At 46.8% G+C, this 71,169-nt stretch overlaps 3 protein-coding genes across 4 annotated transcripts in view; 2 read left to right on the top strand and 1 right to left on the bottom strand.

Annotated features, from left to right (window-relative positions):
• The window catches only part of LOC137331235 (choline-phosphate cytidylyltransferase A-like), a 49,093-nt gene extending 34,001 nt beyond the window's left edge, over positions 1-15,092 (top strand). Inside the window, exons 7-9 of one of the 2 annotated variants that reach the window (XM_067994878.1) lie at positions 1,200-1,342; positions 9,718-9,906; positions 11,803-15,092. In XM_067994878.1, coding sequence (XP_067850979.1) covers positions 1,200-1,342; positions 9,718-9,906; positions 11,803-12,000 — 530 coding nt within the window. In that variant the 3' untranslated portion in view covers positions 12,001-15,092. The remainder of the gene's footprint in view (positions 1-1,199; positions 1,343-9,717; positions 9,907-11,802) is intronic. The other variant, XM_067994879.1, reaches the window with a different exon arrangement.
• A 1,992-nt stretch (positions 15,093-17,084) lies between these two features.
• Positions 17,085-31,677, bottom strand: LOC137330967 (organic solute transporter subunit alpha-like). The gene is made up of 9 exons (XM_067994545.1): positions 31,600-31,677; positions 26,893-26,984; positions 25,441-25,595; positions 24,614-24,687; positions 23,883-24,041; positions 22,795-22,906; positions 21,545-21,691; positions 19,331-19,436; positions 17,085-17,392 (listed from the first exon to the last, which is right to left on the bottom strand). Exons 1-9 carry the CDS (start codon positions 31,629-31,631, stop codon positions 17,193-17,195), a joined length of 1,077 nt encoding a protein of 358 aa, XP_067850646.1. The 5' UTR covers positions 31,632-31,677; the 3' UTR covers positions 17,085-17,192.
• Positions 31,678-44,199: 12,522 nt separating this feature from the next.
• LOC137331730 (tumor necrosis factor ligand superfamily member 10-like) lies at positions 44,200-70,940 on the top strand. The gene is given in 7 exon segments (XM_067995717.1): positions 44,200-44,241; positions 44,243-44,366; positions 65,902-65,996; positions 66,101-66,146; positions 68,745-68,864; positions 70,499-70,831; positions 70,834-70,940. Coding segments are annotated over 7 exon segments (867 nt in total).
• Positions 70,941-71,169: the final 229 nt, after the last annotated feature.

The raw sequence follows: 71,169 nt of genomic DNA, 5'->3' as shown, positions 1-71,169 counted from the left end.
TCAATTCTGAGATTACTGTTATGTGATCTTTGTGTCTTTTGGTGTGACGACATCGCACCACATTCCCTCCATTCTCACTGGAATGTGGGTGGAGTTTATGTAGAAGATAACACAGTTTTCATGGCTATAAACATCACACCGTACCAAAATAATAACAGCTGAAACCTATTGAGACATGTTGGCTCTAAACTCGCTATAATTCTTACACAAACCCATTGACGCTCCTTATTTTGTATTAACCTGACACCTCCAGCTTACTTAGCATTCCCCATGCGGAATCCTGACGACCTAATCTAAACCATGTGTTAGACTCGATTACGCAGAATTCATTCTCATATTGATATTAATACTGACTTCTGTATTGTTATGCTATTTACTATTATATTGTACACTATCCTACTGTAACATAGCAACAGTTTAAAGAAACTAGCCCACCTGGTCACAGCATTCCCTTGGTGGATTTGTAATGACCCTGAATCCTAGTTGTTGACCATTTACGTTACTTCTTGAAACCCATTAAGGTTTCTTGTTACACCACCCATGCCTGGTAACACCGCATTGTAATAGGCATCATTCCCATTTCCAGCTACGCGCGCGCGCGCGCGCGCGCACACACACACACACACACACACACAGAGAAATATATTTGGTTGTATCGATCTCATTGGTGTCAGCCATGGCTCAGTTGGTAGCACTCTTGCCTCTGAGTCAGAAGGTCGTGGGTTCAAGTCCCACTCTAGAGACTTGAGCAAAAAATCTAGGCTGACACTCCCAGTGCAGTATTGAGGGAGCGCTGCGCTGCCTTTCAGATGAGATGTTAAACAGAGGCCCTGTCTGCTCTTTCAGGTGGACTTAAAAAATCCCACGGCCACTATTTCGAAGAAGAGCAGAGGAGTCCTTCCCGGTGCCCTGGCCAATATTTATTCCTCAACCAACACCTAAAACAGATGATCTGGTCATTACCACGTTGCTGTTTGTGGTAGCTTGCTGTGTGCAAATTAGCTGCCACGTTTCCTACATTACAACGGTGACTGCACTACAAAAAGTACTTAATTGGTTGTAAAGCGCTTTAGGACATCCTGAGGTGGTGATAGGCGCTATATAAATGCAAGTTCTTTCTTTTCTTTCCAACTAACACCAGGGACTATTTTAAGGCTCCGTGATCTCATAAACGCCCCTCTACTGTGTGTGACTTACAGGCATGTTTGCCCCAACTCAGAGAACGGAAGGGATCTCCACATCAGACATCATTACCAGAATTGTGCGGGATTACGACGTGTACGTACGTAGGAACCTGCAGCGCGGTTACACTGCCAAAGAACTCAACGTCAGCTTTATAAACGTAAGTGATGGTGGCAGCAGCCGGCCGTGGAGCACGGAACTCGGGTGATTGGGAGTTTAGTTTCCTGCATTTCTTGCCCAGTGTTTGCCATTGGTGGGGCAGGTTTTGCTCTTCCGTGCTTGGGCGCAAAGCATTGCCTGAGCAGATGGGGAAGGGGAGGACATGAAGGATTTTGATAGAGTAAATAAGGAGAAAGTGTTTCCACTGGCAGGAGGGCCGGGGATCAGAGGACACAGATTTACGGTAATCGGCAAACGAACCAGAGGGGAGATGAGGAGGATTTTTTTCACGCAGAGAATTGTTATGATCTGGAATGCGCTGCCTGAAAGGGCGGTGGAAGCAGATTCAGTAGTAACTTTCAAAAGGGAATTGGATAAATACTTGAAAAGGAAACATTTTACAGGGCTATGGGGAAAGAGCAGGGAGAGTGGGACTAATTGGATAGCTCTTTCAAAGAGTCGGCACAGGCACGATGGGCCGAATGGCTGCCTCCTGTGCTATATGATTCAATTATGATGGCGGAAAATTAGGTAGGGAGGATCACAAAAGTATAACAGCCATAAATGGTCGGAAAATGGGGTGAGCTTTGTTGCGGGTGTATAACCCTCTCCGTCCCAGCACCGAAGAGAAAAATTCACCCCTTCATTTATTAAAAAAAGAAACGTGAAAATGGTGCTCACTTTTCAATCTTGACCTCTGCGGAATGCTAACCATGTGGTACCGAGCATTACATTGTGGGTGGCCAAGTTTTTATTTTCTGCAGACTCTCAGGCACGAGGGGCTGAATGGCCTACTCCTGTTCCTATGTGTGCTCGTAGCATGGAGAATATACAGTCGGAGCAGTAACAAAAAAAACATTTTAATCTTGAGAGGGTGCTGAATTTGGGACCAGCCCTGGAGAGTCTCCTCCAATCTCTCTCCGACTTCCGGCTTCTCATCCCGGCTCCCCCCCCCCCCCCCCCCCCTAATCTCTCTCCGACTTCCCCACACCATGTACCGGCTCCCCTGCATTCCTCTTCCCATCAGAGAGGCTGATGCTCTGGGTAATGCACAGCTCTAAATCGATAGCGTGGTCCTTCATTTATTTCCCCTTTGTTAATAAATAGCTACTGATCAGAGTCAAGTATCTCCCCCTGGTAATTTTATTATGGGCTGGTTGTTGTACTTAACATGTGGAAGAATTGACCTGCTATTCTCGCTTAACTGCACTGGTGTGCAACTGATTAGAATCAATCACTTTTAATTTAAAATTCCACTTGCATGAGAAGTTGTACTGTTCTGTACCTTAAACTGCCCTTCACAGCTGAAGGGGACCACTGTTTGCCGAACTCCAAGGTGACTGACGCTTCTCTCTCCCCCTCACTTTGGTCAATGTCAGGAAACTCTCCTGCCTTTCTTGACTTAAGTCTGCTCCTGATGTGTTAAGATGCAGACGGACCTACCGTGTATTTCCGATGTCTTATGTTTTTATTGTAGAAGGGGGCTGAAGCACAGAGCGCATTGTGAACGGAGTGGATTGTGAACCGAGTGGGAACTTGAGAATTTGGTGAGCGAGGGAATTAGGTGTAGAGGGGGAAGGACAGTGAACAGAGAGGAGGAGCTCTGAGAGACCCGGAATAAAAGGGTAGGTTAATCGGGGTAAGTAAATTAATAATAATCGAGTATCTAAAGGGAGTTCAGGAAAAAAACAGGTTCTAAATATAATGGACGGGCAGCTGAGACCCATTGCCTGCAATTCCTGCGCCATGTGGGAACTTCAGGATGCTTCATGTGTCCTGGAGGGCCACATGTGCAGGAAATGTCTCCAGTTGCTTCAGCTGAGGGTTTCTGAGCTTGAGGGGCACAGCACCATGGGGCAAAAGACTGCAGAGGGGGGGGGTACAGTGAAGTGTAGAAATGCAGTAGCCATAGGGGATTCGATAGTCAGGGGGACAGACAGGCGTTTGTGACCGTTGATGTGAGTCCTGCATGGCCTGTTGCCTCCCTGGTGCCAGGGTAAAGGACATCACTGAGAGGGTGCAGAACATTCTGCGGAGGGAAAGGGAACAGGCAGAAGTCGTGGTCCATGTGGGCACCAACGACATAGGAAAGAAAAAGGATGAGGTCCGCAGCTAGGGAGGAAGTTAAAAAGCAGGACCTGAAAGGTAGTAATCTCTGGATTACTCCCAGTGCCGTGCGCTAGTGAGTACAGAAATAGGAAGATAATGCGTAGCTAGTGACATGGTGCAGGAGGGAGGGCTTCAGATTCTTGGGGCACTGGGGCCAGTTCTGGGGCAGGAGGGATCTGTTTAAGACGGACGGGTGGTACCCCAACAGAGCTGGGACCAATGTCCTCGCGGGGAGGTTCACTAGTGCTGTGGGGGAGGGTTTAAACTAATTTGGCTGGGGGATGGGCACCAGGATGCAGCATTAGAAAGGAGAAACAAGATGCATAAAGGATTAGGAGAGACAGATAGCGCTATAGTAAGAAATAGTGCAATATTAAGTGGGATCAGACTAAGAGAGAATACGAGAAGGTCTAAGATAGGTTTAGAGTGCATGTGTGTAAATGCATGAAGTGTGGTAAATAAGGTTGATGAGCTGCAGGCACAAATAGCCACATGTGAATAGGATGTAGTGGCGATAACGGAGACCTGGCTCAAAAAAGGGCAAGATATAGAGGAGCAAATTTGCAGGGAAGTTACAGAGAGTATTTTACTGTAGAGTAGTGATAATGGGGGACTTCAACTATCCTAATATAGACTGGGATAGTAATAGTGTAAAGGGCAAAGAGGGGGAGGAATTCCTGAAGTGTGTTCAGGAGAACTTTCTTGATCAGTATGTTTCTGGCCCAACGAGAAAGGAGGCATTGCTGGATCCGGTTCTGGGGAATGAGGTGGGTCAAGTGGAGCAAGTGTCAGTGGGGGAACATTTAGGGAACAGTGATCATAATATCATACGGTTTAGATTAATTATGGAAAAGGATGAGGAGAAATCTAGAGTAAAAATACTTTGTTGGAGGAGGGCCAATTTCAGTGGGATGAGAACGGACCTGGCCCGGGTAAATTGGAATCAAAGATTAGCAGGCAAAACTGTAATCGAGCAATGGGCGGCCTTTAAAGAGGAGATGGTGCGGGTACAGTCCAGGCACATTCCTGCCAGAGGAAAGGTAGGGAAACCAAACCCAGAGCTCCCTGGGTGATGAAAGAGATAGAGAGTAAGATGAAGCAGAAAAAGGGGGCGTATGACAGATGTCAGGTTGATAATACAAGTGAGAACCAGGCTGAATATAGAAAGCACAGAGGAGAAGTGAAAAAGGAAATAAGAGAGAGTATGAGAATAGACTGGTGGCTAATATAAAAGGGAATCCAAAAGTCTTCTATAGGCATATAAATAGTAAATGGGTAGTAAGAGGAGGGGAGGGGCCAATTAGGGACCAAAAAGGGGATCTACTCATGGAGGCAGAGGGCATGGCTGAGGTACTTTGCATCTGTCTTTACCAAGGAAGATGATGCTGTAAAGTCACAGTAAAAGAGGAGGTAGTTGAGATACTAGATGGGCTAAAAATTGATAAAGAGGAGGTACTAGAAAAACTGGCTGTACTTAAAGTAGATAAGTTACCCGGTCTGGATGGGATTCATCCTAGGTTGCTGAGGGAAGTAAGGGTGGAAATTGCGGAGGTGCTGGCCATAATCTTCCAAACATCCGTAGATACGGGGGTGGTGCCAGAGGACTGGAGAATTGCAAATGTTTCACCCTTGTCCAAAAAAGGGTGTAAGGATAAACCCGGCAACTACAGGCCAGTCAGTTTAACCTTGGTTGTGGGGAAGCTTTTAGAAACGATAATGCGGGACAGAATTAATAATCACTTCGATGAGTGTGGATTAATTAAGGAAAGTCTGCACGGATTTGTTGAAGGCAATTCGTGTTTAACTAACTTGATTGAGTTTTTTGATGAGGTAACAGAGAAGGTTGACGAGGGCAATTGGTTGATGTGGTTTATATGGACTTCCAAGTGCCGTATAATAGGCTTGTCAGCAAAGTTGAAGCCCAGGGAATAAAAGGGGCAGTGGCAGCACGGATACGAAATTGGCTAAGTGACAGAAAACAGAGAGCAGTGATGAACGGTTGTTTTTCGGACTGGAGGGAGGTGTACAGTGGTGTTCCCCAGGGGTCGGTGCTGGGACCAGTGCTTTTTTTGCTATATATTAATGACTTGGACTTGGGTGTACGGGGCACAATTTCAAAATTTGCAGATGACACAAAACTTGGAAGTGTAGTAAACAGTGAGGAGGATAGCAATAGATTTCAAGAGGACATAGACAGGCTGGTAGAATGGGCAGACACATGACAGATGAAATTTTAATGCAGAAAAGTGTGAAGTGATACATTTTGGCAGGAAGAACGAGGAGAAGCAATTTAACCTAAATGGTACAATTGTAAAGGGGCCGCAGGGACAGAGAGACCTAGGGCTATATGTGTACAAATCTTTGAAGATGGCAGGACAGGTTGAGAAAGTGGTTACAAAAACATTCAGGATCCTGGGCTTTATAAATAGAGGCATAGAATACAAAGGCAAGGAAGTTCTGTGGAACCTTTATAAAACTGGTTAGGCCTCAACTGGAATATTGTGTCCAATTCTGGGCACCACACTTTAGGAAGGATGTGAAGGCCTTAGAGGGGGTGCAGAAAAGATTTACTAGAATGGTTCCAGGGATGAGCGATTTCAGTTACATGGATAGACTGGAGAAGCTGGGGTTGCTCTCCTTAGAGCAGAGAAGGTTGAGAGGAGATTTGATAGAAGTTTTCAAAATTGTGACGGGTTTAGATAGGGTAAATAAAGAGAAACTGTTTCCCTTGGCGGAAGGGTCGAGAACCAGAGGACACGGGTAATGAAAATAAGAAATAGTAAAGGCAAGAAGTCACTTATGGGAGTAGTTTATAGGCCGCCTAACAGTTACCACACTGTAGGACAGGGTATACAGGAAGAAATAATGGGGGCTTGTGAGAAAGGAACAGCAATAATCATGTGTGATTTTAATCTACATGTAGATTAGAAGAATCTGATTGGCAAAGGTAGCCTGGAAGATGAGTTCATAGAGTGCTTTCGGCACAGTTTCTTCGAGCAGCACGTTCTAGAGCCGACCAGAGAGCAGGCTATTCTAGATCTGGTAATGTGTAATGAGACAGGATTAATTAATGACCTCATTGTAAAGGAGCCTCTAGGTAGCAGTGATCACAATATGATTGAATTTCGCATTCAGTTTGAGTGAGAGAAGAGTAAGTCTAAGACTAGTGTTTTAAACTTAAATAAGGGCAATTATGAGGGCATGAAGACAGAGCTGGCTAAAGTGAACTGGGAAATTAGGTTAAGGGATAGGTCAGTAGAGATGTCGTGGCAGACATTTAATGAGATATTTCATACACTCGGCAAAGATACATTCCAGTGAGAAAGAAAGACTCTAGGGGAAGGACGTACCATCCGTGGCCAACTAAGGAAGTTATAGATAGTATCAAATTGAAAGAAAAAGCATACAATTCCGCAAAGATTAGTGGCAGGTCAGAAGATTGGTCAGAATATAAAAAACAGCAAAGAATGACTAAAAGAATAATAATGAGGGAGAAATTAGAGTACGAGAGAAAGCCAGCTAGAAATATAAACACAGATAGTAAGAGTTTCTACAGGTATTTAAAAAGGAAAAGAGTAAGTAAAGTGAGCATTGGTCCTCTAGAGAGAGTGTCTGGGGAATGAATAATGGAGAATAAGGAAATGGCGGATGAATTGAACAGATATTTTGCGTCTGTCTTCACTGTAGAGGATACAAATAATATGCCAGAAATAATTGTGAATCAAGAGGTGAAAGGGAGGGAGAAAGGAACTTAAAATATTTACGATCACCAGGGAAAGGGTTTTGAAAAAATATTAGAACTAAAAGCTGACAAATCCCCAGGTCCTGACGGACTTCATCCTAGGGTCTTAAAAGAAGTGGCTGCAGAGATAGTAGATGCATTGGTATTACTTTTCCAAAATTTCCTAGATTCTGGAAGGTCCCATCAGATTGGAAAATAATGAATGTAACTCCTCTATTCAAGAAAGGAGGGAGACAGAAAGCAGGAAACTACAGGCCAGTTAGCTTAACATCTGTCATAGGGAAAATGCTAGAATCTATTGTTGAGGAGGTTATAGCAGGGCACTTAGAAAATCCCAATGCAATCAAGCAGAATCAACACGACTTTGCGAAAGGGAAATTGTGCTTGATTAATTTATTAGCATTCTTTGAGGAAGTAACAAGCAACGTGGATAAAGGGGATCCTGTGGATGTGGTGTACTTGGATTTCCAGAAGGCTTTTGACAAGGTGCCACATCAAAGGCTACTACACAAAATAAGAGCTCATTTTGTAGGGGGTAACATATCAGCATGGATAAAGGATTGGTTAGCTAACAGGAAACAGAGAGTAGGCATAAATGAGTCATTTTCAGGTTGTCAAGATGTAACGAGTGGAGTCACAGGGATCAGTGCTGGGGCCTCAACTATTTACAATCTATATCAATGACTTGGATGAAGGGACCGAATGTATGGTTGCTAAATTTGCTGAGTGACACAAAGGTAGGTAGGAAAGTAAGTTGTGAAGAGGACATAAGGAGTCTGCAAAGGGGTATAGATAGCTTAAGTGAGTGGGCAAAAATTTGGCAGATGGAGTATAATGTGGGAAAATGTGAACTTGTCCACTTTGGCAGGAGGAATAGAAAAGCAGTATATTATTTAAATGGAGAGAGATTGCAGAACTCTGAGGTACAGAGGGATCTGGGTGTCCTTGTACATGAATCATAAAAAGTTAGTATGCAGGTACAGCAAGTGATTAGGAAGGCAAATGGAATGTTGTCATTTATTGCAAGAGGAATGGAATATAAAAGTAGAGATGTTTTGCTACAGTTGTACAGGGCAGTGGTGAGACCACATCTAGAATATTATGTGCAGTTTTGGTCTCCTTATTTAAGAAAGGGCATAATTGCTTTGGAGGCAGTTTAGAGAAGGTTCACTCGACTGATTCCTGGGATGAGGGGGTTATCTTATGAGGAAAGGTTGGACAAGTTGGGCCTGTATACACTGGAGTTTAGAAGAATGAGAGGTGATCTTATTGAAACACATAAGATCCTGAGGGGACTAGAAGGGGACGATTCCGCTTTTGGGAGAGACTAGAACTAGGGGCCACAGTTTAAAAATAAGGGGTCTCCCATTTAAAACAGAGATGAGAATTTTTTTCTCTGAGGGTCGTGAATCTGTGGAACTCCCTTCCCCAGAGAGCGGTGGAGGCAGGGTCATTGTATATTTTTAAGGCTGAGTTAGATAGATTCCTGATTAACGAGGGAGTCAAAGATTATAGTAGGTAGACGGGAAAGTAGGATTGAGGTCACAATCAGATCAGCCATGATCTTATCAAATGGCAGAGCAGGCTGGAGGGGCCAAATGGCCTACACCTGCTCTTAATTCGTATGTATGTATGTTCGTATGTTTAAGGTGATTGGCAAAAGAACCGAAGGCAACATGAGGGAAAACTTTTTTACGCAGCGAGTAGTTATGATCTGAATTGCGAAAGGGCGGTGGAAGCAGATTCAATCGTGGCTTTCAAAAAAGAATTGGATAAATACTTGAAGGGAAAAAATTTGCAGGGCTACGGGGAAAGAGTGGGGGAATGGGACCAACTGGATTGCTCTTACAAAGAGCTGGCCCGGGCTCGATGGGCCGAATGGCCACCTTCTCTGCTGTAACCATTCTATGATTCTAAGTTGGCACCTGTTGGGCAGTCCCGCCCCTGCTTTGACTTGTATATGTAATGACTGCTCTGCTGCCAACTCATTTTTGCGCTAGCCAATCCCTGCAAACCACTTCCTAAAGATTGAGTACAGATATGGGAGGCCATTTAGCCCATCGCAGCATCTACTAATCCCGTGAATGATTCCAGAGTTTTTGCCTCCATCTCCCTACCGTTAAATCCAAGTGTTACTCACTCTGTGTGAAGGGGTTCCTCACATTAAGTCTTAAACTTGTTTTTACCCAGTTTGTACCCAAGTCCTCTTCGCCTACAGTCGTAATTTAAAATAAAGCCTGCGCTCACTCTCTCTCTTGCTCTCTTACACACTCACTTTCTGTGTGTCTCTCACACGCTCACTATTTTGTTCTGTCTCTTTCACTCTCTCACTCCACACACATTGTCAGTGTGTGTCTCTCTTTTCTTCGCACTATTTCTGTCTTACACTCCACACGCTCACTGTGTGTGTGCCTCATGCTCTTGTGGCTGTGTGTGTGTGTGTCCGTCTCTCGCTCTGTGTGTGGAGTCTCTCTCTCTCTCTCTCTTTCTCTCTCTCTCTCACACACGCACTCTCTCCTTTCCAGGAAAAGAAATATAACTTGCAAGAGCGAGTCGACAAAGTTAAACAGAAAGTTAAAGATGTGGAGGAAAAGTCGAAGGAGTTTGTGCAGAAGGTTGAGGAGAAGAGCATCGACCTGATTCAGAAATGGGAGGAGAAGTCGAGAGAATTCATCGGAAACTTCCTGGAGATGTTTGGTCCCGAGGGAGCCCTGGTGAGCACTTCTGCATAATAAATGGGGAAGTTCAGTAATAACAATAAAAGTAAAAGGTGTTCGGGGCGAGAGGGAGAGAAGTTTATTTGTTGGTCATCAGAAGCCACAGGTGCTCTGAAGGTCTCCTAGCGATCTTGTAAACTTTATCCATAAGCATTAAGGCACAGAAAATCCTACAACCGGCAAAGGAAGATTGACTCCGTTCAAGAGCTGGGAGTAGGGGAAGTATAATCGTCTGCAATTTATTTAGATTTTTTTTTTAAAAATGTAGAAGGAGAGGGCATCACTTTGCTACGCTCTCCGAACAAGTTGAACCTCAACTGAGAGCAGGTAAATCAAAAGCGGAGTGGAAGAGAAAAATAGGTCCCACCAGACAGAAGAAGTTTAAACAGGCTACACTAGGCAAAAGAAATTTAAAATGGCCCCGCCAGGCAGAAGAAATTTGAAGTGGATTTTTTAAATAAGGGTGAAGCATAAGAGAGAGAGAGAGCGGGAGTGCACATGAAACCAGTTAAAGGGACAAAGCCTATGAGAGGCTAAATGCCAATGGGAGCACACAGGAAAGAATTATAATTAAAAGGGAGAGTAAAAATCATAAAGAAAGAAAGAACTTGCATTTATATAGCGTCTTTCAAGTCCTCAGGACATCCCAAAGCACTTTACAGCCAATGAAGTACTTTTGAACTTAGGCCACTATTGTGATGTGAGGAAATAAAGGGGGTCCCTGAGAGAAACAAGTCTCTTAACTGCCGTGGGACATTTCTCTACGTTAATATCGCTGTATAATTGCAACTTGTTGTTGTAAAACAGGCCACCTGACACAAATAAAGTTAACTGCGAGCAGCCAAAAGAATCAGAATTAAGCTGGAGGCTGTAAAGGTGTGTGTGCTGTTGAGGGAACTGGGGGACATGGGATGGGACTACGGTTGGTCGAAGTAGTAAGAAAGAGTGTGAACCCACCCAGGAGCGAACGACAACTAACTGAGACAGCGTAGAAGGAGCGTGGGTCACAGAAGAAGAGTTAGCCGAAAAACAGACAAGATAGCTGGGACAAAGACAGAGAGACTGTGAGCGATAGTAGCCATAGGGCTGTCTTTGGAAAGTGCGTCACAAAGGTGATACCTGTACGATGGTGAGTAGCCTACCTGGAGCTAGAGAATTGAAGAGAAAGGTTGGAAGGACATGGTGGTGGCAGCCCACAGTGGGGAGAAATAATATAGGGGCATTAAAAGCCAGAGGGGCGAGGTATCGGAGGGCAGCGTGTTCTTGTAGAATCCAACCCCAGCAGGGAGTCGCCAACCCCCACTCCCGCGATGTAAACTCGTCCCGAGCGCTGCATCACCCCCCCCCTGTGCTCGCTGACCTACAGTGGCTCCCGGTCCAGGAACGCCTCGATTTTTAAAAAAAAATCCTCATCCTTGTGTTCAAATCCCTCCATGGCCCTCGCCCCCTCCCTATCTCTGTAACCTCCTCCAGCCCGACTACTCTCTCAGATCTCTGCGCTCCTCCGATTCTGGCTTCTTGAGCATCCCCGATTTCCTTCGCCACCACCATTGGCGGCCCTAAGCTCTGGAATTCCCTCCCTAAACCTCTCATCCTCTCTATCTCTCTCTCTCTCTCTCCTCTTTTAAGATGCTCCTTAAAACCTACCTCTTTGACCAAGCTTTTGGTCACCTGTCCTAATATCTCCTTATGTGGCTCGGTGTCAAATCTTTGATAATCGCTCCTGCGAAGCGCCTTGGGTCGTTTTACTACGTCAAGGCGCTATATAAATGCAAGTTATTGTTGTATCGGCGGGGTTTACGATGCCGTGCGGGGGTTTACGATGCCGTGCGGGGGTTTACGATGCCGTGCGGGGTTTACGATTCTTTTTTTCCCCCGTTCCAAAAAAAACAGAAGCACATGCTGAAAGAGGGCAAAGGTCGGATGCTACAAGCCATCACCCCGAAGCAGAGTCCAAGCAGCAGCCCGACCCGGGAGCGCTCCCCCTCGCCCACCTTCCGCTGGCCCTTCTCCAAGACCTCCCCGCCCTGCTCTCCGAAACCAGAGTCCGACGCGGCTGCTTACGACATCAGCGACGACGATTCGGAATAAAGGTCTCTCTCCCGGAATCTCCATTTACCCCCACCCCCCCACCCCCCCCCCCCCCCCCCCCTCTCAATTCGACCGTCTGGGGTTCTACAGGGACGGGGCAAATATCGCTCACACGTAGAAAAAAAAGAGAAATCCGAACAAATGGGTCAAGTTGGACTTTGGAATTTAAACATTAAAAAACAAATCATTTTCCGCAGGGAAACGGCTCGAAAACGATGTAAACTGGTTTTTCTTTTTAGCATATTAAACTAATTTAACAAAAAAACACTTGGAAAAGACCACAGGGAAAAAATGGCTTTCTTTTATATTTAAGGTGTACTGTCGTATCTCAGTACATTCGGGACGTGCGTCAGAGCTTAGCGCATATGCTCGCATGTAAGGCTAGAAATTTACCCCTCCACCCCGGATTGGGCACTCAAAGTGTTGGGGAGGGGCTCTCGGGCTTCCCCCCCCGGTTGAGCAGTTTTCCCCATTGATGGAGGAGCTGGTACGTCCCCATTACCTACAGCTGATTCTCCAGCTCCTCCACACCTGTCATATTTCAACGCCTCATTTCCCTCCAGATTTCAAATCACCCCCCCCACCCCCCACCCAAATCCCTGCCCCGTCTCGTATCCAATCTCGCTGGGCTGGCTCCAGTTCAGAATCTGCTGCAGGAGCCTGGACTGAAGTGAGGGGATTTGGGGGATAATTGCTGGTTAAGTGTCGCAGCCCTGGGGGAGCAGGAGCTGGCAGTAATGTGCTGCCGGAGACAAGAGAGAGAACGGAGGAGATGTGGGTGTTGCTGACGTATAATTGGGAGGTCGGGGGCTTTGCACCCACAGCTCTCCTCTTATACAACGGTCGTAATTCCCTCCCTGTCAGTTTCTGGGGTGGATTTTTGTGGCTGCCTTACGCACAAGTATAGACAGTAACTGTTGATGGTCACTAAATGAGTGGAGTTTTGGGAGTCCTGTGTGCCAGGGCAGACTCTCTGACGGGATAACGTGCTTTTATCTGATTCCGAATGCGAGTTCTTTACTGGGTGCTGCCCAGAGAGGGAACTGGGTGCTGCCCAGAGAGGGAACTGGGTGCTGTGACTGAACTTTCTGTCTCAAGAAAGCTTGCACTATTCACCTTAGCAGCGAGTCACTGGGGAGAGTCACTGTGCTGTAACACGCTGCCAGCTAAAGGTTTCTCTGCCATCTCACAGTTGTAACTTTTGAGCCGCATTGATGTATAAATCAAACCCGTTTGCACTTAGAAACAACGGAACGTGCTTGAGAAGTACCTTAAGACACTGAATTCCACTCGTGTATTATATATTTTTTAAAATCACAATCCTTTTAATAACTACTGATCAGAGCTATTAGGTTGAAGGCTGAACTGAAATAACCTTGGGAATCCCATTGGTGTAGATTGGTACATGTGATGTACCTGTCTGTGTGTGCGATACGTTCTTAACGGGTGTGGGGTGCGTTTGGGGTCATGGTCTGTCGTTTACACGGTTATGCATTGGTTGCACACTTATGCATGTTTTGCGGGTGAGTCCAGTGTTTGCTTTCAGACCCATGTCGTCTAATTAAGGCTCTCTTCTGTACTCTCCAGTTCCTCTGCAGAAGTAAACTTTGGGGATAAAAAGAAAGGAAAATTGACTTTTTTTCTTAAAAAAAACAAGCAAAAAACATTCTGCAAACACCACACCTGTGAGAGAAAAGACAGGTTAGTGTTTTGGATAAGGGTCTTCATCAGAACTGATGGAGTTTGACCGAATCTTTAATCTGTCTTTTTTCAGACGTTGACAGACCTGCTGTGTGTTTCCAGCAATTTCTGATTTTGTTTCTCTTTTTTTAAAAAAAAATACTTTGCCTGAGGTGCAGGCGATTGGGCCAGTAAATACCGACCACCATAAATGGGTGAGATCCACGCTAGTTAACCAGCAGAGTGCACTCGCAGTACACGGGGGGGCTTTACAACTCAGGAGAAGTTGGTTTGTAAAAGTGTGTGTTGTCCCGTCAGCTGGATTTCGTAAAAATTACGGTCTCTCTTTATTTAAAAAAAAAAGAAAACAAGACTTCTTTTTAACATCCCAGCGCTGTAAACGGGGTGAATTCAGAGCTTTGGGGATTCAGTGCGTTGCAGTCATTCCTCCATCTGCACTTTGCCCAGCTTCAGCCTTGTCTCGGGTTTCCAAAGGTGCTTTAAAGAAATTACCTGCATTTATACAGCGCCTTTCAGGGCCTCCGGACTTCCCAAAGTGCCTCACGGCCAATGAAGTGCAGTTGCTTGTAATGTCGGCGAAACATTGCCAGACCCCACCCCCCCGAGGGCGCCTCTTAGATGCTTGACTCAGTGAGGCCTCCCCGTCGGCAAGGAGGGGGTTGGCGGGAGTTGGTCAATGATCCTGGAGCTCAGTAAAAGGGCCTCAATCGCGCCCTGACTCCCTGAGATTTACCGCGAGGAGGTTTTCATGGCAACGCAGGCCTGGTAATAATAGCCACGAAGCTGCAGCCTCCCAACCAGGAGGCGAAGAGCTGGTTCACCAACACCTGCCCGAGGAAGTCCATGACTGTCAGCCCGGGTGAGACCGCGCCCCTTCTCCCCCACACCTCGCATCCCGAGGGAGGACAAGGACCTGACCTGGGGAGAGAGGCGGGGAGGTGTCTTACTGTTAGTAAAGTCAGTAGTCCCACACTGTCCGAGCCCCTCCTCTTCAATGTTGGGTGATCGAGGGGAGGGAGAGGAGAAGCATTAGAGACTCTGATCTCTGGTACTGTGGTGTGAAGCATCAGTATGTAATTTATGCAATGCACAGAGTCTGTTTCTGTGGGCGATCCTCGAGAGATTGTTTGTACATCGAAAAAAGAAATATATCTTTTTGCAAAGTGTTAATCCTCTTTGATTTCTGATCATTTTTCGTCAACAGATTTAGAGGGTTTTTTTTAATTTAAAAAGAAAATTGAAGTGCAAAGTGCTGTAAGTTTGGCTCTGACCTGAGATTTTTTAATAGAGTTGCATGTTGTCGATAAATGGATTCTGTGCTGATCTTTTAATCAACTTACAGCTGTTAAACAGTGAAAATTGTCTGATTAAACACAGCGTTAAAAACCTCTGCATTGTGTCCGTTTTCTCTTTTGTCGAACAGCAAAATCCTACCGGCGTTTTTTCTTTCAGTGTAAACATTTTCTCCCCCCTCCCCTGCTGGTGGAGCCTTGACACTTGCTCGAGCACATGGGATCCTGGGCTTTATTAATAGAGGCATAGAGCACAAAAGCAAGGAAGTTATGCTGAACCTTTATAAAACACTGGTTAGGCCTCAGCTGGAGTGTTGGGTCCAATTCTGGGCACCGCACTTTAGGAAGGATGTCAAGGTCTTGGAGAGGGTGCAGAGGAGATTTACTAGAATGGTACCAGGGATGAGGGATTTCAGTTATGTGGAGAGACCGGAGAAGCTGGGGTTGTTCTTAGAGCTGAGAAGGTTAAGGGGAGATTTGATCGAGGGGTCCAAAATCATGAACAGTTTTGACAGAGTAAATAAGGAGAAACTGTTTCCAGTAGCAGAGGGTCGGTAACCAGAGGACACAGATTTAAGGAAATTGGCAAAAGAACCAGAGGTGACATTAGGAGACATTTTTTTTACGCAGTGAGTTGTTATGATCTGGAATGCGCTGCCTGAAAGGGCGGTGGAAGCAGATTCAATAATAACTTTCAAAAGAAAATTGGATAAATACTTGAAGGGAAAATTTGCAGGACTATGAGGAAAGAGCAGGGGAGTGGGACTAATTGGATAGCTCTTTCGAAGAGAAAGCACGGGCACGATGGGCCGAATGGCCTCCTTCTGTGCTGCTCCTACTCTGACACAAGTTCCTCAGGCACTGATTTGCCAGTTCTTCAAGGTGTGAGCCGCCCCCACCGGTGATTGACAGCAGACCATGGTGAGAGGTGCAGTCTAATCCAGTCCTGTCATCATCTGACATCCGCTGAAGCAGGAGTCGCTGAATATCAATCAGGAGTGGGGACCCTGGCTGATTTTCATTCTTCCCCCTCCCCCGATATAGCTAAGAGCATCTAACGTCCATTGTAGTGGCCTGAACTTCTGTCCTCGAATGTGCCCCCTGTGTGGCCCGAGCTTCTGTCCTCGAATGTGCCCCCTCTCATCCTTGTGTTCAAATCCCTCCATGGCCTCGCCCCTCCCTATTTGTAACCTCCTCCAGCCCGACAACTCTCCGAGATCTCTGCACTCCTCCAATTCTGGCCTCTTGTCCATCCCCCACTTCCTTTGCCCCACCATTGGCGGCCGTGCCTTCAGCTGTCCAGGCCCTGAGCTCTGGAATTCCCTCCTTAAACCTCTCCGCCTCTCTCTCTCCTCCTTTTAAGATGCTCCGTAAAACCTACCTCTTTGACCAAACTTTTGGTCACCTGTCTTAATATCTCCTTATGTGGCTCGGTGTCAAATTTTGTTTGTTAATCGCTCCTGTGAAGCGCCTTGGGATGTTTTTATTACGTTAAAGGTGCTTTATAAATGCAAGTTGTTGATGGAAAGACGGAAAACTTGCATTTATAAAGCAGGAGATAGTGCAATAAGCCTTGATTTCAAAAACAATGAGGATGCAGGAGGGCGAAAATCTGTTTGGGATGGTGAATTTGCAGCTCAGAAGGAGCGTGAGCGGTAAGAAATATTTATACAGCGTTTTATCACAATCAAAGTGCTCCACCCAATGGATTATTTTGAAATGCCAAAGCGCTTTGCAGCCAGTGAAGTACTTTTTAAAAGTGTCGTCGCTGTTGTAGGAAACGTGGCAGCCAATTTGCGCACAGCAAGATCCCGCAAACAGAAATGAGATAAGTGACCAGATTATCTGTTCATTTAGGCGTTGATTGAGAGATAAACATTGGCCAGGGCTCGGCAGGGACTGTGAAATAGTGGCTGTGGGATCTTTTACGTCCACCCGTTTAACGAAAACAGCACCTCCGACAGTGCAGCACTCCCTCAGTACTGGCACTGGGAGTGTCAGCCTGGATTATAGACTCAAGTCTCTGACTCAGAGGCGAGGGAGAGTGCTACCCCCTGAGCCATGGCCGATACTTAGAAAAGCAACTTCATGTAAAATTGCACGTTTTAATTCATTTTTTCAGTTTAATTGGTTGATGTATCCAAAGCTGTCTTATCCCAGTTAGTTAGCTGGATTGCGGATTACGGGTGGCTGGTTATCCTACACCTCCAGGTTATTGTTGCCCGTGTCTTGGCCTTTAGCATCTTCTGTTGACGTTTGCCGTCCCCTTTCCTCCTGGTCCTTGGGCTGGGTAGCGTCCAATGCCCCGTAGCCCGGCCCATCGTCCCTCTTCCTGTACGAGATCCGTGTGAGCACGCCAACGATGAACATCTCTATAATTAGGAGCTGGTAGTTCATGACTGCGATGGAATAAATGGTCTAGAATTACTATCAATGGGGGGGATGGAGGAGACAAAAGCTTAGCGTTTAAGATGATTAAAGGATTTGATAACGTAGGTGATGATTTACATAGAATTTACAGCACAGAAAAAGGCCATTTGGCCTAACTGCACCATTTTTGTCCAATACTAACTTTTTTTATACAGAGTACCTCTGCACTTTTGCATTTCCTGCTTCTATTTCCAACTATTGATAATGTAAGAGCAACTGAACACTTTGTTTTGTACTTGCCAACAGGTCTATGCCGGTGTTTATGCTCCACACAAGCCTCCCTCCCTAATTCATCTCACCCTATCAGCATATCCTTCTATTCCTTTCTCCCTCCTGTGTTGATCCAGCTTCCCCTTAAATGCATCGATGCTATTCGCCTCAACCACTCAACCGTGGTTGCGAGTTCCACGTTGTAACCGTTCCACTAGTCACCCTCTGGATCCCTGGCCAATTTTGCCCTCTCATGGAACAAACTACAAGCTGGCTTCTCAAAGGCATCCCATGTTCCTCCGTGGGAAGTGATAAAAGCACATTAAAGACGCAGGTGGGTGTGCGGTGTGGAGGCAGGTTTGCTCTCCTTGTTTTGTGTGAACTTTATAAGCTCATTAGGATAAGAGTTGTTTCAAGCACTGGCAGGTCAGCATGGTTAGGGTGTAGATTAAATATTTCTGAGCCCCAATCTCAGAAACTCTACTGTGGTGTCATTTTCCTATTTCCAGCCATCCTGGAGTTGAAGATGATTACAGGATTTGACAGAGACGGAAACTATTTCCTCTGGTGGTGGGTCCAGAACAAGGGGGCGTGAGCTTAAAATTGGAGCCAGGCCGTTCAGGGGTGATGTCAGGAAGCACTTCTTCACACAAAGGGGAGTGGAAATCTGGAACTCTTCCCCCCCACCCCCAAAAAAAGCTGTTGAGGCTGGGGGTCAATTGGAGCTTTCAAAACTGAGATTGATAAATTTTCGTTAGGCGAGGGTATTAAGGGTTACGGAACCAAGGCGGGTAGATAGAGTTAAGATACAGATCAGCTGCGATCTATTTGAATGATGGAAAGAGGCTCGAGGGGCTGATTGGCCTTCTCCTCTTCCGATGTTCCTCACGCATCCATTATTCCGAGCTGGAACGAGCTCTCCCTAAAGGCCGAGTCAATGAAATGGTCTCAATGTAGTACCAAGCCCCCCAGAGCAGCAAGGCCCCAGGTTTGAGCACAGGTCTCTGCAGGGCTAACGAGTCTCGGTGGGGGAGGGCTACGATTGTCTTAAAACCCCTTCGATGGGGGTGAGGGAAGGGGAATCAGTCAGTGTTCACTCTTATGAAAATCCAGGGGGGGCCGATGGTGTGGGGTTGCCTCTGTAGATGTTCAAGAAGGACAGGATTGGTCCTGGCTTTGAATCTCTCTTTTCCCCCCTCCCCCCATGGTTGAATAGCCTCCCGACACTCACTGCCCAGGGTCACACGTGAAGAATGGCCCCCTGGAAGGTGGGGGGTGTGGTGGTATGGACTACTTACCTGTGGAACTGTGCCCCAATTCAATCAGCAACTTCAAGAGAATCGGGGAAAGGGAGGAATGAAGGAATTCTCTAGAAAGAGTTTTTAAAAAAAAATTCATTCTCATGATATGGTCGTCACTGCCAAGGCTGCCATTTATTGCCCAACCCCAGTTGCCCTGATGGGCCACCTTCTTGAACTAGTTGGCAGTTTGATACAACTGAGTGTCTTGCTGGACCACTTCAGAGGGCAGTTAGGAGTCAACTACATTGGTGTGGGGACTGGAGTCACATATAGGCCCAGGCCGGGTAAGGACGGCGGGTTTCCTTCCGTAAAGGAAATCAGTGAACCAGTTGGGTTTTTACAACAATCCGACAGCGTCATGGTCACTCTTACTGAGACCAGGTTGCTGGTACATACGTTGGCCTCTGGTCGTTGCGGAATAAGGAGGAGCACAGCCGATGTGCCCTGCACCAGCCAGGGTCCCGATGATGGAATTCTGCAGCGAGGACAGGATCAGAATGGCCTGGGAAAATGTGACACAGGTAAAGAGTCAGAGATGTACAGATCATAGCGTCAATTCCCAGTCTGCCCAGTTAGCTGATCTCAGCTGGGCAAGGATAGAACAATGGACCTCACTGCCCTGGGTTAGAGACTATAAATGGCCATATTGCCCTGGGTTAGAGACTATAAATGGCCATATTGCCCTGGGTTAGAGACTATATGGGTCTTAATGCCCTGGGTTAGGGACTATAATGGAACTTATGCTTGCTCTCGAGGCAGTACAAAGAAGGTTCACTCGGTTAATCCCGGGGCTGAGGGGGCGGACATATGAGGAGAGGTTGAGTAGATTGGGACTCTACTCATTGGAGTTCAGAAGAATGAGAGGCGATCTTATTGAAACATATAAGATTGTGAAGGGGCTTGATCGGGTGGATGCGGTAAGGATGTTCCCAAGGATGGGTGAAACTAGAACTAGGGGGCATAATCTTAGAATAAGGGGCTGCTCCTTCAAAACTGAGATGAGGAGAAACTTCTTCACTCAGAGGGTAGTAGGTCTGTGGAATTTGCTGCCCCAGGAAGCTGTGGAAGCTACATCATTAAATAAATTTAAAACAGAAATAGACAGTTTCCTAGAAGTAAAGGGAATTAGGGGTTACGGGGAGCGGGCAGGAAATTGGACCTGAATTTAGATTTGAGGTTAGGATCAGATCAGCCATGATCTTATTGAATGGTGGAGCAGGCTCGAGGGGCCGATTGGCCTACTCCTGCTCCTATTTCTTATGTTCTTATGTTATTGCCCTGGGTTAGAGACTATAAATGGCCTTATTGCCCTGGGTTAGAGACTATATGCGTCTTAATGCCCTGAGTTAGAGACTATATGGGCCTTAATGCCCTGGGTTAGGGACTATAATGGGCCTTAATGCCCTGAGTTAGAGACTATAAATGGCCATATTGCCCTGGGTTAGGGACTATAATGGGTCCTATTGCCCTGGGTTAGGAACTATAATGGGTCCTATTGCCCTGGGTTAGGGACTATAATGGGTCCTATTGCCCTGGGTTAGGGACTATAAATGGCCATATTGCCCTGGGTTAGGGACTATAAATGGGCCTTATTGCCCTGGGTTAGAGACTATAATGGGTCCTATTGCCCTGGGTTAGGGACTATAAATGGCCATATTGCCCTGGGTTAGAGACTGTAATGGGTCCTATTGCCCTGGGTTAGGGACTATAAATGGCCATATTGCCCTGGGTTAGAGACTATAATGGGTCCTATTGCCCTGGGTTAGGGACTATAAATGGCCATATTGCCCTGGGTTAGAGACTATAATGGGTCCTATTGCCCTGGGTTAGGGACTATAAATGGCCATATTGCCCTGGGTTAGAGACTGTAATGGGCCTTATTGCCCTGGGTTAGAGACTATAATGGGCCTTATTGCCCTGGGTTAGAGACTATAATGGGCCTTATTGCCCTGGGTTAGAGACTATAATGGGCCTTATTGCCCTGTACTAAAGACTATAAATGAAGTATCAGCTAAATTACTGAATCTCTTCCAATGTAAATAGTCATCAGTTATATTACAAACCGCCTTCTACTATTTGGCTCAATTGAACTCCAGGGGCAGTAAAAAGAACGAACGAACTTGTATTTATATACCGTCTCTCACCACCTCAGGACGACCCTAAGCACTTTACAGCCAATGAAGCACTTTCTGAAGTGTAGTCACTGTTGAAATGTCGGAAACGCAGCAACCAATTTGCGCACAGCAAGATCCCACAAACAGCGATGAGATAAATGACCAGATAATCTGTTTTTTGGTGATGTTGGCTGAGGGATAAATATTGGCCCAGGACACCGGGGAGAACTCCCCTACTCTTCCTTGAAATAGTGGCCATGGCATCTTTTACATCCACCTGAGAGTTTTAATGTCCCATCTGAAAGACAGCACCTCTGACAGTGCAGCACTCCCTCAGTACTGCACTGAAATGTCAACCCAGGAGTTCGTGCTCAAGATGCAGGAGTGGGGCTTGAACCCACGTCCTTCTGACTGAGGCGAGAGTGTGCGTCCCACGGAGCCACGGCTGACACGAAGTGCTGTTACACACAGAGCTTTGGGACCGTGATGCACTCACCTGAAACAGGGCGAATTTGGCTATAATGTTCTGGTCAGCCATGTGGAGTTTAGCCTCCCGGAACAGGATATTGACCGGCCAAAGCCCGAGGATTGTGGAGACTCCCAGGAACAGGTCCATCCAGAGGAAAACGCTCGTCGCAGATAACTGAGACAGCAATGCAACAATAAACAAGAAAAGTTTGAGAGGCTGCATTGGCAAACAGATCATTCAAGTGTGCATGCGATCTTCGAAGAATTAAACTTTGCCTTGGTGCAGGATGAGAGGAGGGTTCTGCTGGGAGACTTTTGCTCCCTGAAGTATTTGTGGGGAGTCCAAAACTAAGGGCCATAAACATAAGATAGTCACTAGTGAATTCATGAGAAACTTCTTTACCCAGAGAGTGGTGAGAATGTGGAACTCGCTCCCACAAGGAGTAGTCGAGGCAAATAGCATAGATACATTTAAGGGGAAGCTGGATAAACACATGAGGGAGAAAGGAATAGAAGGATATGCTGATAGGGTGAGATGAAGTAGGGAGGGAGGAGGCTCGTGTGGAGCATAAACACCGGGATAGACCAGTTGGGCCGAATGGCCTGTTCCTGTGCTGTAAATTTCTATGTAATCCCTCCTCCCAAATCCTCACCATTTCTAAATCAAAGGTTAATTAGTGACCCCACTGTCAGAGGGTTGTAGATAGAGCCACAACATTGTAACTCTGACTCTCCATCTTGTGCTCCCATGAACGTGACTCCCTCCTGGGAGCTGGGAGTGGCAGGACCTGAGGAACTCCTCGCCTCCCTCAGTTTTCCCTTGGTTGAGGCACTGGTGGGTAACTGGGGCTGTGGGCCCCGTATTCCAGCAAGAGAAGAGGAGTAAATTGAAATGTTACGAAAAGAGGACCGGAAAGAAAGAAAGAACTTGTATTTATATAGCACCTTTCATAACCTCAGGACGTCCTAAATCACTTTACAGCCAATTAAATACTTTCTTTTGAAGTGTAGTCACTGTTGAAATGTAGGAAAAGTGGCAGCCAATTTGTGCACAGCAAGATCCCACAAACAGTAATGAGATAACAACTAGATAATCTGTTTTAGTGATGTTGGTTGAGGGATAAATATTGACCAGGACACTGGGGAGAACTCCCCTGCTCTTCTTTGAAATAGTGGCCGTGGGATCTTTTACGTCCACCTGAGGGGGCAGACGGGGCCTCGGTTTAACGTCTCATCCGAAAGGCAGCTGTAATAATAATCTGGTTTTAGCTCACTCACATCTTGCGGATCGTACAATCCATTCGTCCATAAAACTGTCCCCAGGAAATAAAAGACAGGTCGGAGAAAAGCCACTTGGAACGATCCTAACACGAAAATCCTAAATTTCCGTCTAAACAGATTAAAAGAGAAATTAAACTCTCTGACGACTGACAGTGTTTTACAGGTTTCAAAAAACAGGCATTGACGACCGAAGATTTTCTAACTCCCTACGCTGACCTACATTGGCTCCCGGCCCGGCAACACCTCCATTTTAAAATTCTCATCCTTGTTTTCAAATCCCTCCATGGCCCTCGCCCCCCCTCCCTATCTCTGTAACCTCCTCCAGCCCCTACAACCCTCTGAGATCTCTGCTCTCCTCCAATCCTGGCCTCTTGCGCATCCCCGATTTTAATCGCTCCACCGTTGGCGGCCGTGCCTTCAGCTGCCTGGGCCCTGAGCTCTGGAATTCCCTCCCTAAACCTCTCCGTTTCTTTACCCCTCTCTCTCCTCCCTAAACCTCTCCGCCTCTCTCTCCTCCTTTAAGACGCTCCTTAAAACCTACCACTTTGTCCAAGCTTCTGGTCACCTGTCCTAATACCTCCTTATGTGGCTCGGTGTCAAATTTTGTTTGATAATCGCTGCTGTGAAGCTCCTTGAGATGTTTTACAACGTTAAAAGGCGCTATATAAATGCAAGTTGCTGTTGTTGTTGGTGTTGCATTACTGCGGACGTCCACCTGGAGGTGCTGCTGCTCCATGCTAAATTACTATTCTCAGCAGCGCCGCCAGCAGAGACATCGTGGAACTGCAGAGTAAATGACCAAAAGTCATTTCATCCCATTCATTTTCTGCTTCTCTCATTCTTGTGATAATTGTGTAAAAATTTATTCTTTCTTAGGACCAGGTGAGATCTAATCACGATTAGAAATATCTATTTTTTAAAAAAGAACTTGCATTTATACAGCACCTTGTGGCCTCCTGTGCTGTACGATTCTATGATTCAGTGAGATGCGGGATTTCATCCCTCCCTCCCTGTAGAGGGATTTCATCCCTCCCTCCCTCCCTCCCTCCCCCCGATTGTAGAGGTTGTGCCCGGTGACCTCTCACCTGGTCATTCGCATGCGAGGCAGGCAGGGACAGCAGCAACAACAAGGCCCCGTGCTGACGGCCAATGAGACGGTCTCCAAGTGTTTCAGCAAGGCTTCCTCTCCCCCGTAACCCTCCACAATAACCAGTAACATCAGGTAAAAGCAGGCCGCAAAATAACTGGGAAAACAAGGGCGGGGAGAGTCCGTTCAAATCCTGCCAATCGAACGCCGAGTAATTCAAGACCACAGAACAGACTCTGTGTAGCTCAATCTTTCTCTTATTAAGTGCAGGGTCAAGGATCACAGTGCAAGGTCAAGGATCACAGTGTAGGGTCAAGCATCGTAGTGTAGGGTGAAGAATCACAATACAAGGTCAAGGAGCGCAGTGTAGGGTCAAGGAGCACAGTGTAGGGTCAAGGATCACAGTGCAGGGTTAAGGATCATAGTGTAGGGTCGAGGATCATAGTGCAGAGTTAAGGATCATAGTGCAGGGTCAACGAACGCAGTGTAGGGTCAAGGATCACAGTGTAGGGTCAAGGATCATAGTGTAGGGTCAAGGATCACAGTGCAGGGTCAAGAATCACAGTGCAAGTTACAGTCTTATAGTGCGGGGGGTCTAGGGTTAGGGTGATAGGTTAGGGTCAGGGTGATAGGTTAGGGTCAGGGTGATAGGTCAGGGTGATGGGTTAGGGTCAGGGCCGTGTAACGCAGGGTCACTAGGCGAGATGAAGCCACTTGTCTGCCACTTACATGGACGCCACCATGTTGACAAACATCACCGCTCGAGGGACCCAAAGCCCCAGGCATGATGTGACGCCGATCACCTGCCGGAGGGAAAAGACGGTCAGTGAGGCTTTAGTTGGAGAACAGGATAGAGAGAAATGGTGGCATCCTTCACTGTACATCGATGACAGAACGATGGCCAGTGTAGGAGAGGGAACTTGCTATTTACAGCTCGTCTGAGAGACCATTGGAGGAACACACAGCCCAGAACGGTGCCATGTCCAATCCCCAGTTCAATCCTCGCTCTGTGTTGAACTGACCTCAACTGGGAGGGGGTGGGGGAGACAGGAGGAGGAGGGGGCCGGAGGATGGTGGGGGAGGAGGAGCGGGGATGGGGAGGAGGAGGAGGGGTGATGGTGGGGGTGGGTGGATGGGGGGAGGAGGGGGATGGGAGGAGGGGAGGGGAGGGGGATGGGAGGAGGGGAGGGGATGGGAGGGTGGATGGGGAGGAGGGGTGGGGGTGAGAGGGGGAGGAGGAGGATGTTGGGGTGGATGGGGGAGAAGAGGGGAGGGAGGAGGGGGGGAGGAGAGGGAGGAGGGGGGGGAGGAGGGGGTGGATGGGGGTGGGGGAGGAGGGGGAGGAGGAGGGGGGAGGTTGGGGGAAGGGACGGTGGGAGGGAGGAGGGGGTGGTTGGGGGAGGGGAGGAAGAGGGGGTGGAGGGGGGAAGGGAGGGTGGGAGGGAGGAGGGGGTGGTTGGGGGAGGGGAGGAGGAGGGGGGTGGGGGAGGAGGGGAGGGGGAGGGGGTGGGAGGGAGGAGGGGGGATGGTCACTTTGTGAGAATGGGATGACTCACGGTCGGCGCTGCGCTGTTCCACGCTAAAGTCTTCTTCTTAAAGGGACACCTCACTTTCTTCAGCAAGTAATAAGTGTTCTCCAGGTAGATGATAACAGACAGCACCGTCATGGCAGTTAGCACGGCAAAGATGCTGATATCCAACCAGGTCAGTTCTACATGAGAACAGGAACAAGAAAAAGTAACTCGGAGACTCCACCAATGAACCGCTGCTGTCGTGAGGCAGGAGCCAAAGTTGCTGCAGGGAGAAAGAATTGTTTGGAAATGAATCATCTCCTATTAAGTAGTGTCAGTGTGGCTCAGTGGGTATCACTCTCGCCTCAGAGTCAGAAGGTTGTAGGTTCGAGCCCCACTCCAGAGACTTGATCCCCATAACCCAGGCTGACCCTCACAGTGTCTCTTTCGGATGAGATGTTAAACCGAGGCCCCGTCTGCCCTCTCGGGTGAACGTGAAGGATCCCATGGTCACTATTAGAAGAAGAGCAGGGGAGTTCTACCCGGTGTCCTGCCCAATATTTATCCTTCAACCAACATTAAAAACAGATGATCAGGTTATTTATCACGTTGCTGTTTGTGGGATCTTGCTGTGCGCAAGATTGGCTGCTGCGTTCCTGAAGGTGGCGACTCTCATTGGGATCTGTGTGTGGGCTTCACGGTCACGGTCACTGATACCGGCTAATTATATCCAGACTATTAAACTGATTTCAAATTCTCATGAACTCATGCTCTCTGGATTACTGGTCCAATAACATAACCCCTACACTACCGAACCCCTCTGGATTACTAGTCCAGGAATATAACCACTACTCTACTGTACACCCCTAGATTACTAGTCCAATAATATAACCACTACACTGGAGAGACCTGGGGGTGAATGTACACAAATCTTTGAAGGTGGCAGGACAAGTTGAGGAGGCTGTTAAAAAAACATATGGGATCCTGGGTTTTATTAATAGAGGCATAGAGTACAAAAGCAAGGAAGTTATGCTAAACCTTTATAAAACACTGGTTAGGCCTCAGCTGGAGAATTGTGTCCAATTCTGGGCTCCACACTTTAGGAAGGATGTCAAGGCCTTGGAGAGGGTGCAGAGGAGATTTACTAGAATGTTACCAGGGATGAGGGACTTCAGTTATGTGGAGAGACTGGAGAGGTTTAGGGGAGATTTGATAGAGGTGTTCAAAATCATGCAGGGTTTTGATAGAGTAAATAAGGAGAAACTGTTTCCAGTGGCAGGAGGGTCGGTAACCAGAGGACACAGATTTAAAATGATTGGCAAAAGAACCAGAGGTGACATAACCAGTGATTGGTGTAACTTCTAAATACAGCACCGCAGTTTTTTGCTTTTGATGCCTGTTCACCACATGCAGATTTATCTCGATGTGATCTCGGCTTTGTCCCTTCACCAGGGAATCTCAATTAAAAAACAATTCATATTTTTTGTCTTGACTTACGCAATATGAGATTGATGGATATTGGAGGGGGTAAGAAACAGGCTTCTGACACATTGAATTTCTCGATCAGCTCGATGATGTGCGGAGGGAACCTATAAACCAACAAATCAGACAAAATAAATAGTCACTGAAATACTTTCAGGTCATAATTTGCTTTTGTGAACACACATATCAACCCATGGCACTCCTTGCACTGACAACCTCCAATCACAATCAGTTTGGTTGGTGGTGAGATTGGCAGCTGTTTGCAGCAATCAATCAGATATTACATGGGGAATTTTAAAGAAAAGATTTACATTTATATAGCGCCTTTCACAACCTCAGGATGTCCCAAAGTGACGGATGGCTCACTGCCCTCTTCAGTTCCCCTACCCCCGATTCACAGCCTGAGTTAAAATCAAGGCTGCAATCTCTGACATATATATACATATATATCTGATATATCTATCCATCTCTGATCTATAAATATCTATCTATCTATCTCTGATATATCTCTCTATCTATCCATCTCTGATATATCTATCTATCTATCCATCTCTGATATATCTCTCTATCTGATATATCTATCTATCTCTGATATATCTATCTATCTATCTCTGATATATCTATCTATCTATCTATCTATCTATCTATCTATCTATCTATCTATCTATCTCTGATATATCTATCTATCTATCTCTGATATATCTATCTATCTATCCATCTCTGATATCTCTCTATCTGATATATCTATCTATCTCTGATATATCTATCTATCTATCTCTGATATATCTATCTATCTATCTATCTATCTATCTATATATCTATCTATCTATCTCTGATATATCTATCTATCTATCTCTGATATATCTATCTATCTATCTATCTATCTATCTATCTATCTATCTATCTCTGATATATCTATCTATCTATCTATCTATCTATATATCTATCTATCTATCTCTGATATATCTATCTATCTATCTCTGATATATCTATCTATCTATCTATCTATCTCTGATATATCTATCTATCTATCTATATATCTATCTATCTATCTCTGATATATTTATCTATCTATCCATCTCTGATATATCTCTCTATCTGATATATCTATTCATCTCTGATATATCTCTCTATCTGATATATCTATCTATCTCTGATATATCTCTCTATCTATCTATCTATCTATCTATCTATCTATCTATCTCTGATATATCTATCTTTCTATCTATCTCTCTATCTGATATATCTATCTATCTCTGATCTATCTATCTATCTCTGATCTTTCTATCTATCTATCGCTGATATATCTATCTCTCTATCTATCTATCTATCTCTGATATATCTATCTATCTCTGATATATCTATCTATCTATCTCTGATATATCTATCTCTCTATCTATCTATCTATCTATCTCTGATATATCTCTCTATCTATCTATCTATCTATCTCTGATATATCTATCTCTGATATATCTATCTATCTCTGATATATCTATCTATCTATCTCTGATCTATCTATCTATCTATCTCTGATATATCTATCTATCTCTGATATATCTATCTATCTATCTATCTATCTATCTCTGATATATCTATCTATCTCTGATATATCTATCTCTGTATCTATCCATCTATCTCTGATATATCTATCTCTGATCTATCTATCTCTGATATATCTATCTATCTCTGATATATCTATCTATCTCTGATATATCTATCTATCTATCTATCTATCTATCTATCTATCTATCTATCTATCTCTGATATATCTATCTATCTCTGATATATCTATCTCTGATATATCTATCTCTGATATATCTATCTATCTCTGATATATCTATCTATCTATCTCTGATATATCTATCTATCTATCTCTGATATATCTATCTATCTATCTATCTCTGATATATCTATCTATCTATCTATCTCTGATATATCTATCTATCTATCTATCTCTGATATATCTATCTATCTATCTATCTATCTCTGACTGTTAGCTTTGCATGAATTTGAGGCCAGATATTATTTCAGATGAGCTGATGGTTTCTGATCGTTCCAGATACAGGCATGTTTAGTCAGTGTTTGAAGTGATTTAAAAGCTACTTTCTGGAGCATACCCATTCCTCTGATACATTAACCCTCCCGTCGAAGCCCCTCCCTCTGGTGCATTAACTCTCCCATCGAGCCCCCTCCCTCTCGTTGTTTGATGTAACGGTTTATTTTCTTCAATTGGTTGTAGCCAATTTTTAGAGATAAGGCAGATGTTTCCTGATGCAAATCCTTTAACTGACTTTATTTGAGCATTCCTGAAATTACACTTGTGGAATTGGCAGGTTTTGGAAATAAAGCAGGGAATGGGGTTGTCGTGACGCTGAGTTTAAGGAATTCCTCTGCGATTCCCATATTGAGTAATTTACCACAATGGCCCATTATCGGGCATGATGTGGGTCGTTGGCTTGTTTGTGAAGTTTTGTCGTCCACACTTATGTTCGGTAACTTTGAGAGCGGTCTTGCGTTTATTTACATGGCGCGGGTCCCTTTATCACCGTGCAGGAAGCAGGGAGAGAGGAGGTCGCCTCGGTGTATTTCCATCTCGGAGTCAGAAGGTTGTGGGTTTCAGAACCCACAGCAGGTAGTTGGACTGAGCAGAGATGAGAGTTCCAGTCTCTGTAATACTGAATACTCGGAATACTTGCATCCAATGGGAAAGGAGAGGTGACTCCTCACCTAGCCAGTGCCCCCCGGGACAAACTAACCACCTGTCCTCATAAAAAGGGGTCTTTGTTACGGAAACCTTCAGCCCAGAAGGACCTTGGTTTAATATCTGGCCGAATGCTGCCTTGATGTTGAAAGCAGCTACCTTCGCCCCTCTTCTTGTGTAAAACTCCTTCAGAACTACTCCACCGAGCGCTTCCAGCTCAGGGAGAGTAAGAATTAGATATCGAGCAAAGCTCCAACTACACTGTCCTGACAAATACTTGTTATAGAATAGAATCTTACAGCACAGGAGGAGGGATCAGACCATGGTGCCTGGGCTGGCTCTTTGAAAGAGCCATCCAGTTTGTCCCAGAATTGGACACAATACTCCAGCTGAAGCCTAATCAGTGTTTTATAAAGGTTTAGCATAACTTCCTTGCTTTTATACTCTATGCCTCTATTAATAAAGCCCAGGATCCCCATTGCTTTTTTCTGAGCCTTATCATACTGTCCTGCCACCTTCAAAGATTTGTGTACGTAAACTCCCAGGTCTCTCTGTTCCTGCACCACCTTTAAAATTGTATTTTTATTGCCTCTCCTACGTTCTTCTATCCAAAATGCATCTCTTCACTCTTCCCTGCGTTAAATTTCATCGGCCATGTGTCTGCCCATTTCACCAGTCTGTCTATGTCCTCCTGGACTCTGCTACTACCCTGTAACTACATTGTGTAGAATTACCCCTGCAGGCTATCGGCTGCTGCTTCTGGAGAGCGAGTGGGTGTGTCTGAGAGAGAGAGAGAGAGAGAGAGAGAGAAAGAGAGGGAGAAAGGCATGGAAAGGAAGAGACACAGATATACAGGGAGACAAACATACAGACAGCTAGAAAGGGAGAGTGAGAGGACGGCAGAGTCAAAACCAGATGTAGAGATAGAGAGAGAGATCAGTGAAGAGAGAGATAGAAAGGAAGAGGTGGGAAAATACAAAATAATAGATAGTGATTGAGGAGGACAAAAGGCAAAGATAGAGAAGAAACATGAGGCCACTCGAAAGACATAAAGACCGGGAGAGATATGGACGGAGAAACAAACAGAGATAATCAGAAAAAAGACAGAAAGGGAAAAGGAAGAAGTGAAGAGACAGAGAGAAGGCAGAAAGTGGGCCAGAGAAAAGAAGTGATAGGGAGAGAGACAAAAATAAAAATAGAAAGAAAGGCACGGAGAGAACACAAGGACAAAAGGATTGTAACAATTAAAAAGCACAGAAAATTAAGACAAATTCACATAAAATGGAGGGAGTGTGTGTGAGAGAGAGAGAGAGATAGAAACAAAGAGGGTCAGAGTTAGACAGAGACGGAGAGAAATAAAGAGAGAGTTATTAAGACAAGAGAGAAAAATAAAGAGGAAAAGCTCCTCTATGTAAGTTGAACAGGAACAGCAAGGGTTAAATGCAAAGAAAGCTCCCTCGACATTATCCCATCAAGCACCCACTGAAGCCTGAGTTACTCACTCGCCTCTGAGTCAGAAGGTTGTGGGTTCAAGTCCTCACTCCAGAGACTTGAGCACATAATCCAGGCCGACACTCCCAGTGCAGTACTGAGGGGAGTGCTGCTCTGTCGGAGGTGCCGTCTTTCGGACGAGATGTTAAACCGAGGCCCCGTCTGCCCTCTCAGGTGGGCGTGAAAGATCCCACGGCCACTATTTTGAGGAAGAATGTCCCTGAACCAACACTACCAAAGCAGATAACCTGGTCATTATCACACCGCTGTTTGTGGGATCTTGCTGTGCGTAAATTGGCTGCCGCGTTTCCTACATTACAACAAACTTACAGCCAATGAAGTGCTTCAGAAAGCACTTAATTGGCCGTAAAGCGCTTTGGGACGTCCCCAGGTCGGGAAAGGTGAGGTATAATTACAAGTTCTTTTGTTTTCACTCTGAAGCCTGGGTTCCCCACCCCGTGCCCCGAGTCAGTTGGGAGGTGAGAAACTACCATTTACAGCATGCACCTACTTTGTGCGAAATCTGTTACCTGGCCACTTCCTCGGGGGATGATGGTTCCATCCTCTTTCCAATGCAGGTATCCTCTGTCTTCCTGCCTTGTCCAGCTAGCCCTGTGTGTGTGTGTGTGTGCTGTGTTGGATCCTGTTAATTAGTTTTGAGTAGCATGTTTGCATTACGGGGTCAGTATGTTGCAGAGCGATGATCCCCAGGACCGGGCAAATAATCAATTTCCAATGTTCCAGATATTTTAACCTTTAGAATTTTGGCCGTTCCATTGAAATTCTGTGCTTCCTGGAGAGGCTGTTTTAAAAAAAAAAAAATTCCCCCATTTCTCCAACCCCTCACCACCATTCGCTCTCCTTTCCTTAGTCTCCCATTTGTTGAAATCCTATTCTGAGGCTGGAAGTGTTTGATGGGACAGTGTAGAGGGAGCTTTACTCTGTATCTAACCCCGTGCTGTACCTGCCCCGGGAGTGTTTGATGGGACAGTGTAGAGGGAGCTTTACTCTGTATCTAACCCGTGCTGTACCTGCCCTGGGAGTGTTTGATGGGACAGTGTAGAGGGAGCTTTACTCTGTATCTAACCCGTGCTGTACCTGCCCTGGGAGTGTTTGATGGGACAGTGTAGAGGGAGCTTTACTCTGTATCTAACCCATGCTGTACCTGCCCTGGGAGTGTTTGATGGGACAGTGTAGAGGGAGCTTTACTCTGTATCTAACCCATGCTGTACCTGCCCTGGGAGTGTTTGATGGGACAGTGTGGAGGGAGCTTTAATTTGTATCCTGGCCCCTGGTACAGGCTTATTTTACACAGTAATCTCCTGCTTTCTCACCAGACCCTCTTATATTCACCTTTAAGTAATTAGCCGGAGCCTTGTGCATCAATCACCGCTGGTGTCAAAGTATTCGTATTGGGAGAAGTCTCCATGTGAAAAACCGTTTCTTCTTATCTTCCCCTTTGGGTATCTGTAACCGGAAGATGTGCAGATGTGTACAGGCTGGGGGAAAAGTGACCAGATGTACCTGCTGTCGACCCTTCCAACCTTCACAGGGTCAGGGGTCAGGGGTCGGAGCTGTGAAAAGTCAGCCTCGTGTGCTGTGAGGGTCTTCCCCTCTCCCCCGGAAGACGGACAGTGTGGTGTTAGTCGTCAGCCTGGGGGGTTGAGTTAACAGGCCTTTCCACTGAAACAAAATGTGTGAGACCTCCCCACTTTGTAAGAGGGCTACTCTCACCTCTGAGTCAGCCTGGATTATGGGGCCCTGCTCCAGAGACTTGAGCCCCATAATCCAGGCTGACACTCCAATGTGGTACTGAGGGAGTGCTGCACTGTCGGAGGTGCCGTCTTTCGGATGAGACATTAAACTGCAGCCCAGCCTGCCCTCCCTGGTGAGTGTAAAAGATCCCATGGCCACTATTTTGAAGAAGAGCAGGAGAGTTCCCCCAGTGTCCTGGGCCAATATTTATACCCCAGTCAACATCACTAAGACAGATTATCTGGTCATTATCACATTGCTGTTTGTGGGATCTTGCTGTGCCCAAATTGGCTGCCACTTTTCCTACATTATAACAGTGACTACACTTCAAAAAGTAGTTCATTGGCTGTAAAGCACTTTAGGATGTCCTGAGGATGTGAAAGGTGCTATATAAATGCAAGTTCTTTCTTTCTTTCTTGTACATGGCCTCTAATATTGTATCAAGTTCTCTCGTAATGTTATCCCTTCAATCCCTTTTGCCATCTTAATGTGTTTTTCCCCATCCATCCACTTTTAAGGATTCATGGACCTGCACACCTGTAACCCTCTGCCCCTCTCCCACATTGAGGAATATTCTGTGTAATCTCTCTCTGCTTTTGCAATCGACCCAATTTTTAGACATTCCTCAGTGCCACAATGCAGCTGACCAGTGGGTGGGGCGAAAGTTGCCGCTCAGTGCTGCCCCCCAGTGAGCCGGTGGGGATCAGCAATCTGCCATCCAGGAGAAGGTATGGATGTTGTTGTTAGCTGAGGTGAGTATTGCAGCCAGCGTCTCCATGCAATGAGGCCTCTGGGGCTATCTCCCCTCCTTCGGCGCAGAGTGGCTGCTTCATGAGTTCAACAGACTGCACAGGTGAGAGGGCCGTACAGGTGAACCATACCGCTACCAGGACCGTACAGGTGAACTATACAGGTACCAAGATCGTACAGGTGAATTATACAGGTTAGAGGGCAGTACAGGTGAACTATACAGGTACCAGGACTGTACATGTGAATTATACAGGTACCAGGACTGTACAGGTGAATTATACAGGTACCAGGACCGTACAGGTGAACTATACAGGTGCCAGGATTGTACAGGTGAACTTTACAGGTACCAGGATCGTACAGGTGAATTATACAGGTTAGAGGGCTGTACAGGTGAACTATACGGGTACCAGGACCGTACAGGTGAATTATACAGGTACCAGGACCGTACAGGTGAACTATACAGGTGCCAGGATTGTACAGGTGAACTATACAGGTACCAGGATCGTACAGGTGAATTATACAGGTTAGAGGGCTGTACAGGTGAACAATACAGGTACCAGGACCGTACAGGTGAACTATACAGGTACCAGGACCGTACAGGTGAACTATACGGGTACCAGGACCGTACAGGTGAACTATACAGGTGCCAGGATTGTACAGGTGAACTATACAGGTACCAGGATCGTACAGGTGATGCAGTAATCATGGGGGACTTCAATCTTCATGTAGACTGGGCAAACCAAATTGGCAAAGATAGTTTGGAGGATGAGTTCATGGAATGCATTCGAGACAGTTTCCTAGAGCAATACGTCATGGAACCACCCAGGGAACAGGCTATTTTAGATCTTGTATTGTGTAATGAGATAGGGTTAATTAGTAATCTCATAATAAAAGATCCTCTGGGAAAGAGTGATCATAATATGATAGATTTTCACATCGAGTTTGAGGGTGATGTACTTAAGTCCGAAACTAGAGTGTTAAACTTAAATAAATCCAATTACATAGGTATGAGGGGCGAGTTGGCTAATGTAGATTGGGAAATTAAATTAAAGGATATGACGGTTGAAAAGCAATGGCAAACATTTAAATAAATATTTCAATATTCTCAACAAATATACATTCCATTGAGAAAGAAAAACTCCACGGGAAAAGTGATCTACCCGTGGCTAACTAAAGAAGTTAAGGAGAGTATTAGATTAAAAGAAGGGGCCTATAATGTTGCCAAGAAGAGTAGTAAGCCTGAGGACTGAGAAAGTTTTAGAAACCAACAAAGGACCAAAAAATTGATAAAAAGGGAGAAAATAGAATATGAAAGTAAACTTGCAAGAAATATGAAAACGGATTGTAAGAGCTTCTACAAGTGTGTAAAAAGGAAGAGAGTAGCAAAAGTAAACGTTGGTCCCTTAGAGGCTGAGACAGGAGAAATTATAATGGGGAGTCAGGAAATGGCAGAGATGTTAAACAAATATTTTGTATCTGTCTTCACAGTAGAAGACACAAAAAGCATACCAAAAATAATGGGGAACCAAGGGGCTAATGAGAGTGAGGAATTTAAAGTAATTATTATCAGTAGAGAAAAAGTACTTGAGAAACTAATGGGACTAAAAGCCAATAAATCCCCTGGACCTGATGGCCTACATCCAAGGGTTCTAAAAGAGGTGTCTGCAGAGATAGTGGATGCATTGGTTATGATCTTCCAAAATTCTCTAGATTCTAGAACGGTCCCCGCGGATTGGAAGGCAGCAAATGTAACCCCGCTATTTAAGAAAGGAGGGAGAGAGAAAAACAGGGAACTACAGGCCAGTTAGCCTGACATCAGTCGTTGGGATAATGCTGGAATCCATTATTAAGGAAGTGGTAACAGGGCACTTAGAAAATCCTAATATGATTAGGCAGAGTCAACATGGTTTTATAAAAGGTAAATCGTATTTGACAAATTTATTAGAGTTTTTTGAGGATGTAATTAGCAGGGTAGATATACGAGAACCAGTGGATGTCGTATATTTGGATTTTCAAAAGACATTCGATAAGGTGCCACATAAAAGGTGGTTACGCAAGATAAGGGCTCATGGGGTTGGGGGTGATATATTAGCATGGGTAGAGGATTGGTTAACGGACAGAAAACAGAGAGTAGGGATAAACGGGTCATTCTCAGGTTGGCAGGCTGTAACTAGTGGGGTACCTCAAGGATCGGTGCTTGGGCCTCAGCTATTTACAATCTATATTAATGACTTGGATGAAGGGACCGAGTGTAATGTATCCAAGTTTGCTGACGATACAAAGCCTGGTGGGAAAATAAGCAGTGAGGAGGACACAAAGAGTCTGCAAAGGTTAAATGAGCGGGCAAGAAAGTGGCAGATGGAGTATAATGTGGGGAAATGTGAGATTATTCACTTTGTTAGGAAGAATAGAAAAACAGACTATTTTTTAAATGGTGAGAAACTATTAAATGTTGGTGTCCAGAGAGACTTGGGTGTCCTTGTACAAGAAACACAACACGGTAGTATGTTGGTGCAGCAGGCAATATGGAAGGCAAATGGCATGTTGGCCCTATTGCAAGGGGGTTGAAGTACAAGAGTAAGGAAGTCTTACAGGGCATTGGTGAGACCTCACCTGGAGCACTGTGTACAGTTTTGGTCTCCTTATCTAAGGAAGGATTTACTTGCCTTAGAGGCGGTGCAACAAAAGTTCACTAGATTGATTCCTGGGATGAGAGGGTTGTCCTATGAGGAGAGATTGAGTAGAATGGGCCGATACTCTCTGGAGTTCAGAAGAATGAGAGGTGATCTCATTGAAATAAATAAGATTCTGAGGGGGCTTGACAGGGTAGATGCTGAGAGGTTGTTTCCCCTGGCTGGAGAATCTAGAACTAGAGGACATAGTCGCAGGATAAGGGGTCGGCCATTTAAGACTGAGATGAGGAGGAATATTCTTCACTCAGAGGGTTGTGAATCTTTGGAATTCTCTACCCCAGAGGGCTGTGGATGCTGATTCTTTGAGTATATTCAAGGCTGGGATCGATAGATTTTTGGACTCTAGGGGAATCAAGGGCTATGGGGATCGGGCGGGAAAGTGGAGTTGAGGTCGAAGATCAGGCTTGATCTGATTGAATGGCGGAGCAGGCTCGAGGGGCCGTATGGCTGACTCCTCCTCCAATTTCTTGTGTTCTTATGTTCTTAAGGTGGTTAGGTGGGGTTGAGAGATATGGGGAGAATGTGGGTATGAGGGATATGGTGAGAAGATGGGTAGGTGGAGTTGAGGGATGCAGTGAGGAGGTGGGTAGGTGGAGTTGAGGGATGCAGTGAGGAGGTGGGTAGGTGGGGTTGAGGGATGCAGTGAGGAGGTGGGTAGGTGGGGTTGAGGGATGCAGTGAGGAGGTGGGTAGGTGGGGTTGAGGGATGTAGTGAGGAGGTGGGTAGGTGGGGTTGAGGGATGTAGTGAGGAGGTGGGTGGGTGGGGTTGAGGGATGCAGTGAGGAGGTGGGTAGGTGGGGTTGAGGGATGTAGTGAGGAGGTGGGTAGGTGGGGTTGAGGGATGCAGTGAGGAGGTGGGTAGGTGGGGTTGAGGGATGCAGTGAGGAGGTGGGTAGGATTGGTTGAGGGATGCAGTGAGGAGGTGGGTAGGTGGGGTTGAGGGATGCAGTGAGGAGATGGGTAGGTGGGGTTGAGGGATGCAGTGAGGAGGTGGGTAGGTGGGGTTGAGGGATGCAGTGAGGAGGTGGGTAGGTGGGGTTGAGGGATGCAGTGAGGAGGTGGGTAGGTGGGGATGAGGGATGCAGTGAGGAGGTGGGTAGGTGGGGTTGAGGGATGCAGTGAGGAGGTGGGTAGGTGGGGTTGAGGGATGCAGTGAGGAGGTGGGTAGGTGGGGATGAGGGATGCAGTGAGGAGGTGGGTAGGTGGGGTTGAGGGATGCAGTGAGGAGGTGGGTAGGTGGGGTTGATCCATCACAAAGGGACAGTGCAAGTAAATGAAAGAATCAAGGGGAAAAGACCATTGAACCAAAGAAGCTCCTCCAATACAATTGATGTACGCACTCCCAACTGGAACCAAATCTTGAAGCCCTGGAGCAAAGTAATATTTTATTGATGTCAGCTGTGGCTCAGTGGGCAGCACTCTTACCTCTGAGTCAATGGGGTGTGGGTTTAAGTCCCACTCCACTTGAACCCAAAATTTAAGCTGACACTCCCAGTGCAGTACTGAGGGAGTGCTGCACTGTCAGAGGTGCCGTCTTTCAGATGAGATGTCAAACCGAGGCCCCGTCTGCCCTCTCAGATGGACGTAAAAGATTCCGCGGCCATTATTTTGAAGAAGAGCAGGAGAGTTCTCCCTGTGTCCTGGGCCAATATTTATCCCTCGAACAAACATCACTAAAACAGATTATCTGGCCTCTTATCTCATCGCTGTTTGTGGGATCTTGCTGTGCGCAAATTGGCTGCTGTGTTTCCTACATCACAACCGTGACTGCACTTCAAAAAGTATTTCATTCTCTGTAAAGCACTTTGATGTTTTTGCTATGCAGATGTTTGGTTTTGGGTTCAGTTTTCTGTAAGTCACCTTACCAAAGCGGATGGTTTACTGAAAGAGGCAACTTTCACTTTATGAGTGACTGAGTTCACATCCTTCCCCGGCTTTTAACATCTCCACCTCTCCAACCTTGGTCTGTGTGCAACAGCTGGACAAAAACAGCTGGCTGATTTTTTTTTGTGGGTGTTTTTCAGGCTACAGGAGGATATGAATACACTTGGGAATTGGGCAGACAGGAACAGGAGGAGGCCAATCAGCTCCAGCAGAATAGGAAGGTTGTAGTTATAGGGGATTCAATATTAATGGGATAGAGGGTATCCTCTGTAGTCGCAATTGAGAGTCCTGAAGGGTATGTTGCCCAGGCTAAAGATGAGAGAGAGAGAGAGAGACAGAGGGAAGTGTCGCAGCTCCAGAAAAGCATATAGGATCTGCTCCAGCGGCAGTCGCTGGGGGTCGATGTCAGGGAGGAATTCTGAGAGGTGAAGGGCCAGCAAGCCTCGCTCTTCACCTCCGAGGCCTCAAAGATCATCTTCCGGCCCAGAGTCCGCTCCGTGGAGCAGGGCGAGAAGTGCTCGCACTTCTTCCAGAAGCTGCAGAGAGAGACCTCTGTGATCAGCAGCCTGAAAGAGGAAGATGGCTCGCTGACGTCCTTGCAGGCCGGCATACTGAGGATCAACAAATCCTTTTATGCCGGGCTGTACGACATGAAGCCCACAGAAAGCACGGCCTCCCAGTCCTTCCTGTCCTCTATCACGGAGGTCTTAGAGGGCAGCGAGCGGGAGAGCACGGATCGGCCAATGACTCTGGACGAGATGACAAAGGCCGTCCAGTCCTTTGAGAAGAGTAGAACTCCCGGAAGCGATGGCTTACCGGTTGAGTTCTGTGGGATTGGATAGGCCCAGACCTACTGGAAGTGTACGGGGGTTTGCTTCTGGCTGGCAGCATGTCAGAGTCCATGAGGAAAGGCATCATCACCCTCATCTACAAGCGGAAGGGGGAGAGAGAAGAAATCAGAAATTGGCGACCCATTTCCTTGCTAAATGTCGACTACAAGATTCTGTCTAAGGTCATCGTCGACAGGTTCAAGTCTGCTCTGGACCTGGTGATCCACGCGGATCAGACCTGTACTGTATCCGGCAGGAAGATCTCTGATAGCCTGGCGCTGCTCAGGGATACAATCACCGGCGGGGTGGACACCTGCCAGCTTGGACCAGGAGAAAGCTTTCAACAGAATATCCCACACCTACATGATGGACGTGCTCTCCAAAATGGGGTGTGGGGAGGGAATCCATGATTGGATCTGAATGCTCTATGTGAGCATCTGTAGTGCAGTCCTAATCAACGAGTGGGAGTCAGAGAGCCTTCCGATTAGATCTGGAGTACGGTAGCGTAGTGGTTATGTTACTGGGCTAGTAATCCAGAGGCCTGGACTAACATCCAGAGTCACAAGTTCAAATCCTGCCATGGCGGCTGGCAAATTTAAATTCAATTAATTAAATAAAAATCTGGAATTAAAATACTAGTATCAGTAATGATGGCCATGAAACTACCGGATTGTCGTAAAAACCCATCTGGTTCACTAATGTCCTTTAGGGAAGGAAACCTGCCGTCCTTACCCGGTCTGGCCTATATGTGACTCCAGACCCACAGCAATGTGGTTGATTCTTAAATGGCCGAGCAAGCCACTCAGTTGTAAAAAATCTCGCTAGGGATGGGCAATAAATGCCGGCCTTGCCAGTGACGCCCACATCCCGTGAACAAATAAAAAAAAAGGCAGGGCTGTCCTCCCTCCGCGGTCTTGTTCGCATGTTGTATCGAGCCATTTGCCGCGTCCATCAGGACGGACGCAAGTATCGGGGAGGGTGATGATCCCAGGCAGTGGAGGCTCTCAGGTTAAAGCCTCCCTGTACATGGACGATGTCACCGTCTTTTGCTCCAATCAGCGGTCGGTGCACAGTCTGCGACCGGTTCGAGCTGACCTCAGGGGCCAAAGTGAACCGAAGAGTGAGGCCATGTACTTCGGCAGGTGGGTGACCCAATCCTTTGCCTCCTTCACCATCAGGTCCGACTACCTGAAGATGCTGGGGATCTGACTCGGGGGGGCCCCCAGGCCTCACCAAGAACTGGGAGGAGCGGGTCGCCAAAGCCAAACAGAAGTTTGGTATGTGGGTGGGTGGGGGCGCTCCCTCTCCATAACTGACAGGAACATGGTGACAAGGTGTGAGGTACTCGTGGCGTTGCTCTACGTGGCCAAGATCTGGCCAACTCCACCGTCACAGTCACCCGAACTATCTTCCACTTTGCCTGGAGGTCCAAGGTAGAACGTGTCTGCAGGGTCACCATGTACAAGACCCCAGACAAAGGGGGGGGGGGGGGAAGAGCATCCCCAATGCCGCTCTGATCCTGATGACCACCTTTGCATGTGGGCTGCCTCAGGATGTGTGTAGAGCCCCAGTACGCAAACACCAGGTGTCACTAGGTGCTGAGGTTTCTACCTGTCCACCACCCTGAGAAGGCTGGGTCTGGCCACGCTGACCGAGCAGATGCAGGACGTCCCGTTCAGCCGGACCGTTTCCCCCGCGACCCGTCCCCAGGTGGAGAAATTCCCGAGGAGGGAACCCTTTTGACCACAAGGCCGTCAGACAGTGGTCGGCACGGAACGTGCTGGGAGTCCTGCAGGGAAAGGAGAGGGTGGATCCGATCCAGTTGTCATGGTCCATGTTGGGACCAATGACATAGGAAAGAGCGGGGAGGAGGTCCCTGCTGAGGGCATATCAGGAGCTAGGAAGTAAATTAAAAAGTTGGACCTAACAGGTGGTAATCTCGGGATCACTACCTGAGCCACGCACTAATTGTCACAGGGATAGGCAGATCAGGAAGGGGAATGTGTGGCTGAAAGACTGGTGTGGGAAAGAGGGGTTCCATTTCATGGGACACTGGCACCAGTACTGGGACAGGAGGGAGGTGTACCGCTGGGACGAGCTCCACCTGAACCAGGCTGGGTCCAAGGACCTGGTACAAATGATAAATGGGGCTGTGAAAAGGACTTTAAACCAATAAAGCGAGGAAAGGGTCTGGGTGGAAGGAACAATTACTTACAGATTAAAATAAAGAGGGAATAAGAGCAAAGGTCAGAGTTCAAAAAGAGATACAGATAATACAATTACTCCGGGAACAGAAAAGGTTACAGGAAGTACTAAGAAAATATCTGTTAACAATAAAATAGGAATGATAAAAAATAAAAACATATTAATTTGCCAGTATAGCAATGTACAGAACATCAGCAATTATAGAATCATAGAAAGGTTACAGCACAGAAGGAGGCCATTCGGCCCATCGAGTCTGCGCCGGCTCTACGCAAGAGCAATCCAGCTAGACCCACTCCCCTGCCCTATCCCCGTAGCCCTGCAATTTTTTTCCTTTCAAGTACTTATCCAGTTCCTTTTTGAAGGCCATGATTGAATCTGCCTCCACCACCCCCTCGGGCAGCGCATTCCAGATCCTAACCACTCGCTGCGTAAAAAAGTTTTTCTTCATGTCGCCTTTGGTTCTTTTGCCAATCACCTTAAATCTGTGTCCTCTGGTTCTCGACCGTTCTGTCAATGGGGACAGTTTCCCTCTATCTACTCCGTCTAGACCCTTAAAAGTGTGATAGGTCAAAAAGTGTGAGAAACGCACCTTCGGGGTATATGGTCAGGGTGGGGACAGTTACCCGGATATGCGATCTCTACATGATTGCTCGCAGCATGAGGAATGAAACAAGTGAGCTGGAAACACAAATTCAGATGTGTTAGTCGTAATTTTCCAAAGCTCTCTTTTTCAGAAATTGTGCCTTTTGGATTGGAAAATTGCAAATGTCACTCCATTGTTTAAGAAGGGAGGGAGGGAGAAACCAGGAAACTATAGACCTTTCAGTTTTAACATCTGTTGTGGAGAAGTTACTGGAATCTATCATGAGAAACAGAGTGACTGAGCACTTGGACAGGTATCAATTGAGGGTTTGTGAAGGGTTGGTCATGTCTGACTAATTTAGTTGAATTCTTTGAGGATGTCACTAGCCTGGCGGATAGGGGAGAGTTGATGGATATTCTCTAAATGGACCAGGCATTTGATATTCTCTATATGGACCAGGCATTTGATATTCTCTGTATGGACCAGGCATTTGATATTCTCTATATGGACCAGGCATTTGGAGGTATCCTTGAGACGTGTGTTGTGAGGTAGGAGAAAACTTAATAACAAGTTTGTGCTCTGATTGGCAGGATGTGCCAATTGGTGTACCCCAGGGACCTGTACTGGGCCCTCAGCTTTTCACTATATATATTAATGACTTGGATGAAGGAACAGAGAGCTGTGTATTCAAGTCTGCAGATGATACTAAGTTAGGAGGCACAGTAAGTTGTGTGGACGGGAGCAGGAAGTTACAAAGGGACAGTGGTCAAAACTGTGGCAGATGGAGTTCAACGTGGGGAAGTGCAAGGTCATCCATTTTGAATCTGAGAAAGACAAATCAGAATATTTTCTTAATGGTGGAGCTAAGGGATTTGGGACACAAATCACTAAAAGCTGGTGGACGGGTACAAAAAGTAATCAAGAAGATTAATGGAATGTTGGCCTTTATCTCGAGAGGGCTGGAACTGAAAGAGGAGGAAGTTATGCTTCAGTTGTACAGAGCCTCGGTCAGACCCCATCTGGAGACACTGCGTTCAGTTCTGGGCACCGCACCTCAGGAAGGATTAACTGGCCTTGGAGGGGGTGCAGCGCAGATTCACCAGAATGATACCGGGGCTAAAAGGGGTTAAATTATGAGGACAAGTTGCAAAAACTTGGTTTGTATCCCCTTGAGTTTAGACGGTTGAGGTAACGAGGTGTTTAGTGATAAAGGGATTCGATATATACAGTGAAACTGGAGGTAGGTGTGACCGTGAACTGTAGCAGAATTGGGGGACAGCCAATCGACAGCCCGTTTTATGCCCCACCCCGATTTTCTTTTCCATTGACTTCAATGAAAAGAAGATTTGGGCGGAGTCGAAACGGAGCTGTCGATTCACAGTTGCCTGTTTTGCCCGACTGTCAAAGATTAATTTTACCCCCATTATTCCCTCTGGTGGGGGGAGTCCAGAACAAGGGGGCATAACCTTAAAATTAGAGCTAGGCCGTTCAGGGGTGATGTCAGGAAGCACTTCTTCACACAAAGGGGAGTGGAAATCTGGAACTCTCTCCCCCAAAAAGCTGTGGATGCTGGGGGTCAATTGGAGCTTTCAAGACTGAGATCAATAGATTTTTGTTGGGTAAGGGTATCGAGGGATATGGGGCAAAGGAGGTTAAATGGAGTTGAGGTGCAGTTGTGGGGGAGGCCAAAACTAGATGTCATAAATATAAGATAGTCACTAATAAATCCAATAGGGAATTCAGGAGAAACTTCTTTACCCAGAGAGTGGTGAGAATGTGGAACTCGCTACCACAAGGAATAGTTGAGGCGAATAGAGGCATTTAAGGAGAAGCTAGATAAACACATGAGGGAGAAAAGAATGGAGGATATACTGGCAGGGTGAGATGAAGAGGGGTGGGAGGAGGCTCAAGTGGAGCATAAACACCAGCATAGACCAGTTGGGCCAAATGGCCTGTTTCTGTGCTGTAGACTCAATGTAAGATCTGCCATGATCTAATAAAATGGCGGAACAGGCTCGAGGGGCTGAATGGCCTCCTCCTGTTCCTAGCCCCCAATAGCCTTTTAAATATTTGTTTGTACCTGTGCACCAGCTTCTAGTGACCAGATTTATTGACTTCAATATCACAATGGGATTTAATTTAAGGATTTCTAGCCCAGTAGCATAACCACTGTACTCCTGTTGAATTGGATTACACAAACTGGAAGGAAAATAAGACAACTGCCCAGTTGCAGATTAACAGAAATCTCTCACGGTGAAAAGGAAGAGGAGGTTTATCTCGGGAATAGAAACTGATGCATTGAGCAGGGACCAAAAGGGGAATTTTGCAGTTTATTGTAACTTCTCCTCCAAGTTTCAGCTGCCTAAAAAGAAACGCCTCTCTGAAAACAGAAGCACCAGCGCAGAAGAGTCTCAAATAAGCATTGACTGCATGGGCACTGTGAACAGTTCGATTACTGCCCAGAGACTCAGTTAATGTGCTCGGCTCTCTGCTCTTACTGCAGTGTCTCTGTATCGCTGTCACTTCCTTATACTTTTCCAGCGAGTTAAAGCAGGGAGGGGGCAAACTGATTTATCCCGAATCTCTTCCCTGTTCCTGTTGGCTTCTCTAAAAGTTGCTCAGCGTCAAATTCAGCTTCGTTTTATTTAATTTAATGGAACCCTCATTAATATAAGAATTGCAGTGCAAAAAAAAGTTATGCGTTTTTTAGAGGCAAAAGAAATGCATTTTTAAATACAAAAAAATGTGCATTTTTATAAAATGCAAGAAAAGTTACCCATTTTTTAAAATGCGAAATAAAAAAGCATTTGCAAACCTCTAAAAAAAATTCTAATAGCGTGTTTGGGAATGGGAGCGAGATATTTAATTGCGATGTTTAGACTCTGTTGTTGCTCACTTGGTTTTCAGACCGGTTTTGTGTGTTGTCGCAGTGTGAAAAAGGGACACGGAAACCAATCCGTGTCAATCTCCCAAACTGCATGAAATTAAGGGTCAAAAAAAAAACTGCTCAGGGAAAGGTGGAAATGTCCCCCAGGTGTACCGCGTCTTGTCCTTCATCACTGGAGCCCAGCCTATCTCCCAGATCTTATAAGGAGTCTGACAACACCAGGTTATAATCCAACAGCTTTATTTGAAATCACAAGCTTTCGGAGCTTTGCTCCTTCGTCAAGTGAGTGTGGGATTCCATAAAGGCACAGCATATATAGTCAGAGAACAATGCCTGGTGATTACAGATAATCTTTCCAACTGCCCGTTATCAAGGCAATCAAAGGAGTTGAATAGTGTTCAGACAGAGAAACATTACATGCAAGACTACTGAATACACAAACGGTCAGAACACAAAATCGTCGAGCAGAAATTGATAGCCAAGTTCCGCACCCATGAGGACGACCTCAACCGGGATCTTGGGTTCATGTCACGCTATATGTAACCCCACCAGCGAAAAAAAGTTATCTGTTTTTAATACAACTGGTCATTCTCTCTCTTTCTCTGCCTTTCGGTTGTCTCTCTCTCTCTCTCTCTGTCTTTGTGTTCTGACCGTTTGTGTATTCAGTAGTCTTGTATGTAATGTTTCTCTGTCTGAACACTATTCAACTCCTTTGATTGCCTTGATAACGGGCAGTTGGAAAGATTATCTGTAATCACCAGGCATTGTTCTCTGACTATATATGCTGTACCTTTATGGAACCCTTCACTCACTCACCTGACGAAGGAGGAAGCCTCCGAAAGCTTGTGATTTCAAATAAAGCTGTTGGACTATAACCTGGTGTTGTAAGACTCCTTACATTTGTCCACCCCAGTCCATCACCGGCATCTCCACATCATGGCTACTCCCAGATCTTGAGCTAACTTTTGAAACGTTGGAAAGATTCCAGCTTGCAAACAAAACACAACCCGAGGCAATTTTCCCGCCCTTAAATGGACTGTCAACACATATTTTGTTCTTTTATTTCCAGGCAATTCTAAACTTAGCAAATTTCTTGTTGGGAGGAGGGGGCTGTTGCTCAGTTGGGTCTTGTGAGGAAGAGGGAGGATGTGTTTTTGGGTAGTTGTGTGTATGGGATCTCTCCCCCACAGCTCTTGTCTCCTTTCACCTCCTGTTGGATTAACTGTTATTTTGAGCGGGGAGCGAACATGAGACCGATGAGGTGGATTTTGCTCGCTAGCTGTGTGGGGTGAGCGTTGGGCTGTGGTTTTTTTTTAAGCAGGCTGTCTTTGTGCATTATCTTTAAGGGCTAAACAAGGTGTGTGAAGGTAACATCCATTCACTACCAGAGGCAGTTCAACCCTCACCAGGCTGGTGTGTAACCGGACACAAGATGATGCTGCAAGTTTTGAATTTGAAGGGGGGCAATCTTTCAACTTGTGCCGATGCCAAGAAAGATGGAGGGAGGGGCGAGGGAGAGTGGGGTCGGGTGTGTGTGGGGGGGATGATGCATGAGGTTGGGTGGGAATGAATGGGCCTTTCTCTTATATTCCTAAGGAGGGTAAGCAGGGTGGTGGGGGGGGATGTTTTTCAATCAAAGGGTAATAGAGTGGTGGATTTAGTCACCAGGGAAGGACATTGAAGTGGGCAATATCTCTGGGGTCAAGAGGCAACTGGATGTGTATCTGGAGAGAGAAGAAAGAATTTAGCGCAGAGCGAGGACCCACAGCAGCAATGAGATCAGGACCAGAGAATCTGTTGTGAGGGGCTGCTACATTCCGTGTGTGTGTTAAACAGCTGTACAGATCACTGCACCGGCAAAACACAAAGTAGACTCCCGATTTCTGCAAAAGTCGACATTACACGGTAGCAGTGTCAATGTGTCAGCTGTGGTTCAGTGGGTAATGTTCTTGACTCTGAGTCAGAAGGTTGTGGGTTCAAGTCCCACTTCCAGAGACTTGAGCACAAAATCCAGGCTGACCCTCCCAGTGCCAGTACTGAGGGAGTGCTGCACTGTCAGCGGTGCTCTCTGTCTTTCAGATGAGATGTTAAACTGAGGCCCTGTCTGCCCTCTCAGGTGGACATAAAAGATCCCACGGCCACTATTTTGAAGAAGAGCAGGGGAGTTCTCCCTGGTGTCCTGGGGCCATTATTTATTCCCTCAACCAACATCACTAAAAACAGATTATCTGGTCATTATCACATTGCTGTTTGTGGGATCTTGCTGTGCGCAAATTGGCTGCCCTATTTCCTACATTACAACAGTGACTACACTTCAAAAAGAACTTCATTGGCTGTAAAGCGCTTTGGGGCGTCCTGAGGCCGTGAAAGTCGCTGCATAAACTATGAGGACAGGTTGCATAGACTGGGCTTGTATTCCCTCGAGTGTAGAAGATTAAGGGGGTGATCTAATTGAGGCGTTTAAGATGATTAAAGGATTTGATAGGGTAGATAGAGAGAAACTATTTCCTCTGGTGGGGGGAGTCCAGAACAAGGGGGGCATAACCTTAAAATTAGAGCCAGGCCGTTCAGGGGTGATGTCAGGAAGCATTTCTTCACACAAAGGGTAGTGGGAAATCTGGAACTCTCTCCCCCAAAAAAGCTGTTGAGGCTGGGGGTCAATTGAAAATTTCAAAATTGAGATTTATAGATTTTTGTTAGGTAAGGGTATTATGGGTTACGGAACCAAGGCGGGTAAATGGAGTTGTGATACAGATCAGCCATGATCTAATTGAATGGCAGAACAGGCTCGAGGGGCTGAATGGCCTCCCCCTGTTCCTGAAGTTCCTAAATACTAGTCTTTCTTTTTTACCTGTTGCAGCTCATGGCAATAAAAGGAGAAGGCGTAAATCGCCAGCAGTAACCCCATGGGTATTTGAAAGGTTGTACCTTTCGGATTCGATGGGTGCAGACATGATTTGGTTAAAATTTGCAGGGTTGGGGGAATAAAATGAAGTTTTAGGGTTGAGCTGGTATATTGGAGCCTGCAGCTCCTCCAACAGTGTCCGATCCTGGCAGGGGATCAGTTCAAGGGCATTCCCTATTTTCTTTTAATTTCCTTGTAGAATGATATAAACAACTGGGGGAAAAAAAGTTTGAATTCTGTCAAATTCATTCGAATGCAAACAAGGAAACACTCTGAACTTTTGTGGCCTGTGCCCATTTAGGGAGCCAATTTGACAGAAGTTCCCTGATGTTTCATTGAGTCAACCGGGCTGCGTACACCAGCAAAGTCCTAGGCTTGATAACGGGCCTGTGGGAACGGGGTGCTGTCACTCCCCGCTGCTTTGGGCTGTCCTGGAATCTCCATGAATTGAAGATTAATCTCCAGGACACTGCTGCGAGCAAAACTCAAGGAGAAAAACCACAAGGGCATTAAAAAAAATTGTGTTTTGTTTTCATTTTCTTTGAACACTTTCATTTATTAAGTTATAAAAATATCAGAGAGGGAAAAGAAAACCCGTCTGTTTGACTGAAGGTCAAGAATCATCCAATCGGGTAACGGAGATTCCGCTCGCTTCCCGATTGGTGTGAAAATGGGGTGCGCGGCGAGGATTGGCATGTCTGGCGACCAATGGCGGGAGCATGGGGAGGGGGGCGGTGAGGCGGTTGGAGGGGAGAGGTCATGTGATGAAGCCTCCAGGAATAAATCCAATTCAGAGATGGCCACTCTACCTGGGCTCTCCTCATCATTATTGAAACGCCCTTGTCCTGAGTGTGTATACCTGTGCGTCGGATTGAGGGCAGGATTGGTGTTGGATGTGATTTTGTCTCCTGGCTATTTTTTTTTCCTCCTTGGACCCAGGCTTACTGAGCTGAATCCCTTCCTCAAAAGGCAACTGGATAAGTACTTGAAAGGAAAAAATTTGCAGGGCTACAGGGATAGGGCGGTGGAGTGGGACGAGCTGAATTGCTCTTGCAGAGAGCTGGCACGGACTCGATGGGCGGAATGGCCTCCGTCTATGCTGTAACCTTTCTATGATTCTATGAATTGTAGCATCAGTACCACGGCCTTGACTGAGATCAGTTATAAAATAGACCAGGCATAGAACCTGCAAGTTCCAGGAGATAACATTAATAGCGATCAGAGAGGGCATTTTCTTTTATTCATTCTCGGGATGTGGGCGTCGCTGGCAAGGCCGACATTTATTGCCCATCCCTAGTTGCCCCTTGAGAAGGTGGTGGTGAGCCGCCTTCTTGAACCACTGCAGTCCGTGTGGTGAAGGTTCTCCCACAGTGCTGTTAGGTTGGGGTTTCCAGGATTTTGACCCAGCGACGAAGGAGGACCGGCCAATATATCCTTGGATATCCTCTCCGCATCCAGTCTGTCTATCCCGACAGGGCTAGACAGACTGGATGCAGGGAGGATGTTTCCCCTGGCTGGGGGGTCCAGAACGAGGGGTCACAGTCTCAGGATACGGAGTAGGACATTTAGGACTGAGATGAGGAGAAATTTCTTCACTCAGAGGGTGGTGAACCTGTGGAATTCTCTACCACAGGAGGCTGTGGAGGCCAAGTCACTGAATATATTTAAGAAGGAGCTAGATAGATTTCTAGACACAAAAGGCATTAAGGGGTATGGGGAGAGAGCGGGAATATGGTATTGAGATAGATGATCAGCCATGATCATATTGAATGGCGGAGCAGGCTTGAAGGGCTGAACTCTGCTCCTACTTTCTATGTTTCTCTATAAGTCCAATTCAGGATGGTGGGTGACTCAGAGGGGAACGTGGAGGTGATAGTGTTCCAATTCCACCTGCTGCCCTTGTCCTTCTAGGTGGTGGAGGTCGTGGGTTTGAGAGAAGCTGTCGAAGAAGTCTTGGTGAGGGAGGTACATGAGGTGGCACTGACTTCAGGACTTTCCAAAGCGCTTCACAGTCAATGAAGAACTTTCTGAAGTGTAGTTGTAATGTAGGAAACATGGCAATCAATTTGTGCACAGCAAGATCCCACAAACAGCAATGAGATAATGACCAGATAATCTGTTTTAGTGATGTTGGTTGAGGGATAAATATTGGCCAGGAAGAACTCCTCTGCTCTTCTTTGAAATAGTGCCATGGGATCTTTTATGTCCACTCGAGGGCGCAGACAGGGCCTCGGCTTAACGTCTCATCCAAAAGACAGCACCTCCGACAGTGCAGCACTCCCTCAGTACTGGCACTGGGAATGTCGGCCTGGATTATAGACTCAAGTCTCTGGAGTTGGACTTGAACCCACAACCTTCTGACTCAGAGAGAGTGCTGCCCACTGAGCCATGGCTGACACCTAGATTGCAAGTATTTGCATGTTGGTCTTCAGCTAATTTTTCAGAACTTTCTACAATCCAGCCCCATTAAAAAAGTTTTCCCTCCCAACGTCAAGGGCAACAGTCTGAGGCCTGTCACTCCCAAAGAGCTGATAGGGCAGCACAAACTAGTGTTCCAACAGTTTACCCCCCCCAGCTGCTACAATAGCATAGTGTAGGGGACTGTTGCTCCCACCAGAGCTGAGAGGCCTTGTCATTCCTACACCTCCCTCCCCCAACGGGAACGCAGTACAGCCAGGAGCCTATCACCCCCCCCCATCTCTCCTCCCCCGTGGGTGGGGGGAGGGGGATGAAGCAGAGCAGTCCAGGCCTGAAACTCCCACCAAAGCCTGGAGCTGTAGTACACACTAGGCCCATCACTGCCATACCTTCTCCCCTAGACTCCTCCATTGCTTCTGTCAAGGGATCTTCACGATCGTCTTGTCAGGGACCACGACCCATGAAATGTGCGTCCAATGCTCCCTCACTGTATACGTCTCACACACACACACACACACACACACAAACCTCATTTAATTTTCTGTTGTAAAAAGGAACCTGAGGTGATTTCCTCCAGAAAACAGAAAGATTCCCCATTGAATAGATTGAAGAAGTGGTTGATTGTAGAATTGAATGAAGCTTTTCTTCGTGTTCATCAGCACGATACAGGGAAATTTCCTTCATTTACAGCCAGCTGTCTTTTCGGCCTATATTTTCAACCTGGAATTATAAATGAGGGACTTAGGCATAGGGAGTACAAAGGAACAGGAGGAGGCCATTCAGCCCCTTGAGCCTGTTCCACCGTTTGATTAAATCATGGCTGATCGGTACCTCAAATCTAGGACAAGGGGACAAGGATTCAGGCTTTAGATGGGATAAGAACATAAGAACATAAGAAATTGGAGCAGGAGTAGGCCAATCGGCCCCTCGAGCCTGCTCCGCCATTCAATAAGATCATGGCTGATCTGATCCCAACCACAAATCTAAATAAAGGCGAATCCACAGTTAAGAGGCGCTTTAACAGAGGGAGGGGGTGGACGCATGGAACAGCCAACTCTGGGAGGCAGTGGAAGCGGAGGGGATTATCAAGCGGAGGGCCAGATGTTGGGGAGCTACGGTCGGCCTCAGTGTCCGTAGGTTAGGGACTGCGTTCAGTTCTGGGCGCCGTACCTCAGGAAGGATGTATTGGCCTTGGAGGGGGTGCAGCGCAGATTGACCAGAATGATACTGGGGCTAAAAGGGTTAAATTACGAGGACGGGTTGCATAGACTGGGCTTGTATTCCCTCGAATATAGAAGATTAAGGGGTGATCTAATCGAGGTGTTTAAGATAATGAAAGGATTCGATAGGGTAGATAGAGAGAAACTATTTCCTCTGGTGGGATGGAGTCCAGAACAAGGGGGCATAACCTTAAAATTAGAGCCAGGCCGTTCAGGGGTCAAATCAGGAAGCACTTCTTCGCACAAAGGGTAGTGGAAATCTGGAACTTTCTCTCCCAAAAGGCTGTGGATGCTGAGGGTCAATTGGAGCTTTCAAGACTGAGCGATAGATTTATTGTTGGGTAAGGGTATCGAGGGATATGGAGCAAAGGCGGGTAAATGGAGTTGAGGTACAGATCAGCCATGATCGGACTGCATGGCGGAACAGGCTCGATGGGCTGAATGGCCTCCTCCAGTTCCGATGAAACAAACCAGGGATCTGGATCCTAAAGATTGTCTGGCATCTTGACTGGAGGAGGGGGTGTGATCCTGCATTCACCCCAACATCAACACACAGTTAGACGCTCGTTTCAGCAGGGATCCTGGCTGATTTGTTTCACGTTACCTCCCTTCCCCTCCCCTCCCCTCCCTAACTTAGGTACATTGTAATACCTTACGACCAGCCTAGACAAGGTTAGCTAACTCAGCACGCAACAGGAACTGAGCCAGACTTTTATGACTTACAGCTTTCACCAGCTAGAATAACAAGCCCACAAAGAGAACTATGTTTTGCAACAAATGGTTGGCATGGCTTCATATTGCAGACTAATATGGGTTTGGGAGGAGGTGGCCATCGCTGTATGGGGGAAGTGTCCTTGTCTCTTCAAGAGGCAGACAGAATAAACTGCTCTGGTTGAGAGTGAGGTTTGGAAGTGGTCCAGCCTTGTGGCGCAACACAGCTGAAATCCAATTTGCCTCAGACTGAATCAGCTCACCCAGTCTGCTCTCGGTTCTCAAACTCCTGGCCGGCCTCCCACCATCCACCCTCCGTAAACTTGAGTTCATCCAGCTGCCCCGTATCCTAACTCGCACCGAGTCCCGTTCTCCCATCACCCCCTGTGCTGGCAGGCCTACATTGGCTCCCTGTCCGGGAAGGTCTCGGTTTTAAAATTCTCATCCTTGTTTTTCAAATCCCTCCATGGCCCTCGCCCCCCCTTCCCTATCTCTGTAACCTCCTCCAGCCCTACAACCCTCCGAGATCTCTGCTCTCCTCTAATTCTGGCCCTTTATGCATCCCCGATTTTAATTGCTCCATCATTGGGTGCCTTCAGTTGTCCAGACCCTAAGCTCTGGAATTCCCTCCCTAAACCTCTCTTTCTCCTCCTTTAAGACGCTCTTTGACCAAGCTTTTGGCCACATGTCCCAATATTTTTTTTATTTATTCATGGGACTATGGACATCATTGGCAAGGCCAGCATTTATTGCCCATTCTTAATTGCAGTGAGCCACCTTCATACACTGAGTGGCTTGCTAGGCCATTTCAGAGGGCAGTTAAGAATCAACCACATTGCTGTGGGTCTGGAGTCACATATAGGCCCAGACTGGGTAAGGACAGCAGGTTTCCTTCCCTAAAGGGCATTAGTGAACCAGATGGGTTTTTACAACAATCCAGTAGTTTCATGTCACCATTACTGATACTAACTTTTTATTCCAGATTTTATTTAATTAACTGAATTTAAATTCCCCAGCTGCTGTGGCAGGATTTGAACTCATGTCTCTGGATTATTAGTTTAGGCCTCTAGATTACCAGTCCAGTAATGTAACCACTATGCTACCCTACCCGGTATCCCATTTACGTTGCTCGGTGTCAAATTTAGTTTGATAATCGCTCCTGTGAAGCGCCTTGGGATGTTTTACTATGTTAAAGGCGCTATATAAATGCAAGTTGCTGTTATGTTGTGTGATGGAGCTTCTTCACTGGAGCAGTGGAGCCAGGGGCAGGTGCACTGCTGTCCGCACCAAGTGGTAAGAGAGAGGATGTTTGGGGTCACGAACCGGTCATTGGGCCTGAGACCGTCCCTTCCAAGAGCTGCTCCTTGTGTTCACGTTCCAGGTTCCTTAGCGATGTGCTGTGTTAGTCTAACAACCTCCTCGCGTAAACGGGATGTGTTGATCTTGCTGCCTTGTAACCTGCTGCCTCATTTGCCTTAACGTGATGTTGGTCGTACTGGACTGTCAAACAAATGCAAGTTGGGGCCTCCAGCTCTCTCTCCCTCTCCCTCTCTGACCCTTTCTCTCTCTCTCTCACTCGCTTCCTTTCCCTCTCTCTCTCTCTCTTTCTTTCCTTCTCTCTCTCTCCCTCTTTCCCTCTCTATCTCACTCTCTCTCTCCCCCTCTCACTCTCTCTCTTTGCTTCCCTCTTGCTCTCTCTCTCCCTCTGTCTCTCTCTCTTTCTCTCCTTATTCCTCACTTTCTTTTTCTTTCCCTTTCCCTCTCACACTCTTTCTCTCTTATTTTTAATTTCTCTCTCTTGTTCTCTCTCCCTTTCTCCTTTTCACTTTTTCTCGCCCTCTCTTTCTTTCAAGACAGTGGCCCCTCTTAAATATCAGATTGCCCGTTCACCGCTGTTTGATAGCAGGGAGACGACCCGTCCGACTTTTGGAGCGTGGGAAGGACCAGGACTTGCTGATGGCTGCCTGTTAATTTTGAGAAATGAAAAACCGGATAGAAAAAGTCCTGTTTTCGGTGGCTGCTGTTAAATTGAAGTACACGCGTGCTCTGATCTAATACGTTTTGCACGCTCAGGATCACACCTGTTTCATGAGTGCCTTGAGTTAACACCCCCCATTTCTCTTTCCTGTTTGGATTCCATGACCCAACCTCCCCCCACCCCCACTCCTCTCGTGAAACACCCTGGGACATTGCGGGAAAACCATAATAAAAAGCCGCCTTGAAAAAATTCACATTTTTTTTATTTCACCCCTTTTGAGATTGGGTGGAGTTTTTCTATACATATAGAGAAAAGCAGCCTCCAATTCCGCAGTTTGTTCTGACTGGCCTTTGTTAGGAATGCTGTGGGAAAAATCTGTCTGGTCGCTGAACTTTGGACAGAGAGGTTTGTTCTGCTGCCTGAAGCCGTCCCTTTGGGTTGCCCACTGTCTGCTTTCTGGCCTTGCTTCGTTTGAGTGGGCTGCACGAAACGGTCAAAAATGTAAACCAGACATGGAAGCCTTGTGCTGTTTTGTAAGGTTCTCCCATTCCTCCTCCCTCCCTCTCCCCCCCACCTCCCCCCCACCGACTTCTCTCTCTGCCTCGTGACATAGGAGCTGTTTAACTGCAAAGGTTTTCGATGGATTTCCATCAGTGCCTCGAGCTGCACGGACGCTCGGGGACAAAAGAAAACGTGGAGCTGGGGCCTAACTCGAGGGCCCGGGGAAGGCCGACACCAACAATAACTTACCGAAACACCTTTAACAAAGTAAAAACGTTCCCAAGGGGCTTCACAGGAGCAATTATCAAACAAAATTTGGTACCGAACCACATAAAGTGATATTAGCGCAGGAGACCAAATCTTAACTTCCTGGTTTTCTTTGAGGGTGTGACAAAGCAGCTCGATAGCGGGGGAGGCAGTGGGTGTGGTGTACTTGGATTTGAGTAAGGCCTTTGATACCGTTCCTCTGGTGAGGCTGGTACTGAAAATAAAGAAAGCGGGAATCAGGGGAAATATTTTACAATGGATACGTGATTGGTTGACTGATCGAACCCAAAGGGTAGGGGTACAGGGATTGTCTCCAGTCCGGGATGATGTTACCAGTGGGGTCCCACTGGGGTCTGTTTTGGAACCTCTTCTGTTTAATATCTTCACAAGTGTTCTGGAGCGAGGAGTCAAAAGCACCGTGGCTAGATTTGCAGGTGATACAACGCTAATGAAGGTGGTAGACTCCGAAACTGAAGAGGATAAGCCGCAGGAGGATTTGAATATACTTGTGAATTGGGCAGGCAGGTGGCAGATGGAAAGAAAATAAAGTGCATGGAAAGTGAAAGAGATTTAGAACGAGCGATAAGTGTTTGGAATAATCCACCGAGCAAAGTTACCCAGACATAAACATTGGGTGGGGGGCTTTAAAGTACAGTTAGATTCCATAATGGGAGGGTTAATGTACCAGAGGGAGGGGCTTCAATGGGAGGGTTAATGTACCAGAGGGAGGGGCTTCGATGGGAGGGTTAATGTACCAGAGGGAGGGGCTTCGATGGGAGGGTTAATGTACCAGAGGGAGGGGCTTCGATGGGAGGGTTAATGTACCCGAGGGAGGGGCTTCAATGGGAGGGTTAATGTACCAGAGGGAGGGGCTTTGATGGGAGGGTTAATGTACCAGAGGGAGGGGCTTCGCTGGGACAGTTAATGTACCAGAGGGAGGGGGTTCGATTGGAGGGTTAATGTACCAGAGGGAGGGGGTTCGATTGGAGGGTTAATGTACCAGAGGGAGGGGCTTTGATGGGAGGGTTAATGTACCAGAGGGAGGGGCTTTGATGGGAGGGTTAATGTACCAGAGGGAGGGGCTTCGATGGGAGGGTTAATGTACCCGAGGGAGGGGCTTTGATGGGAGGGTTAATGTACCAGAGGGAGGGGCTTCGATGGGAGGGTTAATGTACCAGAGGGAGGGGCTTTGATGGGAGGGTTAATGTACCCGAGGGAGGGGCTTCGATGGGAGGGTTAATGTACCAGAGGGAGGGGCTTTGATGGGAGGGTTAATGTACCCGAGGGAGGGGCTTTGATGGGAGGGTTAATGTACCAGAGGGAGGGGCTTCGATGGGAGGGTTAATGTACCAGAGGGAGGGGCTTTGATGGGAGGGTTAATGTACCCGAGGGAGGGGCTTTGATGGGAGGGTTAATGTACCAGAGGGAGGGGCTTCGATGGGAGGGTTAATGTACCAGAGGGAGGGGCTTTGATGGGAGGGTTAATGTACCAGAGGGAGGGGCTTCGATGGGAGTGTTAATGTACCAGAGGGAGGGGGTTCGATGGGAGGGTTAATGTACCAGAGGGAGGGGGTTCGATGGGAGGGTTAATGTACCCGAGGGAGGGGCTTTGATGGGAGGGTTAATGTACCAGAGGGAGGGGCTTCGATGGGAGGGTTAATGTACCAGAGGGAGGGGCTTCGATGGGAGGGTTAATGTATCAGAGGGAGGGGCTTTGATGGGAGGGTTAATGTACCAGAGGGAGGGGCTTTGATGGGAGTGTTAATGTACCAGAGGGAGGGGGTTCGATGGGAGGGTTAATGTACCCGAGGGAGGGGCTTTGATGGGAGGGTTAATGTACCCGAGGGAGGGGCTTCGATGCGAGAGTTAATGTACCAGAGGGAGGGGGTATGATGGGAGTGTTAATGTACCAGAGGGAGGGGCTTCAATGTGAGTTAATGTACTAGAGGGAGGGGCTTCGATGGGAGAGTTAATGTCCCAGAGGGAGGGGCTTCGATGGGAGGGTTAATGTACCAGAGGGAGGGGCTTTCCTCATCTTTAACTCGTCTTTTATGTTTTGATGAAAAGTCTAATTCTGTCTGGATAATACACAGACTAGTGTGCGGTACACAGCGGCTGGAGTGTCCCAGGTGGAGCGTAAGCAGCTCCACCCTATTCTATTCTGCAGGAAACCTGTCTGGATTCAACCCTTCATGGAACTGACCTTTGACCAGGTTTGGTCTGGAGCGTGAGGCCACCCTCAGTGCGGTAGACTTGTCGCCCGATCTCACTGCCGTATTCGTTATCATCGGTTTGTCTGCAGCAACAAAGGATTTGAAAAATCCAGAGTCTTGGGTTGTAAAAACGCAGCAAAGTTTCCTGGATTACCTGAGGTCCGTTTGAACTAGAGTGGGACTCCAGCCACTCTAAAGGACAAGATATGGACACTTCATTTTTTTTTAAACAGAAACAGAATCAACTCAACGGGGGAAAAGCAAATGACAGATATACGACCAAACCTGCACTGCCTCCTGGTGTCTCAGTGAGTGTCGGTAAGGAATAATTAATCTAAACTAATAATATCCTTGGGAAATTTTCACTGTTTACCCTTGACCAAAGGAAGATTTTACATCATTTTTTTTTGTTGTTGGGGCTAAAAGGTTAAATGATGAGGACCCATTACACAGACTAGGCTTGTATTCCCCTCAAGTTTAGAAAATTAAGGGGTTATGTAAGTGAGATTTTTATGATGATTTCAGGATTCGATAGGGGAGACAGAGAGACTATTTCCTCTGGTCGGGGTGGGTGGGGGAATCCAGAACAAGGGGGCATAAGCTTAACATTTTTTTTTATTCGTTCATGGGATGTGGGCATCGCTGGCGAGGCCGGCATTTATTGCCCATCCCTAATTGCCCTTGAGAAGGTGGTGGTGAGCCGCCTTCTTGAACTGCTGCAGTCCGTGTGGTGAAGGTTCTCCCACAGTGCTGTTAGGAAGGGAGTTCCAGGATTTTGACCCAGTCTGGCAGCTGTGTCCTTCAGGACTCGGCCAGCTCGGTCAGTAGTGGTGCTACTGAGCCACTCTTGGTGATGGACATTGAAGACCCCCACCCAGAGTACATTCTGTGCCCTTGCTACCCTCAGTGCTTCCTCCAACTGGTGTTCAACATGGAGGAGGACTGTTTCATCAGCTGAGGGAGGGCGGTAGATGGTAATCAGCAGGAGGTTTCCTTGCCCATGTTTGACCTGTGCCATGAGATTTCATGCGGTCCAGAGTCAATGTTGAGGACTCCCAGGGCCACTCCCTCCTGACTGTATATCACTGTACCGCCACCTCTGGTCGGTCTGTCTTGCCGGTGGGTCAGGACATACCCAGGGATGGTGATGGCAGAATCTGGGACATTGGCTGAAAGATATGATTCTGTGAGTATGGCTATGTCAGGCTGCTGCTTGACGAGTCTGTGGGACAGCTCTCCCAATTTTGGCACAAGTCCCCAGATGTTAGTGAGGAGGACTTTGCAGGGTTGACTGGGCTTGGTGTTTTGCCGTTGTCGTGTCCGGTGGTCCGTCTGGTTTTATTCTTATTATGACTTTTTTTAGCAAGATTTTACAACTGAGTGGCTTGCTAGGCCATTTCAGAGGGCAATTAAGAATCAACCACATTGCTGTGGGTCTGGAGTCACATATAGGCCAGACCGGGTAAGGACAGCAGGTTTCCTTCCCTGAAGGACATTAGTGAACCAGATGGGTTTTTACGACAATCTGGTAGTTTCATGGCCACCATTTCTGATACTAGTATTTTAATTCCAGATTTTATTTAATTAATTGAATTTAAATTCCCCAGCTGCCGTGGCGGGATTTGAACTCATGACTCTGGATTATTAATCCTGGCTCCTCAATTACTAGTACCAGTAACATAACCACTCTGCTACCGTACCCTGAGCTAGGCCGTTCAGGGGTGATGTCAGGAAGCACTTCTTCACACGAAGGGGAGTGGGAATCTGGAACTCTCTCCCCCAAAAAAACTGGTGAGGGTCATTTGGAGCTTTCAAAACTGAGATCGATAGATTTTTGTTGGGTAAGGGTATTAAGGGTTACGGAACCAAGGTGGGTAGGTGGAGTTAAAAAACAGATCAGCCATGATCTATTTGAATGACGGAACAGGCTCGAGGGCCTGAATGGCCTCCTCCTGTTGCTATGTTCCTATGTAGCAGTCTCCTGTCAATCTCCATGTGCCTGACTGAGCTCTGAGAGGTGGGATGGAGATATGGTGAAGGGTGGGGACGGGAGGGGGGAGATTTCCTGTGTGTCTCCTGAGTAATAAGGTCTATTTATGAAGAACAAGTTGCTCCTCGACATTGGGGCAGACCAAACACAGACTGGGTGATCGCTTTGCTGAACACCTCCGTTCTGTCCATAAGCCTGACCCTGTCCTGCCGGTCACTTGCCGTTTTAATTCCCCGTCCCACTCCCACTCTGACCTCTCTGTCCTCGGCCTCCTGCACTGTTCCAATGAAGCTCAACATGAGCTTGAGCAACAGCCCCTCATCTTTTGATTAGACACTTTACAACCTTCCGGACTCAACACTGATTTCAATAACCTCAGATCATAACCACTGCTCCCATTTTTTTCGGTCAGCAGGTGCTGGGAATGGTTCCGCTGCTGCCATTTACAGCTCCTCCTGATCAATCACTTGTTTCTTTACCTGTCCCATTCCCACCCTCCCTGCCTCGCACCATCATCCCTTTTGTCATTTAATCACTCCTGCCCTCCACCCTATCACCTTCCCTTTTGTTCTTTCCTCCCCTCCCTCCCCTCTTTCTCTGACTCTGTACTTGCTTAAAAATTTTAACTCTTTAACATCTTCCAGTTCTGACGAAGGGTCTTCGACCTGAAACGTTAACTCTGTTTCTCTCTCCACAGACGCTGCCTCACTTGCTGAGCTGCTCCAGCATTTTCTGTTTTTATTTCAGATTTTGCTTTTGAACAAGTTACTGTTTCTTTACGCATAAACATCCCTGATTTTAATCGCTCCACCATTGGCAGCCGTGCCTTCTGCTGCCTCGGCCCTGAGCTCTGGAATTTCCTCCCTAAACCTCTCCCTCTCTCTCTCCTCCTTTAAGTTGCTCCTTGAAACCTACCTCTTTGACCGAGCTTTTGGTCACCTGTCCTAAGATCTCCTTATGTGGCTCGGTGTCAAATTTTGTCTGATAATCGCTCCTGTGAAGCGCCCTGGGATGTTTTACTACGTTAAAGGCGCGATATAAATGCAAGTGGTTGCTGTTGTAATTCAGACGCCTGGACTAATAATCCACAGAACGTGAGTTCAAATCCCACTGTGGGCAGTTTGAGAATTTGAATTCAGTTTAAAACATAAAATCTGATGTGAATAAAAGTGACCATGAAGCTGTTGGATTGTCGTAAAAACCCAACTGGTTCACTAATGTCCCTTTAGGGAAGGAAACCTGCCGTCCTTACCCGGTCTGGGCCTATACGTGACTCCAGTACCACCCAGGGCTCTGGCAGGGCGGCTGCCAATTTGCCTCACTGCGTGTTGCTGACGGGGTGACCAGGATCGGACTCGGCTGTGATGCCCACTGTGGTGGAATGGCCGGTTGACATGCACTGCTTTAAGCTTGCAAGTGAACAATGGCCACATTATCAAGGCGACGACCCATGATATTGCATCCCAGCGAGGAGCCACTGCCTTCAAGAGAGGTTTTGATGAGGGGTAAAACAATAAGATCTATTAATGTATCAGTGACGAGTAGGAAGTCAGAAACTGGGTGATATCATCTTTGCAAGTCTCGGGAATTGCTTATTGTAAATAGATTAACAGCTGCAAAGAAGAGGGAAATTGATAAATCGATATTCACATAGAATTACATAGAATGAACAGTACTGAAACAGGCCATTCGGCCCAACTGGTCCATGCCGGTGTTTATGCTCCACATGAGCCTCCTCTTCATCTCACCCTATAGCATATCCTTCTATCCCTCTCTCCCTCATGTGTTTATCCAGCTTCCCCTTAAAGGCATCTACACTATTCACCTCAACTACTCCTTGTGGTAGTGAGTTCCACATTCTCACCACTCTCTGGGTAAAGAAGTTTCTCCTGAATTCCCTATTGGATTTATTAGTGACTGTCTTATATTTATGGCCCCTAGTTCTGGTCCCCCCCACAAGTGGAAACATCCTCTCTAGGTTTACCCTATCAAATCCTTTCATAATTTTAAAAACCTCTATCAGGTCACCCCTCGGTCTTCCCTTTTCTAGAAACGCACTATCTAATGATCCCAGCTGGAAGTGCGCACTGGGTGATGTCTGGATCGGATTCAGCCGTGAAGCCACCACGGTTGAATATCCCTGCAACACTCACTGTCCAGCTGATTCCAAGAAATTGTAACCCGGTAAGAAATGGGCCCCTTCAGGAGAAGGACAAGTGGGGAAATAAATTCAGAGCAACTTAAACTTTAAGGGGAAACTCGATCAGTACACTAGGGAGAAAGGAATAGAAGGATATGCTGATAGGGTGAGATGAAGTAGGGAGGGAGGAGGCTCGTGTGGAGCATAAACACCGGGATAGACCTGTTGGGCCGAATGGCCTGTTTCAGTGCTGTAAATTCTGTGTAATCCTATGTAAATATTCTGCTCAGACTGTAACGAGCTGGGCATAAAAGCAATACTGTCATCTCTATAAAGCCTGTCTTAATTACCAACAGTGCTTGTGGCAGCTAAATTTCACCAAACACTGAAAATGTACTGTGTGTGGTTATTCTGGGCTCTTTACAAAAGCATTCTAATGGGTGTTCAGACTGAGTCACAGACAAAACACAACAGCACTTAATTCTCACCACCAGTCACTTCCTGTTCTCCTCAGCGAATTGCTAGCTGTTTAACTTTGAGCAGAGCTGGGGTGAAAAGCAAAGAGATGGTTTTACTTGTTTTGTTGAGGATACAAACAAGGGAATTTGGAGAGTGCTTGTCTACTCTCAGCAGGATGAAGAAAGAACTTGCATTTATATAGCGCCTTTCGCAGCCTCAGGACGTCCCAAAGCACTTTATAGCCAACAAAGTACTGTTGTAATGTAGGGAACACAGCGACCAATTTGTGCACAGCAAGATCCCACAAATAGCAATGTGATCATGACCAGATAATCTGTATTTTTTTGTGAAGTTGGTTGAGGGATAAATATTGGCCCAGGACACGGGGGACAACTCCCCTGCTCTTCTTCAAAATGATGTGGAGATGCCGGTGATGGACTGGAGTTGACAATTGTAAACAATTTTACAACACCAAGTTATAGTCCAACAAATTTATTTTAAATTTCACAAGCTTTTGGAGGCTTCCTCCTTCCTCAGGTAAATGTTGTGGAAATGAAATCTTCGAATCCTTCGCATTTATAAATCACAGAACAATGCCTGGTGACTACTGCCCGTTGCCAAGGCAATCACAGTGAGCAGACAGAGAGGTGTCACCTACAAGGCCACCGAATATACAAACCCCCCCAAAAAAAAGGAGAGAGAGGCAGAGACATAGAGACATCCGGAAGGAAGACAGCAAATGACCCGTTATATTAAAAACAGATAACATTTGTTCGCTGGTGGGGTTACGTGTAGCGTGACATGAACCCAAGATCCCGGTTGAGGTCGTCCTCATGGGTGCGGAACTTGGCTATCAATTTCTGCTCGACGATTTTGCATTGTCGTGTGTCTCGAAGGCCGCCTTGGAGTATGCTTACCCGAAGGTCGGTGGCTGAATGTCCTTGACTGCTGAAGTGTTCCCCAACTGGGAGGAACACTTCAAAATAGTGGCCGTGGGAATCTTTGATGTCCACCTGAGAGGGCAGACGGAGCCCTCGATTTAAAATCTCATCCGAAAGACGGCATCTACCGACAGTGCAGCACTCTCTCAGTACCGGCACTGGGGAGTGTCAGTCCAGATTTTGTGCTCAAGTTTCTGGAGTGGGGCTCAGAACCCGCGACCTTTCTGACTCAGAGGCAAGAGTTGCTACCCACTGAGACAAGGCTGATATGTATTTCACCACGTGAGGAGAGGGTCACTTCGACTACAAGAGGCGAAACTATTGCCGCCTTGGGTCGCCAACCCTCCCGGGATTATCCTGGAGTCTCCAGGAATTAAAGATTAATCTCCTGGACACTAATGCAAGCAACCCTGGGGGAGAGAAATGATAGGGGCATTAAATAAATAAATATGGGAGATGGGAACGAATGCTGTTCGATTGATGGTCAGGAATCATCCAATCGGGGAACAAAGAGCCTGTTCGCTTTTCGATTGGTGTGAGAAGGCCTTGTCGGGAACCAATGGTGGGAGGGGTGGAGGGGGGAGGCGCAGTTGTAATATGTCCAACCAGAGTGGGCAGCCCTATGGGCGCCATGGCAATAAAAGATGGCTGCCTGTCACCCACCTTCCTACTTCTATCCTGCTCGTGCTTCAAGATTATTCTTTTTGGACTTCTATTTAATTGCTCCCCACCCTTCCGTGGTGCCTTGCTTATTGTGGCCATTCCTCAAGTGTGAGCCTAGACAGTTAGTGCCAATGGCCTATTCGACTGCAGTGGCAGGAGGGAACATCTCCCCCCGGTCCTATGGTTCTATGGTGGTGTGCTATACTGTGCCAGGCAACCAAAGTGAGCCCTTGAGAGTATCAATACGCCTCTCTCATTGACCTCAAGGATTTGCTTGATTTCCTGACTCGGCTCATCCCATTGGAGAGATATTTATAGCACCGTAAACACACAGGGATTTTTTTTTTTTGTCCTTACCCGTTGGGTTAAATGGTAAATTAGGCCTTTCGTCACGTGTGGAATCTAAGGCAGGCCGGCAAACAGGCACGGGCCTTATTGAACTGGGTTAGCAAAGCCTTTCTCAGGCTACGCATATTCGAGTGGTGCCAATTAGGCCAACACCTGGGTGGCTGACAGTGGCCAGGTCCCAGGTGTGAAAGTCCCAGTCACAAGCTGTACCCCTGAGGCTCCATCGCAAGACAGATTCCCATGGTTAAGAAAGGCAGACTTGTACTTATACAGTCCCCTTATCACATCCGCCAGAAACAACACTAACTTGCATTTATATAGCGCCTTGGTTTGCCCAACACCCTTTATGAGGGCAGCCCCCTTTAATGGGACATTGAGTTCTTTGTGTCCTGGGCCAATATTTATCCTTCAACCAACACCTGAAAACAGATGATCTGGCCATTGCTGCTTGTGGGATCTTGCTGTGCACAAATTGGCTGCCACCTTGCCTACATCACAACAGTGACTACACTTCAAAAAGTACTTCAATGGTTGTAAAGCGCTTTGAGACGTCCTGAGGTCATGAAAGGCGCGATGTAAATATAAGTCTTTCTTTCGATGAGCGATCGAGAAGTTTATTATGAAACCCGATCTCTGATGTGGTAGCCCTGATGAGTCAAGACCTGGTCAGCGGGTCTAACCTGTGGCTCTACACAGATGGTGCCGAGTTGCAGCTGTAGTCTGGAATTGCCCTGTCGATAGCAAAAACAAAGAAAGAACTTGCATTTCTACAGCGCCTTTCATGACCTCGGGACATCCCAAAGCATTTTACTGTCAATGAAGTACTTCCTGAAGTGTAATCACTGTTGTAATGTAGGAAACGTGGCAGCCAATTTGCTCACCGCACAGTCCCACAAACAACAATGTGATAATGACCAGGTATTCTGTTTTACTGATGTTGGTTGAGGGATAAATAGTGGTTCAGGACACCGGGGAGAACTCCCCTGCTCTACTCCGAAATAGTGGCCGTGGGATCTTTTAAGTCCACCTTGGTTTAACATCTCATCCGGAAGATGTCACCTCTGACAGTGCAGCACTCCCTCAGTACTGGACTGGGAATGTCAGCCTGGATTATGGGCTCAAGTCTGTGGAATGGGACTTGAACCCACCACCTTCTTCAAAACAACAGCAGACATCCTAACGTTTAAAACTCTGCTTGCGAGACACTCAGTAAAAAATACCATTGGACCCAGCACAGTGATCCAGAGATATGGACCTTTGCTCTGTGTTTCTGTGTAAACATGGGTTGCTTTTGTGAAGGCCCATGGTGCAGGACACCAACAAGGACCTAATATAATAGGAGAGAAGATGAGTTAAGTCAGAAAGTAACAACTGGATGCCACTAGGCCTGGGTTTTGAGAGTCTGTAGATTGTAGATATACAATCACAGCATGTGGTATTCAAGACCATAGGAACATAGGAACAGGAGGAGGCCATTCAGCCCTTCGAGCCTGTTCCGCCATACAGTTAGATCAGGGCTGATCTGTATCTTAACTCCATCTACCCACCTTGGTTCTGTAACCCTTAATATCCTCACCCAACAAAAATCTATCAATCTCAGTTTTGAAATTGTCTATCGACCCCCAGCCTCAACAGCTTTTTGGGGGAGAGAGTTCCAGATTTCCACTCCCCTTTATGTGATGAAGTGCTTCCTCTAAGGGAATCAAGGGATATGGGGATCGGGTGGGAAAGTGGAGTTGAGGTCGAAGATCAGCCATGATCTGATTGAATGGCGGAGCAGGCTCGAGGGGCCGTATGGCCTGCTCCTGCTCCTATTTCTTATGTTCTTATCACCCCTGAACGGCCCAGCTCTAATTTTAAGGTTATGCCCCCTTGTGCTGGACTCCCCCCTCCAGAGGAAATAATTTCTCTCTCTATCTACCCTGTCAAATCCTTTAATCATCTTAAACACCTCAATTAGATCACCCCTTAATCTTCTATACTCGAGGGAATACAAACCTAATCTATGCAACCTGTACTCATAACTTAACCCTTTTAGCCCCTTTGCTTTGTTTTACTAGAGGGGAACTTGCGGGTGGTGTTGTTCCCATGCACCTTCTGCCCTTGTCCTTCTAGGTGGTAGAGGTCGTGGGTTTGGGAGGTGCTGTCGAAGAAGCCTTGGTGAGTTGCTGCAGTGCATCCTGTGGATGGTACACACTGCAGCCACTGTGCACCGGTGGTGAAGGGAGTGAATGTTTAGGGTGGTGGATGTGCTGCCAATCAAGCGGACTGCTTTGTCCTGGATGGTGTTCATGAATATGTATATCTACATATATATGTATATAATATAACCACTAACAGATCAAATTGCTTTACACAGAGTGGTGAGAATGTGGAACTTGCTGTCACATGGAGTGAAGGGAAGAGAGAAGAGGAAAGAACAAAAGGGAATTTCCCCCTTTCCCTGGCTCTGTACTCGCTCAAAAACGTTAACTCTTTTAACGTCTTCCAGTTCTGATGAAAGGTTTTCGACCTGAGACGTCAACTCTGATACTTTCTCCACAGATGCTGCCTGTGGAGTTTTTTGAACAGGTGACCAAAAATTTGGTAAATGAGCTGGGTTTTAAGGAGCATCTTAAAGGCGAAGAGGTTCATATGGAGGAAAAATACATTGTTAAAAGCTTACGTTTTTTTGTTAAATCCCTTTACAGACTATATCCAATCGATATGAACGGGACATGTCTGTAATTGTGAAAGGTAAGGACATTTTGTATCTTTTGACTGTGCTATCTTCCTTAGAAAAGTGTTAAACTTGATAGTTCTGCTTCTGTTGTGGTGCGTGAGTTTGGAAATAAATCTGTGTGTCGGGTTAGACAGAGGCTGCTGTCCTTGTCTGTGAACCAGAAGAGTTCTAGACCCAGGAGTCAAAGACTTAACAAGTTTATTGCGTAAACCGTGGCTCACGCCTCCGAATAAGAAGGGTGTGGGTTCGAGCCCCACTCCAGAGACTTGACACTCCCAGTGCAGTACTGGGGGAGTGCTGCACTGTCGGAGGTGCCGTCTTTTGGATGAGACGTTAAACCGAGGCCCTCTCTGCCCTCTGAGGTGGACGTAAAAGATCCCATGACACTATTTCGAAGAAGAGCAGGGGGCGTTCTCCACGGAGTCCTGACCAATATTTATCCCTCAACCAACACCTAAAAACAGACGATCTGGTCATTATCACATTGGCTGTTTGTGGGACCTCGCTAAGTGCAAATTGGATGCTGCAGTTGGTTACACTGGATACATTTCAGAAACTAATTCATTGGATGTAAGTTGCGTTTAGATATCTTGACAATGTGATAAAGCTTTATGTAAATGCAAGTTCTTTCTAAGAGCATTGCCATAGTAACGCCAATGTTGCATATTGATCCAAACGTTAAGGATTCGAGAATAAATTCTCAAACTGCTGTTGTGGGATTTGAGATTACGTTTGCTGGGATTACTGGTCCATTAACATAACCACTACACCACTGTACCTTCTCGCAATGTATGCATGCCTAGAGACTCATTTATCATTTAGTACACTCATAATAGGGCACCATTCCATGCTTTGCTTAACCTGAACACCAGCAGCTCCTGCTGGGCCTCAGGACCACGGAATACAGATGATCAGAGAGCCTGGAACGGCTTTGAGCTGATGCAAAGTGCATGAAGTAATGTCCTTAGAAAGATATAAAAAAAGGGGTGAGATTGTAAGGTGAGGTCAGAAGGTGAAACAGAAGGAAGCAGTCTAGAAAGTTGAACTTAACGATTGTAACATGTGATCTTCTACAGCAATGCATCGCCGAGTGTTCCTTTAAGAAAGAAAGAACTTGCATTGCTATAGTGCCTTTCACAATCTTAGGATGTCCCAAAGTGCTTTACAGCCCATGAAGTATCAGTATCTCAGATACATGGCCCACGACTGAATATTTGTCCAGAGTTGAAGCTTTGCCTGGAGCTAAAGCATTGGGTGCAACAGGTGAATGAGGACATCTTTGTAATCTTACCACCTCAGCCCACTTCTTCATCTTACAGCCTATTGTCATTGGACACACCCTCCACCACCGGCACACTGTGGCTGCAGTGTGTACCATCCGCAGGATGCACTGCAGCAACTCGCCAAGGCTTCTTCGACAGCACCTCCCAAACCCGCGACCTCCACCATTTAGAAGGACAAGGGCAGCAGGTGCATGGGAACACCATCACCTCTAAGTTCCCCTCCGAGTCACACACCATCCCGACTTGGAAATATATCGGCCGTTCCCTCATCGTCGCTGGGTCAAAATTCTGGAACTCCCTACCTAACAGCACTATGGGAGAACCTTCACCACACGGACTGCAGCGGTTCAAGAAGGCGGCGGCTCACCACCACCTTCTCAAGGGACAACTAGGGATGGGCATCAAATGCCAGCCTTGCCAGCGTCACGCACATCCTGAGGATGAATTTTTAAAAATGTTGTTCTTCACCCCTCCCTGCTGCAGAGGGAGTCCCAGGTTCCACCCCCAATCTGTGCTGAATCTGATCTCAACTAGAGCACTGATTAAAAATGTTCTAGAGTTGGGCTGGGGATAGGGTTGCCAATCCTCCAGGATTGCCCTGGAGTCTCCAGGAATTGAAGGTTAATCTCCTGGACACTGTTGGGAGTAAAAACCTGGGAGAGAAATCAAAGGGGCATTAAAAAAATGCTAGTTTTTAAAAAAAAAATCCTTTGAACGCTTTTATTAATTAGTTATAAAAATATCGGACACGGGGAAAATAGGCTGTTTGAGAGTCAAGAATGATCCAATTGGGTAAAGAAGAGCCTGTTCGCTTTCTGATTGGCTGTAGGGGAGGGCGGGGCATCCCGGGTTTGGACGTGTCAGGTGGCCAATGGCGGGAGTGTGGGGGGGGGGTGGGGGCGGGGCGGTTGGAGGCTGGAGGTCATGTGATGACACCTCCTGGAATACGTCCAACCAGAGTTGGCGGCCCCCAGCAAGGGGGGAGGGCAAATCAGCCGCGGTTCCTGCACCTGATCACTATCCAGCGGCCCCTGCTGGAAAGTGCATTGTGTGGATGTCGTTGAGGACAGGATTGGGGTAGGGTGTGACGCCATCTGTTGCCGAATAGTCTGCCGATGTTCGCATGTGCAGAATGGTCACTGGGGTGAAGTTTTGGAAGTGCTTGTGGAGCTGTGACCCAGCAAGGAGTCTTCGGGAGAAAAGGAGGGGGAAACTGGAAGGAAAGAGATGAGGGATTGAAGGTGGGAAGAAGAGAGAGGGAGGGATGGAGATGAATTGGACACTGGTCTATCTCCGAGCTAACGTGTGAATTCTTTCTGCTCCTTTTAGGTGAAATGTCTCATTTCCTTCCATATCTGACTCAGTCAGGATCTGGTGCACAGCCAACTGTACAAAAAATAGCAGCTCATCGAACTGGGGGCTACAGGAGAAACTCAAACCTAAAGGAAGGTGAGCTACAGACGCTCAGAGGCACTTCGCCAGTAACATCGGGTACCCTGACCTCTCACCGTAACTTTGGTGTAAACAACCGTTTCACGGGAATTTACAGCAATCTCCCACTGAAATTACGGCAGGAGATGGGTGAACCCTCGATAGACACACACACTCAGAGACACAGACATACACACACACACACACACACACATTGTCAGTATTATATTCTCCAGGGAGGGTCTCCTGCCCAAGACAATCCCATGGAATTTCTGGGCTGTTCTATGCCAGTAGTGTATTATTGTGCATCCAGATTTGATTTTTTGGTTACAATTTAATGCAAGGGGTACAGAAGCAACCAGGTACACTGAGGGAGAGATCTGTAACGGGACTGGTGGCCATATTTGCTTCTCTCTCCCAGTCTACACTATAAAGTGGTGAGTTCTTCAGCCAGTAGGAAGTGAAGTCCAGACTTCAGCCTTAGACCTGAGCATAAGCAAAGTGGTAAAATAAATGGGAATTTATCGAGTACGGTTGGTACAGGGCCCGAGGCCTACAAGTACATGTTGGAAAGAGTAGGAGAGAAGGTGAGATAAGTCAGGAAGTGGTGATCGGATAACGACACCACGTTTGGGATTTGAAAGATTGGGGGTGAAAGGGAAGAGTGCGGGAGGTGAGCGGTGAAGAGTAGGAGGCGGTATGAGGAGTCTCGATTGAAACAGAAGAGAAGATACAGGGATGAGGAAGAGTGCGTCGGAGGCTGTATTTGAGGCATAGGAGGGACAAAGGTGTCTTGTGTCAGAGGTGGGCTCACCATAGTATTAACGAAATGGAGAGATAACAGCCTGGAAATTACTGTTGGGGTTATGAGCAGATGAACATTTAACCAATTCTTGGGACATTTTAGTTTAACAGAGTCACTAAAATAAAGAACTTGCATTTATATAGCGCCTTTCATGATCTCGGGATGTCCCAAAGTGCTTTAGAGCCAATGAAGTACTTTTGAAATGTAGTCACTGTTGTAGAAAAGACAGCAGCCAATTTATGCACAGCAAGATCCCACAAACAACAATGAGATAAACAATCAGATAATCTGTTTTAGCGATGTTGGTTGAGAGATAAATATTGGTCCAGTGGAGATGAACTCTTCTACTCTGCTTTGAAATAGTGGCCGTGGGATCTTTTACGTCCATCTGAGAGGGCAGACGAGGCCTCGGTTTAACATCTCAACCGAAAGACGGCACCTCTGACAGTGCAGCACTCCCTCAGTACTGGCACTGGGAGTGTCGGCCTGGATTTTGTGCTCAAGTCTCTAGAGTGGGACTTGAACCCACGACCTTCAATGGCTCAGAGGCAAGGGTGCTACCCACTGAGTCACGGCTGACAAACTCAGTTAAGCTAGACTGAGTAATGCCTCTTAAAATAGGAGGCAGGAGAATGATCTGCATTGAGCTGTTGATATGACCAACAGTAAGTTCTAGGCTAAGAAAAGTTACAACAGAGGTTGGAGGCTGGAGGGGAGAGAAGGGTTAGCTCGTGAGTGAGAAGATTATTATCTGTTCCATCCTGGGTAATAGAACTCACCTCTGCTGTTTGATCTTTGGCCCACGCAAATCTCTGTTGCTCATACTTTTTCCATATTAACGTTGCAGGTCTAATGTCAAAAAAAGTTTATGGGCAGAAGAAACAGACTTGGGAGCCAGAGAGAGGCCTGGCGGTTTTTCACGGCATGGCCTACAAGGGCGGAAAACTGATCGCCCCAAAAACCAGACACTATTACATCTACGGCCACACTTACTTCCGGCATCGCAAAACCGGAGACTCCAGTCCAGACGGCTCACTGTCTCACTCCAGAAACAAACAGACGGTCCAGTATATCTACAAGACCACCGCCTCTCCCGAACCCATCCTCTTAATGAAGAACACCAGGACAGCATGCTGGGCTAAGGACGTGGAGTACGGGCTGCACTCCATTTACCAGGGCGGGTGTTTGAACTCAAATACCACAACAGAATAATTGTGACTGTCAGCAACGTCAGTTTGATAGATATGGATGGAGGATCCAGTTTTTTTGGAGCGTTCCTCATCGGTTAGATAGCTGGGGAAAGACAACGACAGCGACAGTAGAATGTATGGATGCTCTTGCCCATTGGACTCATTTCACTTGTGACCTCGGTCGCAAGGAGGCTGCAAGGGGAAGGTCAACGTGACTTTGCAAATTCTCACTCCCAGATTGAAGACACTGTGCTACTAAACTGATCCCTAAGTCCTTAGAAGGATTCAAAAGAGAGCTGAGGACTGCAGAGTCCAGCTCCAGATACGT

The sequence above is a fragment of the Heptranchias perlo genome, chromosome 13 (assembly GCF_035084215.1).
Source record: "Heptranchias perlo isolate sHepPer1 chromosome 13, sHepPer1.hap1, whole genome shotgun sequence".
NCBI classification, from domain to species: Eukaryota; Metazoa; Chordata; class Chondrichthyes; order Hexanchiformes; family Hexanchidae; genus Heptranchias; species Heptranchias perlo.
Note: the sequence above shows the minus strand (reverse complement) of the source record. Positions and strands in the feature narration are given on the sequence as shown.

Excerpts from the sequence above, each read along its gene's own strand:
- LOC137330967 (XM_067994545.1), bottom strand. The coding sequence starts at position 31,631 with ATGGAACCATCATCCCCCGAGGAAGTGGCCAG. Across the intron at positions 25,596-26,892 it reads ATCCATCAATCTCATATTGC|AACTGACCTGGTTGGATATC; the intron begins GTAAGTCAAGAC and ends GTTCTCATGTAG. Across the intron at positions 24,042-24,613 it reads GTCAACATGGTGGCGTCCAT|TTATTTTGCGGCCTGCTTTT; the intron begins GTAAGTGGCAGA and ends TTGTTTTCCCAG.